Below are 72,089 nucleotides of genomic sequence, written 5' to 3'. Positions count from 1 at the left end.
ACACCAAGATTCTCAATACTAATTAATGGTTCCCTAGAAGGATTTTTTGCTCCCTCTAGGGGTTAAGGCAAGGGGACCCCTTGTCTCCCTTTTTGTTCATCCTAATGTCAAAATCCCTTGGAAGAGCATTCCAAGCTAACTATTCAAATAAGTTTCTTAAAGGAATTCAACCAGCTAGGGATGACAAACCTACAACCCATCATCAATTTGTAGATGACACAATGTTTTATGGAGAAGCCAGCCTTTCAAAAGCTACAAACATCAAAAGAATTATAAATAACTATATGGAGGTCTCAAGCTAGGAGATCAACCTAGCCAAATTAGAAGTCTTCATTTTCAATACCGATCCCTCACTAGAGGTATGTATTAGGAAGGCCCAAAATATCAAAAAAGGGAATTTTCCTTGTAAATACCTTGGTATCCATCTAGAGATAGGAAGGAAACATTCAACCAATTGGGATGGTTAAATAGGGAAGGATAAAGCTAGAATCCAAACATGGAAAGGGAAATGACTTACTCTAGCAAGTAGATTAAACCTACTAAAATTAGCTCTTGCCAGCATCCCTATCTACCACCTCTTAGTCTCAAGCTTACCAACTCTAAAAAGAGATTACTTGAACAAAATATTTAGGGACATACTATGGAAAGGATTTGATAACAAAAAAAAGGATCTCACTAATGTCTTGGGAGAAGGTTTGTAGGTCTAAAGAGAGTGGTGGTTTTGTGATAAGAAATTGTATAGATTTGGCCTTAGTCCTTAGGGAAAAACTAGTCTAAATAATGTTTAGGAATCCACACTTGAAATGGGAAAGAATACTGTATAAAAATACCTTGATCCTAATGACCCCCTTAGTCTCCTTAGGACAAAATATCCCTCATCAGGATCTAGTATTTGGAAGTTCATGATTAACTATGGATTTATCATCTCAGACAAAGTTACTTGGAAAATAGGGAAGGGAGATAAGGTTATATTTTGGGCACACTCCTGGGAAGGACATCCTATTATCAACAAGATAGGTAACCTTCAAATGATGAGAGCAACCTTGGAGGATTCTTAAGGTCCTTACCTTTGCAACTATGCAGTTATTGACAAATCTTCTCCTGAAGACTGGAAATGGAAGTTGTTCCATTATTTCAATGTTCCCCAATTAGAAAAGGATTGTCTTATGTCCATCCTTTAAAATGTGACCTTTTATTTATCTACCAAAAAAGGTATTTTGATTTTGGAAGGCTCTAAATCAAGGGAGTTTGTAGTAAAACAAGGTTATAATTACCTAATGGAAATGCATAATCATCCAAAGTGGAGCTAGTCCAAACCTTGTATTGGAATGCTCTCTTCCTTCCCAAGGTAGGAGCTTTTACCTGGCTTGCTCTTCAAGGTAAAATTTTGACATCTAACAAATTCAAAAGGATAGGATTTGAAGGTCCCCAACAATGTCTTCTATCTAAAAAGGAAGAGGAGGATCTCAATCACTTATAAGTAAATTGTGATTATTGTAGCATGTGTTAGAATTGGTTCTTTAAGAAAATGTCCCTAAAGACAACTCTTCCAAATTCTATTTGTTGTTTTTTTCATCAAAAGTGGAGTAGCCACTGAATATATTTTATTAAATAAATTTGATTCAAAAAATGCTCAACAAGGAAAGAACTAGTAAGAAAACCCAGCATTGTCACAATATATACATGTTTAAAACATTGATATTTAAAACATATAATATCAATGGTCAAAATTCTAATTACAATATGAAGAGAAACTTCGTCCAAATTTCAAAAAATTTCTAATTGTTACAATTTCATACTATTCAACCTTCATACTCGATAATCACATACCCTTCCAAAATTTCAAACCATCTATATCCATGACATTTAGCAAAAAAAAAAATCCAAAATAAAAACATTACTCTTTCACTTCTCCATTTCTTTACACATGGCACCATCACCAGAAGTCAAGGCCTTTCCATCTTGTAGATAGTATCCCCACAAAAATCCATATGCGGTAGTGAGGCAGCCTTCCAACTTGAGCCCAAGGCCTCAACAACAACATCTTTAGGCCCTGTGGTAGGAATCACATCCCAAGCTGCTTCCTTGGGTTTATCTAAATGGGGAGACCAACCCAAGCCATGAACAACAAAAGCAAGAAGACTCGAGTCGTGAACAATGGAAGCAGGAAGACCATAGCATACACCCAATCCACTATTATTCATGGTTTAGAAATTCGACATCGACACCCTTTGACCATGCATAACCTAGACATCTCTAATCAACATCCCCAAAATGTCAAGTAGTGCAAAGCGCTTTCTCTTCATGCCCTCCTCCAGCTGGTGTCCCAATGCTCTCGCCATGACTTTCAAGGTCAACATCATAAACCACGAACTATGCTTTTTGAAAGATTTTTGGAGTGCCTCAAAGGTAGTCATGACCTCGTCTTTCTACAGGAGTTAAGACAGTGTAAAAAAACCACCCACCAAAGCATTTCTAGCCCAGAAATCATATAATTGCATTGCCACTTTTAGTTTATTTTTTGTCCAGAATTTTGGGCATACCACTTATATTGCAATTATTTCCAACTATGAAGCTAACTATAGTAATTCCATTGCATTGGATAGGAAAATTGATACCAATTTTGATGGGAACATAACTTTCCTTAGGAAGAAGAGAGAATCTCCTCCCCAATTATGTGTTGTATCACCCATCGAATGGAAGTAGAGTGAATAGAGAACATAGCATCTAGGATTGCATCATCCAAAGGATGAGGGAGAGTGTCCTCTTCCAACATTGGTTGAATCCAAATTCTATTTGTTATCTTCTTATCCTAGCCTATTTTGAATAAAGACAACATTTTCAAAGGATTATGGATAGTCTCTCTTTCCATAATTTTGTGGAAGGAAAGGAACAAAATGATTTTAGGAATATGAAGATGGATTATCATTAGTTAATAGTGAAAATAAAGATTGCATTCATTGAAGTATCAATAGTAAAGTTTGTAGTTATAAGGGATCTGACATCCTTATGTCTCAGTGGGATGGATCTATGAGAAATAGAAGGCCAAGACCTAAAATTCTCCCCTTTATATGAACTAGGAAGAATAAGAAAGGAAGGGAAATATGTGTCTAGACTCCACCTCAAATGATTGGGTAGAACTTATTTTTTATGAAGCCTCCTAAGGTAACCCAAAAGTTGTTGGAATTGGTTGTTTTATTAGGAACCCTAAGGGAGACAATCTACTCAAATGTTGAAAATATATTGGTGTTGTCTCTAATAATGAGGCAAAATTGAAAGCCCTTGTAGAAGGCCTGTGGCTATGTTCAACACTCAATTTCAAATTTATTGAAATTGAGGGTAACTTTGTCATCATCATTAACACCCTCTAGAAGGGCTCTATGCCAAATTAGAAATTAGAATAATTGCTAGAGAAATTCTTGGAGCTCCTTCAATCATTCATATAGATTACCATTAACCATATATATAGAAAAGAGAATAGCCTTGTTGATTAGTTTGCAAGCGAAGGAGCTGGTGGAATTAATAAAACTAGTATAATTCAAAACGTCTAGATAGATAGCCAACTCATCTCAAAAAAATTAAAAGAGAAATTCCTAATTTCTCCCTCTTTATGATCTCTGGGATGTCATGGGAAGAGTGACTTCATCCCTTGATCCTAAAATAGAGGTTTTTTAGAAATTTTCTTGGATTAGCCTTGCTAATTTTCTAACTATTGAAGGAACAACAGGGAAGAACAAAACCTTTTTGACACCTCCCTATATTTCCTTGACTTATCCCCTAAGTTAATCCTAGTTGTCCTTTTAATATTTTCTATTTTTAATATATAAACATATGTTTCAACCCACATCCTCAATTGATAGTTCTAAAAATCCTAACCTAGTATGGATGGGGTTTGTTAGGAATAAGGTGTCTCAACCTTGGATAATTCCTATTCTTATTATTTGTTTTGTAATTTTTTTTTCAAATAATGTAATTAAGTGTGAGTGTACATGTCTAGTTGGCATGTTGATGTGTCACTCCACTTGCATGTGTTGACATCTTGAATTATGATGGATTCCTATGACAGATTCCTATGATGCGTAAGAGCTATCTTTGGAATATTTAATTGTGTGTAAGGAAATCATAACCAAAACGGTTATGAAAAATTCCTATGATGCGTAAGAACTATTTTTGGAATATTTAATTCTGTGTAAGGAAATCATGACTGAAATGGTTATGATGGATTCCTATGACACATAAGAGCTATCTTTGGAAGATGCCCTAAAAATAGGAAAGCACATTATATAAGCACTTTGAGGGTTGTAGATAGTTGGGAGTGTGTGAGTGAGTAGTGTATTGTTGGTTGCTACTAGATAAGTCTTCTGTGTCCTAAAAGAGCTTGCACTATAAGTGTATTGTAACCTTTGAGTTGAAGATAATACATTGTGCAAGTCTTGGAGGGGTGGGGTTGTTTTACCGAAAGGTTTTTCCCCACCGACATATCTTTGTGTTTATGTGTTATTATTTCTCTATCTATTTCCTATATTCATGGTTGATTGAAATATTGTTATTCTACCAAATGTGAATCTATAATTTTAAGGATTTTATAAGAATTTGCACAATACTTTCCTTAAGATATTAGTGTAGGAAGTTATTTCCGCACCTGAGTTTCCTTACAAGTGGTATTAGAGCTTGATCAATTTTTGATCCTAGTTGTTGGGTAGGGTTTTTTGAGTTAATGTCAAGTTGAGTGGGAGTTTTGTGTAGAGCATTCTAAATCTTATTTTTAGATTGAGATGGCTAGTTCATCATATGGAAAAATGGAGGTGGAAAAATTTAATGGCAGTAATTTTAAGTTGTGGAAACTCAAGATGGAACACTTGCTTGAAGATCATGATCTATGGGAGGCAACTTCACTTGATGTGAGACCCACAACAATATCTCAAGCAAATTGGGATCTCAAGGATCAAAAAGCTAAGGGTCTCATTAGACTCTACCTAGCTGATTTAGTTCTCCTAATGTTCTTGATGAGAAGACCACAAATAGTTTGTGGACACAACTTGGGTCTACGTATTAGGCCAAATCTCTAGTGAACAAGTTGTTCCTAACAAAGAAGTTGTGTTCTCTAAGAATGGAGGAAGGATGATCTATTATAGATCATCTAAATGCTTTTAATTTATTGATTGCATAGTTAACATCATCTGGTGTCAAGATAGAGGAGGAGGATCGATGTATGTCCCTCTTATGTTCCTTGCCGGATTCATGGGACCATCTTGTAATGGCTTTTGGAAGTACTTTAGTCACTTTTAGAATGAATGATGTGGTGTCTTTGTTTTTATCTAGGAAGACAAGGAGAAAGTCATCAGATTCATCTAAGGAAGCTCTTGTTGTTCATGGTAGATCCAAAGACAGAGGCAAGCAAAATGACAACAATTTTGGAAAGGGTAGATCCAAATCCCATGGAAAATCAAAGACTCCTAGAAATTCCAAGGAAAAATGTCGGAACTATGATAAGACTGGGCACTTTAGTAAAGATTGTAAAGAGCCAAAGAAGAAGAAGAAGAAGGCCTCAAATTTAGGTTTAGAAAAATCTCAAGAAGATGGTGATGTTTTCATTGCAGCCTTGGTAGCACATGCATCTAATGATGTGTGGTTGATAGACTCAGGTATTTCTTTCCACGTGACCTCTGATTAAAGCTAGTTTTCAAAGTATGAAGTTTTCAATGGTGGAAAGGTGTACTTGGGTAATGATTCTCACTTAAAGATAGTTGGACAAGGATGGGTCACTATTAGATTCCCTGATGGACAAGTAAAGGGGGTCAATGGGGTAATGCACATCCCTAGTTTGGCATGAAACCTATTACCTGTAAGTATGTTGAATGATGTAGATGTGCAAGTTGTTTTTCTAAATATGGATGTAAGATGATGAGAGGAGTTATAATGCTTGCTAAGGTTACTAGGAGTGATGCATGCATTTCTCAGTACAATAGTTCTTTTGTTTCAAAGAAGAGAGCAGCTATCACTTCATCCCCACCATCTGAATGAGCAGTAAAGAAGACTATGGTTATTGGTTCTAATGATAGTGTAGCATGTGCACCTAAGGGTGCAAACACATTGGAAGGAAAGCTTCCTAAAAAACAAGAACCTCATTAAGGGGTTAAATGATTTTAATCTCGAGTTCAACTTCTACGAACATTGTGTCTATGGTAAACAAAATCATGTTCAATTTTACTCTAGTTCTCACAAATATTCTAATGTTTTAGATCTTATTCATTCCAATGTATTTGGTCCTGTAAAAGTTCCTTTAATCTCCAAGTCTATATTTTTTGTATCTTTCATAGACGATTATAGTAGAAGGACATGGATTTATTTCCAAAAAAGTAAGACACAAGTCTTTAGTTGGTTCAAGGAACTTAAAGCCCTTGTAGAGAATTAGACTAGTAAGAAGATTAAGTGTGTGAGAACTGACAATGATGGTGAGTTTTGCTCAATAGAGTTCAAACAATTCTGTAAAGAATGAGGTATTGAGAGGCATAAGAAACCTCCTTATACCCCACAACAAAATGGAGTTGTAGAAAGAATGAACAGGATACTGATGAAGAAGGCTAGGAGTATGCTTAGTGGAGCTGGTCTTGAAAAAAAAAATTTGGGCTAAAGCTATGGCCACTAGTTGCTATCTAGTTAACAAAACTCCTACATCAACTCTTGTTGGTAAGAAACCCATGGAGGTGTGGTCTGGTAAGAAGCCTTCAATTAGAAATCGTCATGTTTTTTATTGTGAAGCTTAGGCACATGTTCCAAAGGAGAAAAGATCTAAGTTGGAAAAGAAAGTTGTCAAATGTATTTTCATTAGATATGGCGTTGGTATGAAAGGATACAAGCTTTGGGACCCTATGATTAGCAAGGTGTTGTATAGAAGAAATGTTATTTTTAGAGAGCTAACATCTTCTCCTATTGTGCTACAACCAGATGAAAAAGAAAAGAAGGAAGATATTGTTTAGTTGCCTCCTACCCTTGAGAAGATTGAATAGAAAGACCATGTTGGGTCTAATGATGGGGAGAGCTCTCGTAGCTTTGATAGTTCAAAAGAAGAGGAAGAACAACCTCAACCTTAGCTCTTGAGGAGACCCACGAGAGTAAGGAAGTAGCTAGAAAGGTTTGATTATTCTATGTTAGATTATAGTTGTGCCTTTGCTTTGATTACTAACGTTGATGAGCCTAGATATATGAAAGAGGCTTTGGATATGGAAGATGCAGGTTCCTGCATTGAGGCCATGGATGATGAGATGGCTTCATTAGATAAAAATAAAACTTGGGACCTTGTACCCTTGCCTAAAAGATGAAAACCTATTGGTAGCAAATGGGTGTTCAAGAAGAAATTCTATGCAGATGGCAGTGTTGAAAGGTACAAAGCTAGATTGGTTGCAAAGGGGTATTCATAGGTAGAGGGAATAGATTAAGGTAAAATATTCACTCCTATTGAAAAGTTGACATCCATTAGATTTTTGTTATCTCTTGCTACATCATATGATTTAGAGATAGAACAGATGGATGTGAAGACATTTTTCCTTCATGGTGATTTGGAGGAAGAGATTTATATGTCACAGCCTAAGCACTGCATTGTTAAAGGTAAAGAATCTTTGGTTTGCAGATTAAAGAAGTCTGTGTATGGTTTGAAACAATCTCCTAGGATGTGGTACCTTAAGTTGTATGCCTTTGTGTTGTTAATTAGATTTGTAAGATCGAAATCAAATGATTGGGTTTATTTTAGATTTGAAAATGATCACCTTCTTATTGTTGCATTATATGTTGATGATATGTTGCTATTTGGGAAGGGTAAGGGTATGATTTCAGATTTTAAATCTTAGTTGTCAGCACAGTTTGAGATGAAAGATCTTGGGGAACAAGGTACATCTTGGGTATGGAAATTAGTAGAGATAGGTTTAACACAAAACTTTGGTTGAGTTAGAGTATGTGAAGTCTGTGTTGGAAAGGTTCGACATGGTAGATTGTAGACCATTGTGTGTTCTTGTTGCTATGGGAACAAAGTTATCTGTAGATGATTGTCCAAAATCTCCTAGTGAGATGGAGGACATGATTAGAGTACCTTATACTAGTGTAGTTGGTAGTCTTATGTATGTTATGGTCTGTACTAGACCAAAAATTGCCCAAGTAGTGGGAGTTCTAAGCTAGTTTATGGCTAATCCTGGACAAGTACATTGGAATGTAGTTAAGCGAGTATTCAGATATTTGAGGGGTACATCAGATTGCTCCATTTGTTATTATGGTAACTGTTTTGGAGCTCTGCATTCAATTTGTATTCATGGGTTTGTGGATTCAGATTGGGCAGGTGATATTGACAATAGGAGATCCACTAGTGCTTATGTGTTCACTATGTTTGGTGGTGCCATCAGTTGGATGAGTAAGCGACAACTTGTGGTTGCTTTGTCCACTACAGAAGGTGAGTACATGGATACTACTCATGCTTGTAAGGAAGCCATTTGGCTTAGGAGATTGTGTTCTGATATTGGTATTGATGCAAGATAGATTACTATTTTCCTTGCAAAGAATCCAACTTTCCATGCTAGAACAAAGCACATTGATGTGCAATTTCACTTTGTGAGAGATATGGTGGAAGATGGAAAGGTAAATTTGGAGAAGGTAGATACTATAAAGAATGTTGTAGATGCATTGATGAAACTAGTGGGCACAAAGAAGTTCAGATGGTGTTCAGAGTCTATGGGTCTTTCAGCCTATAGTGGTTAGTTCTTGTTATGTTCCTATTGCTCTTACAAGGTGTTCAACAAGTGGGAGAATGTTAGGAATAAGGTGTCTCAACCTTGGATAATTCCTATTCTTATTATTTGTTTTGTAAATATATTTTTTGCAAATAATGTAATTAATTGTGAGTGTACATATCTGGTTGGCATGTTGATGTGTCACTCCACTTGCATGTGTCAACATCTTGAATTATGACAGATTCCTATGACACGTAAGAGCTATCTTTGGAATATTTAATTGTGTGTAAGGAAATCATAACCAAAACAGTTATGATAGATTCCTATGATGTGTAAGAACTATTTTTGGAAGATTTAATTGTGTGTAAGCAAATAATGACTGAAATGGTTATGATGGATTCCTATGATGCGTAAGAGCTATCTTTGGAAGGTGTCCTAAAAAGAGGAAAACACATTATATAAGAACTTTGAGGGTTGTAGATAGTTGTGAGTGTGTGAGTGACTAGTGTATTGTTGGTTGCTATTGGATAAGTCTTCCATGTCCTGAAAGAGCTTGCACTATAAGTGTGTTGTAACCTTTGAGTTGAAGATAATACATTGTGCAAGTTTTGGAGGGGTGGGGTTGTTTTACCGAAAGATTTTTCCCCACTGGCATATCTTTGTGTTTATGTGTTATTATTTCTCTATCTATTTTCTATATTCATGGTTGATTGCAATATTGTTAGTCTACCAAAAGTGAATTTGTAATTGTAAGGATTTTATACGAATTTGCACAATACTTTCCTTAAGAGATTAGTGTAGGAATTTGTTTACGCACCTAAGTTTCCTTATAGGGTCGAGGATCCTGTCACACAAAATAATTTTATTTAATCTCTCGGCCAATAGTATATGGGTTTCTTTAATCTCTCCTCTCAAGCAACCTCTCTTCATTAAATTTTAATCTTGGATGTACTTTCAAATAAATGTTAATTAAATTCTTTGATAGAGTGGCAAGCACTCATTGTGCATCTATCACTCTGAGTTTTGTGCAAGACTTGATTGCATTTATCTCCCTGAGAAAAGTTGGTTTTCCAAAGGTTCAGTAGGGTAAGGGTAGTAACAAAGCTCTATAAAGCTGAGTGAAGAATTTTAAGGATCTCTTAGAAGCTGCCATTATCCCTATTTTGTCAAGGTCTCTCTCTCTCTCTCTCTCTCTCTCTCTCTCTCTCACACACACACACACACACACACACACATACATTAGTTTATCTGATATAATTTATGCATTAATTATAAAATCTTTAATTTCTTATTGTTCTCAAATGTATTTATTCAGTTGTTGATGAAGGGGTACTCCCCTTAAAACCATAAACTCATAACAAAAATAAAGAAACAACAATCAATGCAAAAACAAAATATGGACTTCTTATTTGCACTACAAATGCGGAATTATAGAATTCTCAAGTACAATATACTAACCCACATGGGTGCCTTCATTACAATAATCTACAAGACAAGCTGTGAACTATCACCCAGAGCTCCCCTAGACAATGTTCGAGCCTTTCTTAAATAGGCAATTTTATGCCCCCCAGAAAGGTTCTAGACATTGAAATTTAATACTTAGGGCTGACAGACCCTAACAATACATATAGAGTCAGCCAAATACATCTTTGACAATTATTTTAGAGATTTCAGGTAGCCCAAATTTGAAAGGCCATAACTCACGAACCATTGCTCTGATTGGCTATTATAACCACTTTTCAGAAATGCCAGCTATTGATCTATAGGCTCAAAATTGTGTTAGCACTCTTCTATTGAATTTTTGGACCTCATTCGTACACTCTAAGCCTCTAACAAGAAAACTGCAAATCTGCAATAACTTCTTTGATACTTATGCTTGATCAATGAAATTTTTATGGTAGGCTTACAACTCTAAATTGAATCTTCCTATAGAAAATGAGAACATTCTGAGCTCATATGAAAAACTTACTAAAAATAGCAAGTTCCCATAAATGGTAACCACCCTGTCTACTAGTCCTTATTAAAATAGAAAAGACTAAAATACTAATATTTTTGGGGTGATGCAAGATTGCTCTTACACCCAGGATGTTCCTACATTAGTTGTATTAGGGGGAATGCCATCATCAATATCTCTTTAAAAGAGGGCATGCCCTCTTCTTCTATTTTTGTTAAAAAGGAGGAATGCCCCCTAAAAGACCCACTAGTGGGCAATTGTACTCTACATATAGGACTTTAGTCTCAGGCTACACTAAGGGTTTTCTTCACCTCATTCTTTTTCCTGCGGTGCCTTTAGTTCAATGGGGTTAAAGCTATTGGACATATTTTGAAATTAATAAAATTTGGACATTTTCCTTATATATATATATATATATATATATATATATATATATATATATAAGGAGAAGCTAAAGAATTGTGATAAAATAATTGGTTAGTTAAGTGAGGACAAATTTAGGTGTCAACTTTTTGTCCCTCTTTAAAACAATACGATTTTTGTTGTTGTTTCAAAGAAGATTAAAATTAATGCAGAGCTAGCATGGAAAATTGGTTTCCTAGGTCTCTATCCACTAACTCAACAACTCTACTAGATTTTCAACAACCTTATTACAAAAAAGAAGAAAATAAAAATTGATGCAAGAAGAAACTATCACACTAGAGAGCACATCCATGCCAGCAACAATCACATTGTTGGATGAAAACCATAGAATTGTACAATGATCTATAGGAGACTTGGATGAAAACCATATAATTGTACAATGATCTATAGGAGACATAAGTATCTAGAAATTATTCAAGCTAATAGTCAAACCACTGAGATGGAATTAATCAACTATATGCTAGCCAACAATATCACATTGGAGGACATTATGAGAAGACTATTGGAGCTTATTGCTACTACACTCAAGGTCTAAAGAAAAAGAGCAAGCAAAGAACAATAAAAGTTGAAAGATTTGGTCATCAAAGTAGTAGCAGCCCCAGATGTCACACATCCACAATTGTTGAAGATCAAAGAGATGCAAGAAAAAGAGCTCCAGAAAAAGAAAAAAATAGACAAGCCAATGCAAGAAAAAGTAAAGCTACCGAGTAGGTCCAATTAGAAATAACAAGGAAACAATGAAAGAATAGAATTAACTGTGTGAGGAAGAAGCAAAATACAAAGAGATTTTAACCAGTGGAATCTACACAATTGCTTCAACTACAATTGGCAAGTACTAAAGTAGACATATGAAACATATCTCCCTTACAAAAGTTTCAATTGGGGGTATCTTTCATCAAACAACCCATGATGAGTTTCTTGGACACAAACAAAAATTTAGAGCATATCAGCGAAGCAGTGAAATAAATATAGGGCAAGCACCCTTAACTAAAATTGCTTCCTTCATGCATCAACCTAGAGAATACTACTAACAAAATGAAAACCAAAGGTAGAGAAGTCAATCATTTATAAAAATTCAACCTAATTTTTCAAGACCACATTGAATGAACTTTCAATTCAATTTTTAAATAAATTGGAGCAAATTTGAGTGGTTTATTGTAAAATTGGGTTTTTTTCCAATTTTTTGAAAAGCATATACTTCACATATCTAAGTGAATTTTCAATTAATTTTTAAAAGGTTTTTGAGAAGGTCATTGAAGATTATACATTCTTAGTTTAAGATAAATTAGAGTAGAGATAAGTGAGATATAAAATAAAAAATTCATGGAACTTTTCCAAAACAAGAAGTAGCAAACCAAGATGAATAGAACAACAACAACAAGAAAAGGAAGTAGAAGAGAAAGAGTAAGAGAAAGAAATGTAAAAAAAGAAAAAGAACAAAAATTACATAAACATAAAGAGTAAGATTAAGTGAGAGTGCAAGAAAGAGTAAGAGAAAGAACAATAACAATAACAAGAACAAGAACAAGATGAAGAAATAGAGCAAGAACAAGAAAAAGAAAAAGGAGGAGAAGAAGAAGAAGAAGAAGAAAGTTGGCATTGAGGGCAATGCTTTTGTATTGGGGCCAACATTACATGCCTAATGTCATAGTGTAAATTATGTTATGAGTAGTTGACTCATGACTACCATAACTCTTAAATAAATTAAATATGAATTATTATATAATATGTTTGTGTGTGCACGCACGTATGTGTATGTGATTGTCATTATAACTGATGTTATATTTAAGTAGAGCTAAGTTAGTCTAGATAGTATCCAAGGCACAATTATGACAGGCATAGAAGGTATATGCCAATTATTATTGTACTTGGAATATTTGAGTTCTTATTGAAGACTATTAGAGTTATCCCACTCAAAGTGGACTAGGACGTTGTCATCTCAAAGTTGGATAATTTTTCTTTTTTCTTTTAGTCAATGAAAATAAAAATGGCATATTATTATCAAGTATTTGACACATATATTCTATTATACTCTTCTTATGTAAGTTATTTCTCTACATAATCTTTGACAATTGTCAATTCACTTAATTGTCTAACTCAAACACCTTAACTTGGGTTTGTTACCTCTTTTTATTTTTTTATTAATTACAATAGACCTCCCTAAGGGATATATTTTTCATTAAATGGAATGATATCTAATTTAATAATCTCCTTCCCACATGATGCTGATAGATAATTTAGTATTTGATCTAATGGCTAATACTCCTCTATGCTAAAAATTGATTTATACACTAAAGTATGTATTCAAAAACTCTACACCTTGGCACCATCCTAAAAAATGTTGAGCCTCATGTCATTGTCTAGTAAATCTAACTTGCAACAACAACGTGCATTCAACATCCCTTATCAAGCAAGTCATTTATAATGTCAAACTACAAATGTATATGTATAGCTTAATGACTTTTTGGTATTAATTCTAATCAATTATGAATGGGAAAATTCATGCTATGAATATTCAACAATAATTACTACAAGGTATAATCAATGTTGGATGGTTCACTAGTGACAACATATTACTATGCTATGAATATCTTCCATTTCAATCAATAACTCATTATTCATACAAGAAATAAATTTGATTAAGACTACCAAAGCTACCAATGAATAATATTAACAAATATCTATTGTGGGCCCTTGATAGGGTTGAATTATGCTCTTTTACTAGATGTTAATCAAATCTTTTAATCCTTAATTTTTAGAACATCAACTAAACTAGAAAAATATCTTACTTTTAATTTAAATATACAAGTTGATAGAAATCCTTGTTATTTGTTACAGAAAATTTTAGAATATATATACAAGATCTATCTATCTTTAATTAGTTAGACTCTAAATAACTTCTACATGTATTAACCCATTCATAAACTACTAGAAGATCTCTATTTTATTACATGGAAAATGTAAATAGAAAACTTAATATTATAAAACCTCCAAGAAATACAATCACAATACAACTTTCCATAAATAAAAAAGTAACATTAACATAGGCATGCAAAAAAATACATGACTTATGCAATGCCAATATCTCCCAACGCTTTGTTGGACTTATTAAATTAATAGTTTCTAATAAGCGAGAATGTTAGCTCTATTGGATTAATGTAATAAGGGGGGAATGTTAGACTTATTACATTAATTAGGTTAGTTTGGGAATGTTAGATTTGTTGGATTAATGTAATAACGGGGAATGTTACATTTATTACATTAATCAGGTTAGTTTCTAAGTTTAGTTTAAATAAATAAATTAGTTAAATATATAGTTGTTGTTATTCCTATAAGCAATTTTTGTAAGGGAAAATAAGGCTATATAAAGATGCTCAGACATCAATGTATATAATATTCATATCATTTCAGTATCAATTATGTACATATTCAAATGTATCCAAAAAATCTGAATCAATAATATCAATCTTTTATATTTTAGCTATTTCATTTGGTATCAAAGCCGGTTGATCAATGAGGAGAAGAGTGTTTTTAATAGATTTTGGATGACCAGACCATATTTTTTGTGAATAGTATGGGAGGTTGTAGGCAATGGAGGTTGGAGGATTTTTATCATCTCTAGCTAGCTTCTCGCTCAGAGATGATTATTGCATGGGAAGCAACCTTTTGTGTCCCTGTAAAGCCGGGGCTTGGCAAACTCATCCCTGAAGATAAGAGGGGACTTGATAGATTTGTGTCCCTAAAGAAAAGAGGGGGCTTGGCTGCATGATTGTCTTCTATGGAGTAAGGGGGGGCAAGATTTGAAAAATGGTGTTAGAGACACTCGGAGGAGATGTCAACTTTAGGAGGAAAGGCGTCCATGTACAGACATATTAGTGGTGATTGTTTCTATGGCACTTGAGGAGGCATTAGACACACTCAAAGGAGATGTGGACTTTCAGGGGAAAGGCATCTCATGTGCAGCACCAGAGGAGGCATCAAGCACACTCCATGGAGATATGAAATTTTGGAGGAACTATGTCTCGTTGTGTAAGGGGGTGGAAACAATGTTAAATTATGAGGACAACTTCAAGATTTACAGTAAGAAGTTGGGATATGAGAGTAACTTCAAGATTAGGATTTGCAATTGGAAGTTGCAGAGAGAAAATCTACTTTCAAAGATTGGTGAAGGAGCTTCATCAAAGTTTCCAGAGGAATAATATTGGTGAAGACTTTCACTTTTATTAGATTAACAACTTCAGGATTAGGATTTGCAATCTGAAGTTGCAGAGAGAAAATCTCCTTTCAAAGATTGGTGAAGGAGCTTCATCAAAGTTTCTAGAGGAACAATATTGGTGAAGGCTTTCACTTTTATTGAATTAATGTAATAAGGGGGGAATGTTGGACTTATTACATTAATTAGGTTAGTTTCTATAAAGTGAGAATGTTAGATATGTTGGATTAATGTAATAAGGGGGGAATGTTAGACCTATTATAGTAATTAGGTTAGTTTGGGAATGTTAGATTTTTTGGATTAATGTAATAAGAGGAAATGTTACATTTATTACATTAATTAGACTAGTTTCTAAGTTTAGCTTAAATAAATAAATTAGTTAAATGTATAGTTGTTGTTATTCCCGTAAGCAGTTTTTGTAAGGGGAAATAAGGCTATATAAAGATGCTCAAACATCAATGTATATATCAATTAAGTATCAATTCAGTATCAATTTTGTATGTATCGAAATGTATCCAGAAAATCTGAATCAATAATATCAGTGTTTTATATTTTAACTCTTTCACACTTGAGTTCTCTTTTATCTTTTGTGGAAATAATAATCTTATTAATGAATTATTGATGATTTAAATAATGCCGGCTCCTTCAACTGTTGCAATTTGCTCCTTCAACTACAGCCATAAACTTGCTCCAAGTGTTCGCTATCTTGTTGCATAAAGAGTTAATATATATGAACTTTTGTGCTTTTAACTTCACATATTAATACAAATTGGGACGAATGAGATTGTTTAAGAAATGATTTTATGAAAAAGGAAATACATAAAATCAATTACAATCCCAAAAGATAGTGCTATAGGGGTTATCATGGATGGTGACAGATACCACATTGGTAGAATGAGTAGCAAAGGCAGGGCGAGAGCCAAATTGTTATTTTATGTATGCCTAGGCAGTTTGAGGAAAGAATTTAATTATCTACATATACTTTCTTATGCAATTATATTTACGTACGATTCCATCTTTTCTTACACATTTATGTCTCCTCTCCACTGTAATGCCCTGCCAAGGGATCCAAAAGAATTAACCTAAAGTTTCACTAGGTTTGCTAAACATTTTTTTTTTTTAAGTAAGAAAGTATAACATACACATAGTAGCGGAAGCAATAACATGTAATCATCGACAAACATACATTGCAAGTTACATTTCTTAAAGATCTCAAGACGTTGAGTCACATTTAAATTTAATTAAATTCTAAGTCTAACAACTAATACAGACATAAGAAAGAATAATCAGAAACTCCAATGTCCATAATATACATTTGTTCCGAATGCTCCTTGGCAAATTAATTCGGAATGCTCCATCATCCACTGTACATGTCACAGGGTATGAAAGGTTTAAAAGAATATACATATGTAAAGATCAAGATACAACATCCTCAAATCCATGATACAAGGTACAGTAAAAATATATGAAACTATTCACCATACATGATACATCCATACATCCATAATGATAAAACATCTATCATAAAATCTAACCATCTATCATAATAATCCAAGAACATAGTGAAGGTAAATGCCAATCACGAAATCTCCAGCCACGGTGACCACAGAATGGATCTCAATGGTAAGAGTAAAAGCACTACCACCCGACCGCGTGGAACCTAAATGGTCCACTCCCACCGCGCTGAGGAGATAGTCTCAAGTCCCAAACAAGGTATCAAAACACAAAACACAAGTACTCTCTAAGTCTGGGAAATCCTAAAAGTATGCTAACTCAAGGTTTCCTATAAAGATCGACATCTAAATCCCAGAGGTACCACAAGACACGTAGGAAACCTAATATGCAAGCGGGAAAGTGTCATCGCAAAAGTCACGTAGAAGTTACCCGAGCAATCCCTTAGGAATCCCAGGTCCCTACTGATCCCTGCGGCCACTAGTATCCTCTCGTACTGACGAGGCATACTATGGAATGCAAGTTCGTAACCAAGCGTTCTCTCTACCCCATCCTAGTCTGTACTAGCACTCAAGGCATGGGAGAGAACATACAATTATCTTATTAGGTTCATTTTCCCTTCTTTAGTGTAAATGTTTTCACTTATTAAAACAACTTACAATGGGTTACTCCAGGCAGCCTCTTAGGGCCCCGATCCCCATTGCAAGCCACTTCCCGACTCTACACATAGATAACCTACCCTAGACTCATGAAATCACAAATCAAAGAATCAAAATAAAATCACCTCAGTCCTATACAAGCGACTGAAAACATCATAAAAGATAAGTCACAATAATCACATCAGTTCTCATGAGCAACTGACAAGCATCAAATAATAATCATATGATCACAACAGTTCTCTATCAGCAACTGAAGGCATCAATGATAAATCACAAAATCCAATGGTTCTCCAATGAGCAACCAGAAAGTATCCCAATAGTAAATTTCAATACTGATCGAAGACTCCAAAATGGTCAAGTCAAAACATGACATCATCAAGAACATAACCACCACTTCAGTCCTCTCAAGCGACCGAAAAGAAATCCAAGTATAACTGATCGAGACTCAAAAATGGTTATCAAATATAACTGATCGAGACTCGAAAATGGTTAAGTTAGGTATCTTAAATACATACCTCTCAGCTTCACACAAAGAAACTGGAAAGCAATAACAAACAATAAATACAATCATGTTATAGAGCACTTCATCACATTACCATGGTCGGGTTAAGAAAGATTGAGACCAAATCATCATGACATCACATTCACCACCCCGAGCCTCTAGTAACAACCTAAACTGGTCAACGCTAAACCAACCCCATAACACTCAAACATAAACAATATATAGAAAACATCATAGTCTCACAATTGGTTTTGATTTGAAATATACAGTTGAGTTAAACAATAAGGTTTCAGTTTTCAGTGTTTATTTTCAAATAAAAAGTTTTATAGTTCAATTTGATTGATAATATACAAATGAGTAAATGTGAGGTTTCTATTTCCAGTTGAACGTATGTTTTAAACAGATAGAACCCATAGTTCACCTTTACAAATTAACCCGTTCCTAACTCCAAATGAAACACCTAATTACCCTTAATTGATTTTAAGTCAAATTCCTAAAACAATCTAAGGTAATAATTAAATTATTAATAATCCTTGTTGATTATAATAATCTGTGCTTCCATTAAAATCGATGTTATAATATTAAACTTGCTTACACAAATATTCGATTTAATTAATCTTAATTAAGTCAAACTATAACTAAGATTATTTAATGATACATAACGAATCATATTATATTTAATAATAATTTATTTATTTATAAAATTATTAATAAATAATAATATAATTTCAATATAATTTAAAATTTAATAATTTTTAATTTATCTAATAATAATATTAAATAAAATAATTCTAAAAAAAACAATTTATAAAAATTTAAACTGATTCACTTTTAATAAAATATGGCGTTTTTAAAGGCCCGCCGGCCTGCCGTCCACCTGCTGCGGCAGTCGTGGGGGAGCGTGTGGGGCGTGGGAAGTGGTGGCCCCGCCCCACCCAAAATATTTAATTATCATTTTTTTTTTTTTTTATTAAAAACTCTAACTTGTTTTTTTTTTTTTTAATAAATGTATAAATTAAGTTTATTTTAAATTAGATTTATTTAACAATATATATAAAATAATTAATGTTTATTAAAAGACAACCCTTCTCATTTAAGTTCAATAATATATGTTTTATTATTACATATATTTTATAATTAATTAATTCTAAATTTTTAATTTTTTTTTTATAAACATTCACAAATATAATCTGATAGAGAAAATAATATTAACCATTCGAATTTTCAACTACAATTTTCATTTCCAAAGATTCAAACTCCTGCCAAATTTAAATTCTTTAAGTCTATTAATTAAACACAGATCCCAATTTGATCCCAAATTCCCTTTTTACCTACGAACGAGGTTTTCTAAAATGGTTCTCCAATCTAGATTTACAGATGAAATCGAATAGCAAAAAGGTCCAGAATGAAGAATTGACACATTCATACAATGAAATTTGAGAAGACAAGTTCTTACAATCACGAAGTAGACAGAAATATCAAATTGCATAATTCAAGCAATGATCAAAACACAAGGCCCTACCTGAATCTGATGCTAACACACAAACACCCAAGAATTGTGAGAAGATTCGCCTCCAAAATCCGCGTCCAAATTCGTCTCTAAAAATGTTGTCTCCAATTCCTCTCCTTAAGAATGAACCCCCAACGTTTGTGATAAGCAAATTTTCTCCTCAAACCGGGGCACTTAATTGTGCGTTCACCCGAGAAGACTCTTTGCACAACTGAGGTAACTCCAATTAACCTTTCTTATCTTTTATTTTATTTTGCATTCATCTTTCATGCGCATTAAGTTGATTTATTAAATAACTTTATTTAATATTCTACTTGACTTCTATTTTAGATTAATTTATTACTTTAATCTCATGTGCACTTTATGAAATTCAAATAACGTTATTAATTTCTATTATTTAATCTTTTAATTTCTTTATTTTCAACACATGCTTGCATCATGCAATCTTACAACTTTTAATAATTAATATATTTTCACTTTTTAATTTATTTTAGAAACTTAATTGATAAAATATTTAATTAACTTAAATAACAATAATATTTAGCATTTATTTAAAATGAACTCTAAATATATTATTATTAAATTAAATAAATATTATAATGTTCTAAATTATCCTTAAACTTTTATCTCCAAATTTAATTCTTTTTATTTAATTAATTTTTCAATTAATTAAATATAATTAAATATTAAAATATCATAATAATTTTCTATTAAATTAAATCATTAATTAATCCTTTTAATTAAACTTAATTAATAGAAAATACATAAAGGACTCATAAAGCAACATATAAAAACCCATCATAGAAGAACCATACTAAATCAAACAAAAAGGGTTATAATCACGAAATAACATCATTTGATGCATTCGGAGGGTACCTAACTCAGATACTTGTCCTAATTATCAATTAGGACAATTGGCTAAAGGGTTTAGGATTTGGACATAAGAGTTTATCTCCCCTCTCTTACCATTGAGATAATGCGATAGGGTACGCTCATCCTGGCAATTCAGGGAAGTCGATACCCGGTACCTGCAACCTGCATAAAATTCACGCATGTACAGACACAATATTCTAAGCTAAACAGACAATGGCAAGAAGTGGTGCATCGTGTAGATCCCGACTAGCAGGTGACTACGACTCCCTTCCTTAACCACATCAAAAACACCATACATAAAGAAACAAACACGCACACCATACACATACAGTATGGGGTAAGTATCCATAAGAAAGCACGTGTGATAATAAACCATCTAACTAATCATCATCGATAATTGAAAATATTGAATAATCATCATACATGCATGAAATATAGAGTACCAAGTAATCTCATCATATAATAAACTGAGTGTACAACAACATCTGATAATCTCTAAAATAATAATACTAATCATCAAACATAAATTGGCCTAAAAGAGTTTGGCAAGGATGACAGAAATGCGACTTAAGGACAGGCACTACATCCACGTGCAACCAATATGCATTTTTGGATGGTTCTGTCACTTACCACAGCACATAGGATAGCATTTTTGATTGTTCTAACAGATTACAGTATATCTCTCTGCAAAATTCAAAAATAAGAAAAGTTATTTCAGTACCGTGTAGTGTTATCCCTCTTACGGAAAATCTCCTCCACTAAAACATCTATCTTCTCCTGATTAAGAAGTAGCAGACTTATCATTTATGCAACTTCTAGAAATCTTCTGCAGAATCAAGATGTATCTACGATTCATAAGGTCATAATTGATTCAAATTGTTTCAAGTAGGACCGACAAGACAATGAAATATAACTATGCAATGCAATAAGGCTTCCTCTCTATAAAAGTGACAACTCCGATGAAAGTGCCCACAGATAACTATGCAATGCAATGAGGCTTCCTCTCTATAAAAGTCACAACTAAAATGAAATTGCCCACATAGAACTAACAATTGTAGTCTCTCATTTATTTTGGACAGTCCTTGGTTATCTCATAACCCATGGAGAAAACACAAATTTCAAACAATAGCAACCCTTTGTATGAGAAGTGCATTCATAAGTCATATGTCTATAGAGCATATGTATGCTGTCACCTGCTGCTTTTATTGAGTTTCTTGACATATCGTTTATTGTATTCTCTGGATGAATGCTGTGCAGTGATATGGATCCTTGCTTTTTGCTGCGAGCTTTGGTTTACTTTGCAATTTGTTCTGTATCACAACTTGATATGGCTGTTGGTTGAATATAAAGCATACCCAGAGAGGTTTGCACTCAGGTGAAGAAATAATAACCACCGCCCATGTATAGTTATCATTAATTGAAGTTTATGAATTAGTTTTTTAATGTTTAGTATTATTTTTGTCGCAGGTATGGTGGAGAATCTGCATCTAAGCTTCCTCCTGTGGACATAATTATCACTACAACCGACCCTTATAGGGAACCTGCTATAATAACTTCCAATACTGTTCTTTCAGTGCTTGGATTGGATTACCCAGTAGATAAAATTGCATGTTATGTATCAGATGACGGTGGGTCTCCTATTACTTTCTACTCTCTCTTAGAAACCTTGGAATTTGCCAAAAAATGGATACCCTTCTGTAGGAAATTCAATATTGAGTTAAGGGTTCCATTAATGTATTTCTCCAAAGGACCCATGTCATCAGACCCCAAATTTCTCCAACAATGGCAGGTCATGAAGGTAATATAATAGACTACTCAATTTTCACCATACCTAAGATTGTAGTAAAGGACATTTTTGCACATATTTTAGGCCAGATTTGATGTACACCCACTCAAAATATAATTACTTTGAAGATTATTAGTGTGGATGTTAAAGTTTTCAAATAAATTTCCTTGCTTCTTTGACTGTCTTTTTTGATGATTTCATGTACTAGAGATTGAATCTACAAGTAAAGAAGGATATATGCAAACAACTTTTAAAACACTTGCACATTTTTCAGGATGAATATGAAAGTATGAAGAAAAGGATTGCTGATGCATTGGAGACAGGACATGTTACACTGCCATCTGTTTCTGAGATTGGTGTTAATGATTCTAAAAACACAAGCTCGGATGCTAAAAACCATTCAAGTATAGTGAAGGTGACGATAAATTATTAAAACCGCAACCATCCTCAAAAAAGATTTTTTGGAATACTTTCTATTCCTGTTTAAAATTTCTTTGACTTCTTACCTCAGATTGAATTCTAACTTCAAAGATGCATAGGTTATTCATGAAAGCAAAGTGGGCCAAGAAAAGGAAGGTCTTGTTCTGCCACACTTGATATACGTTGCAAGAGAAAAAAGACCACCTTTCAATCATCATTATAAAGCCGGAGCAATGAATGTTATGGTACTAATTCTATTTCACTTATCTTATATTTTTCAGCTCAAGTTAATAGGGAAGAAAGGTTTTCTGAATTTTATTTTATTTCTGCATTGCTGTAGTTGTGCTGTTGTCCTTCATAGATGTTCTGTCCCGCTTTATTTATTAATTTTGTTCTTTTTATTTCTAATTTATAGAAAGGTAAAAACATCTTGCACTCCACCAAAAACAGAACAAGCAATAGTTTCCCGTTTTAAAATTCTGTAAGATTTCCACCCACAATTTGATATGGACTTGGTAATATATATGCATTCTGATTTTCAGGCGAGAGTTTCGGGACTGATGACCAATGCTCCTTTCATTCTTAATTTGGATTGTGATATGCATGTCTGCAACTCAAAAGTTATACAACATGCCATGTGCTTTTATTTGGACTGTCCTTCCGAAAGAGATTGTGGATTTATTCAATTTCCTCAGTTGTTTTATGGAACTCTTAAGGATGACCCATTTGGAAATCAGCTAAAACCAGTGTTCAATGTAAGTGGCTTTAAATATTATAGTCTGCCTATTTGGGAAAATGGTGTTATTCTTGACTAAAATGGATTTCTCTGAAATATATGTAGATCCTTTTCAAAGGAATGAATGGAATCCAAGGCCCCGTGTATGGAGGAACATGCTGCTTCCATAGAAGAAAAGGGTTATATGGAGTCCCACCGCAAACACCCCCTGAAGATCAACACTACAGTAAAGAAAAATGTCTTAGTATCAAGGAAAAAGGTAAGGAAACAACCAAGCAATGCCCGATTGATAACTTTGATTTTTCTATCGTATGAAATGGTGACTTAAACCTTCTGAAAACCTTTGTAGAAGTTTATTTCATCATTTGGACTCTGGAATTAATCTTCCACTTATCCTCAAGGAAAACTAAACGTGAGTAATTCCTCATAGTAAAAGAAGTTTGATCTTTCGTTTCTTGCAGAGTTTCAAGATGAAGCTATAAGAACTGCATTTGGAGCATCTTCTGCTCTTGTAGAATCCGCTCAGACAATTATGAGAGATGACGGGTGCCAAAGTAAGTCATATCCTTCGCTGGCTATTGAGGAGGCCTTGAATGTTGCTAGTTGTAGATATGAAGCTAACACTGCCTGGGGAAAAGAGGTAATTTTAATTGCTATTTGGAGAATGATCCTCTAAAAGACCTGGACAAATGATAAGTTTGTAATTACCCCTTTTATATGCCACCTTATACTCCGTGTGATAATAAACCTACATGATCAAGCTGGGAAAATAGATATATACTTGACTCAAATGAAATAACACTATATATTGTGAATTTGCGACCCATTACAGGTGGGATGGATGTACGGATCGTCTCTTGAGGATATCATGACGGGGCTGAAAATTCACAGCTTGGGTTGGCATTCAATATATTACGCCTCTGAGAAGCCCGCTTTCATGGGATGTGCACCCGGGAATGGTCCAGACAGTCTTGTGCAGTACAAGAGATGGGCTGCAGGAACGCTAGAAATATTGATAAGCAGATTATGCCCTTTCTTGGGTGTGAATAGAAAACTGACACTTCGGCAGAGGATGCTTTATGCTTATATTACCTTATCTACAATTACCTCAATGGCAGTATTGTGTTATGTGCTATTGCCTACCTTCAGTCTGTCAAGTGGCAAATCTATCCTCCCCAAGGTAAGCTACAATGAATCTTCAGATGAAATTAAGTTCCTTTTATTCTACTACCGCCTTGTACTACTCTGTGTCAATGAAATACTCTGGTTAGTTATGAACATCACAGCCAATTTCTTTATCTGCGTATAATGGGCATACATCATTGTTCTAGCAGATTGAGGACCCCGAATTTATGGTTGCAGCTGGTTTATTCCTTTCAATGTACGGAGATGGGCTTTGTCAATATCTTATGTCTGGTTGCTCTGTAAGAGAATGGTGGAATAATCAGAGAATGGCATTGATTGTGAGATTATCTTCACGGTTGTTTGCATTATTTGATGTTGTGATGAAGCTAATAGGATTATCTGAGATAGTTTTTGTTGTAACCCCAAAAGTTGCTGAGAACGACGAGGCTAATGAGGGTGATTTTACCTTCAATGCCTCTCCTTTGTTCATTCCACCAACTACAATTTTATTGCTAAACTTAGCGGCTTTAGTTCAGAGCACTTTGCGAATTGTGGATGGACAAAGTGAAGTTAAGGACACGCAATTTGCAGAGAATTTTTGCAGCGCTTGGGTGGTGATAAATTTGTGGCCGTTCTTAAAAGGACTGGTTAAAAAGGGTAAACAAGGACTTCCGTGGAGTGTTATCATTAAAGCTAGCGCTTTGGCTTTATTGCTAAGCAGAACATGGCTTAGTTAAGCGGTCCTTTTTAAGGTTAAGTATTGGATGTTCCAACTTCCGAGTGTTACGTGAGCTATTATGTTTATGATAGATGTTTTCCTCTGAATCTGTGTTTGAACAATTCCATTATTCTGTAAGAAGTCACTCCTCTTAATGTTCAGGAATTTTGTCAAACAGATCGCATGGGGTTTATTGGTTTCAGTTACAAGAAAGTAATAGATATTGCTGACGTAGAGTTTATGCATAGGAACTTATGGACATTCAGTTAACTTTTCAAGAGGAGTAAGAAGATAATCAGAATTCAAACTGTATATTCTGAAATCCATCAGCAATAAACTGATGACAAAGCATATCATCAAAATTTCTGACCTGTATGAACAGCTTGCGGATTGAAAAATATACGAGTTTGTAAAGATTGGCTTAAGGGACATCATTCAAAGCACTCATTCAAATGCAGGTATCTCTTTGCTGACACATCTGCACTTATATTACTTCTCCCGAGTCATTTATAATTATTTAAAACGGCTACCAAACGGCTACCAAAATTTATTTTTATATTATTATAAGATTAATTCTTAAATATTATTTAATAAAGAAAAAAATTAAGTTTGGAAAAAATAAGTAAATTCTGATTATTTAACACTTCTCTAATTTAAGTCATTGGAAGACTTAACCAGTCATTTTTTTGAGCAAAACTTATTGATCCCATGAGAAGTGATAGGCACAAATCCATCTTTCATTAAAATGAATGGAACACTTAGAACTTATTGTTTAAGGAAATTTTCATAATCAACTACTGCTCATCAAACATTGATTAATGAATTTTACCCAAAAAAAAATTGAATCCTAAAAACAATATCACAATTTGACTTGCTGTAAAAATAATAATCTCCTAAGTACCACCAAAAATGAATTACTGTTTTGATTAAGTAAAAATAGGTTTTACAGGACCCAAAACCTTTTACAAAATAACGAGTCATGAAAGAAAAGCCTAAAGCTATCAACAGAGTTTAAAGTAAAGATCAACATAAAATAGACCTCCTAACAGAGCAAAGAGAAACATAGAAACATGTTAGAATTAATAATCTTTCCTTGGTTGTATTTATTTATTTATTGGGATAAACCAAGGTATCCCTTGTGTATTATTTATTTGTCCTCTAGTCCACATGTAAAAGACATGTCATTCTTGTCCTATTGTCCACTTGTGAGGATAACTCATTTTTGTATTTCCTTTAATAAAGAAAATAGATATTCCTCCTTAAAAAGAACTTGACATTTTGCACACACCTTTTATGAATGTGGCATTCATAAAAATGGGAGTTACACATGCAAAGACATGCAACTCCTTTCTCATTTCTTTAAAAGAGGTGCTTCTCTCTCTCATTTTCATCTAGTCTCCATTATTCACATTATCAAATTTTTGATGATATTGTAAATGAGCTATTTTGCTCCATTTCTTCTCTCTCTCTCTCTCTCATTCTTAGGCTTTTGCCTCATTCATATTACTCACAAGGGGTTTTCTTTGTTTTCCCCTTTACAAATCCTTGTCTCTTGTGTTGCTTCCTCTTTGGTATTGCTCCATTGATCTTGTATCATTTGTATAGTAAAACTCTTCTTGCTCTCTTTGATTAAATCTATTATTTCATGATATTTCATTTTATCATTTCAATCACTTTTTCTTACATGGTACCAGAGCTACTAATCCTTGTTTTGAGCTTGTGTGAAGGGTTCATTAGAAGAGCTTGATATTGTGAAGATCTTGAAGTTTGAAATATTGAAAGTCTTATCTTATTCTTTTGCAGATTTTCTTCTTTCTTATTCATTCTAACCCTCTTTGGAAGGCTTGCTACCAAAGAGTTCTTCATTTTTTATTTTTTGTAACCTCCTTTAGAAGGCTTGCCGTCAAATGATTCTTTATTTTTAATTTTTTTTAGTATATCTAATCCTATTTCTGTTGCAAGCTTTTTAAGTTTTTGAAATTCAAATTTTTTTTTTTCTATTTTTGTTTTAGAAAGGAAAGTACAGCAGTTTGTATTTTTCTTATATCTCATAATCTATGATCTGGGTTTGGTTGAAATTTTAACAGCATTTAAAAAATATAAAAATAAAAAAACTCTTTAAATTTCATTTGTATCAGAATAGTATTGCAAAAGTTATTATACTATATGTGCAGTATTATTTGTTTTTCAAGTTTTAAGACAGTAGTTCGTATTTTTATGATATCTCAATCCGTGATCTGTGTTTGGCTAAAATTTGAACAGCATTTAGAAGACATAAAAATGAAAAAACTTTTTAAATTTTATTAAAAATAGAGTTAAAGTAAAAAAGTTATCGCTCTCTGTGTGTAACACATTTTTTTTTCAGTTTTTTAAATTTTTATTTTTCCTGTTTCTTCAATCTGACTAGTGGTTTTGTAGGGAACATTTTAGTTTTTAATTTTGACTCTCTAAATCTCTTAATAATTATTTAACATTCTTGTGGATAATAAGTCTCACTTTTTTATTTCAAATCTATTATTTAAATTTTAAACGTAATTTTTAAATCATGTCGACTTTAATTCCAGAAATCAAGTTAAATAATTCAAACTATCATGCTTGAAAAACTCATCTTTCGTTTATATTTCATTTTAAGCATATTTTAGATGTTGCTACTGACCCTTCTGTAGTTCCTAGTACCTCAGCTACACAAGATGAAAAAAATGCATGGAATACTAAAAATGAGGAAGCTCTTGGCCTCATTGGTATATCTCTTAACCCAGATTTATACGTTCTAATTTCTCATTGCACTAATGCCCACAAAGCTTGGGATATTTTAAAGCAAACATATGGCAGGCCATCTGAATCACGCAAGATTCAATTGCAAGACAATTTGGAAGACTTAAGGTATATTGATTTCAAATCCATGGATGAATTTTTACTTAAATTTGATTATATTAAAAGTCAACTAATTGGATTAGGTGTTACTCTTACTGATATTAGATTAATTACCATTATTTTAAAAAAATGTCTTCTTAGACAATTTCAACAATTTATTACTAATTTTTATTCTCAACTTGCTATTCCTACTTTGTCTACTCAATTAACTTATAGTATTTTTTAAAATTTGTTACGTCAAGAGGAAGCTAAGTTGTTACAATTTGGTACTCTTAGATCTAATGAACATGCCTTTGTGTCTAAAAGTCAATATCAGAATTTCAAATCTTCTAATAATGATTCTCCCAATACTCATAATAATAATAATCACAATAATTATAATTTTAATAATAGTAATAATCCAAACACACATCGTAATAATACTCATTCTAATAAATTTAATAAAAAACCCCACTGTACTTATTGTGGGAAAGATGGTCATGTAACTAATAATTGTTTTAAAAAACAAAAACATAAGCAACCTATCAATAACAATAATCAAAACTCTCATCCATCTCGTCATGCTTTTACTGTTAGTTACAATGTTCTTAAAAATTTAGAATGGATTATTGATACTGGTGCATCTCAACATGTTACTTTTCATAAAAAAGTGTTTGATTATTTAAAACCTTATCCTTCTAATATTCTAATTCAATTAGCTGATAATCATAGTTGCAAAGTTGAAGGATTTGGTAATGTTAGTATTTCAAATAAAAAATTACATGATGTCCTTTATGTTCCTGAGTTGAAATACAATCTTCTTTCTGTTGTAAAATTATGTCAAAATTACAAAGTTGAGTTTCATAGGGACATTTGCTCTGTTATTGATCCTAACACTAATGAAGTTATTGTTAATGCTAAGTTAGACTATGATAACTTATTTAAATTTTCTAGGTTCACCTCTTCTAGACACTCTTTGCACAAAAATATTACTTTTAATATGGAGCATGAAAGGCTTGCTCATTTGAAAAATGAGCATATCTCATCTAATACAGTTGAAAATTTACCTCCTATTGCTTCATCTAAGATGGCATGTACAAAGTGCATGAGTGAAAATATGTAAAATACCAAAGGTTATCAAGCTTATAATCATATTACTAACAAAGTGCACATAACACGAAATGTTTGTCTTGAAGGAAATGGTGTGCATGATTCTTCTAATGCTCAAAATGAACAAGTTCATGGAAGCAGAATTGTGTTAGTGGAGGACCAACCTCCTTCTCTAAACCCTACTCCTCATATATCTACCTTTATTCCTCCTATTCTTTCTTACAATGGTAATGGTAATGATGCATTTATAAATAATGGTAACAATGCTAATATTGATAATGGTAATAATGCTAATGTTGAATCAAGTGATGCATTCATACATCATGACTCTTTCTCTAGTGATAAATTTGTTAAGAGAAAAAATAAATGGTTTCAAAAAGTACTTAGTGAAAGAGATCAATTTTTAGAATGGATGGACTTCAACCTAAGAGGATTTATTACTGCAAATATTGTTTGATGTTAATAATTCTCTTTCATCATCTTTGACATTTCTCTTTAGTATGTTGCCTAAAAATTATGTTCTATATATGATTTTTATTCTATTTGCATGATTTCATACCATGACAGTTTAAGTATATTTATTCACGTGTATATATGGGGGCCCACATATATATCCTGATAAATATACAAATTATTGTGTCTCTTGTGACTTATCAAATATGAGTGCATTCTTTAAGTAAATTTATTTTATTTATTTTTCATATCCCTTAGGATTATGAGTTATTATACACTATTGCCTTCAACATTTATTTTGTTCTACTGATTAGCACATAAGTGCAGTTTATGCTTTTCTAGCATCATTCTATTGCCATATTGGCACTTTATGGTTAATATCATTTATTATTGGAGTTTCCTTCCAATTTTAGTTAATTTGACCCATCTTGAAGGCATTTTACTCTTATTTGAAGGCAGTCAATTGTTAATACTCATACTCCTCCCCTTTGATATATTTGAAAACATGCCATATAATGTTATGTATACTTCTTTGCTTAAATCATGAGTCATGCAGGTTATGGATTGATCACTCATTAACTTGCAGTAAAATGACTTATTAGTGGACTATCTATATCCACGTGATTGAAGCATTGTTGATGTTGGATTCATTAGCTAGCCTTTTCTATAGTCTTTTCTTGAAAGTTTTGATAACATATTTGTTCTTTGCAGGATATGATTTATCTTGATTTTTTTGTGGTACCAAGTTACACTTATATTTACTCTATGTGAATTTACTTATACATAAAAAGTTTCTAACTTGAATATAAGATGAAATTATCCTTGTGGATAGTTGCCTTTGTTTCTATGTTTCAGGTAATCCATCAAGGCACATACAAGATATCATTATTTGTTGTACAGATCCTATGCCACATGAATCCACTTGAAGATGTAGCACACTTAAAGAACTATCCACTTCTCTTAGCTCTCCAATGATGTACCCATGATAATAAGAGACCTCTTGCACAATGAAGATATTTTAAAAAATTAAGTTGTAATATTGTAAATTGGTTTTGACAACATCTCCCCAAGTAAAGATTAAAGGGGGGTGTTAGAATTAATAATTTTTCCTTGGTTGTATTTATTTATTTATTGGGATAAACCAAGGTACCCCTTATGTATTATTTATTTGTCCTCTAGTCCACATGTAAAGGACATGTCATTCTTGTCCTATTGTCCACTTGTGAAGACAACTCATTTTTGTATTTTTTTTAATAAAAAAAAAGATATTTCTCTTGAAGAGGAACTTGACACTTTGCACACACCTTTTATGAATGTGGCATTTATAAAAATGAGAGTTACATATGCAAAGACATGCAACTCCTTTCTCATCTCTTTAAAAGAGGTGCTTCTCTCTCTTATTTTCATCTAGTCTCCATTATTCACATTATCAAATTTTTGATGCTATTGTAAATGAGCTATTTTGCTCCATTTCTTCTCTCTCTCTCTTTCATTCTTAGGATTTTTCCTCATTCATAATACTCACAAGGGGTTTTCTTTGTTTTTCCCTTTACAAATCCTTGTCTCTTGTGTTGCTTCCTCTTTGGTATTGCTCCATTGATCTTGTATCATTTGTATGGTAAAACTCTTCTTGCTCTCTTGGATTAAATCTATTATTTTATGATATTTCATTTTATTATATTTTATCATTTCAATCACTTTTTCTTACAAAACAGAAGGCCAACTAGAAATAGAGCTGAAAAGAATAGCAAAAAGACAACAAAAGACCAGCACCCGAACAACTATATAGTCTTTATCAAGTCAGCAGCCTAGTCTGCCAGAATGTGCATATTCTCCGTAGTGGCCTTCACCTCTTCCATCTTGTTCATATCCTCATTCTTCTTAGAATGAGCCCGAGGTCATTTGCTAGGACCTTGGTTGTCAACCACTGAAGGGGAATCCTGTCCTTTTTCCTGCTCAAGCTTTTTCAGGAGACTACTCACATTATTTGCCATGATCTTTAAGGAATTACTATTATTATCTGCCATTTGTTTGATCATCTTTTCAATATTGTTTAGTTTGGTCTCCAGTCTAGTTACCTTCTTCTGATTATCACTATTAGCCTTCTCCAACACCCTGTTATTAGCTTCAATCTGTGGAATCTTGTTCATAAAGTTTTTAACCTCTTCAGCATTTCCAATTACCTTAGAAAGTTGGTCAAAATGTTGACCCAAAGTGCACTCCCCTCTGGCCAATTTGCTAACCTGCTCAACCTCCTGCCAATTAATTGCATTTGTTGTTTCAAAATACCAATCTCCTTTAGAATGGTCACAGGATTTCCTAACAAGCCTTTGGTAGAGCCAATCTCTCCCTTGACCCTGTCAAAATCTAGATTTTGCTCCTAATCCCCATAACCCTCTCTTTCCAGCACTGCATTCTTCATAGTATTCTAGGTCTTTTCGTCTTGTAATCTCATAGATTTTTTGCTTCCTCTCCATTCCATGGGATAGAGGTTCATCATCTGATGGAGACAAAGCCCTATCATCAATATTACCTTTAATGCCCTTACCCTTACCTCTGCTCCTCTTCTTTTGATAATCACTCACCATTTCCTCAACAAAATCACTTTCAAGGTCAGAGTCACTCTCTTGAACAATATTCTTCTTCTTCTGAGAGCTACTCCCAATACCCCCTTTCAAAATCTTATTACCCCCCTCTACATCATCTTCAGTGTCTGAATCATAACCTTTCTCCGGGAGACTGCCCTCCATTTCATACTCCACCACCTTCAAACTACCCCTAGGTTTATTAGCTTTTTTGGATTTCAAAACATTCATTATGAGAACCATAAGACCCTCATGACACACATGTTCCCCATTCGGATCATTTTGAATAGCTTGGATAGAGAAACTCAGAGACTACTTCAAGTAAAAGGGGAAATCGATCCTTACATCATGCCTAAAGTGATTAGCTAACATAAAATGATAACCATAGAGATTTGAAAATTGGCCATCTAGAGTAAGGTATTCCATTATAACAAACAAAAAAAATCTCCAAAGTCGAGAGACAGAGGCAAGGTTGAAATATGAGTTACCAATTTTCACCAGTTGGCTTCACTTTTTTTTTTACTCCACGAATTCATCAATAGCTCTGTCCAACAACTTCCTGTCTCAATAGAAGTTGATTCCATCCATATCCAACCACGTGGCTTCCATAATTACCTCTTTAGTCACCTCCATTCTCTGGTTTCCAACCAAAATAGAGTCGTCCTACCATGTTTTGATGAATTGTTGTGTTATGACAGGATTGTTTCCTTTGAGCTTTTCCATAAATCTAGTAAAATTTCCATGACTTAAAATGTCCTAGACCTCCTTTTTCTTCATCCATTCCTTGTAGCTTGCAAGTTCCACTTTGTTCCTTTTACCTCCCATGTTCTTCCCTACAATGTCACTAGAGATCTTTCTCTATAAAGCCCTATACACACTATCACCAAAATGAAATCCGCATTTGAAGCAAATTTTGGAAATGACAACCCATAATTCGTGTGTAATAAAACTCGGCATTCAAAAATCATCACCCACCATAAATTGATTGTGATCAGCACATAATTACAAATCTCTGACATAATCATTATTAAAACATTTTTGCCTACACCTCAATTTATCATAATCGATAAATTGGTGACCATCAACAGGTAAAGGATCATTATTACCCCAAATAACTTTTTGCTCACTTAGGCATGCCATGTTAGTAGTCCAATCAGCAGCATGGTTAGCTTCCCTAAAGTTATAAGTAACAATACATATATCAAAAGATTTGATAATATTACTAGCCTGAAGAATAATATTGCTAATAGTCCATGAAGATTTAGTAATATTATTAAGACAATTAATGATATTGAGAGAGTCTCCTTCCACCCAAACCTTCCTCAAATTCAAACTCTTATCATAAATAAGACCATGAAGTGTGGCACAAGCTTCAGCCACATGATTAGTTTGACAACCAATAGGAATAGCCATACATCCCACTTTCTCACCATAAGAGTTCCTAATAACAACTCCACAGTTAGCAATGCTTGGGTTCCCTTTAGAGAGGCCTTGTCAAGATTTATCTTGAACCAATCTGCCGATGGGCTATCCCATCTAGCATTATCCCTCAAATTAGGGTCTTTCTTATCCTTACACAAACTCCCAAGGTTCCAATTTTGGATCACCCTATCTTCCCAATCATTGTGAGGTTGTTGTCCAGAACTAATAGCTTTGATATTCTCTATTATTAAAGCCTTTATTTTACAAAAAACTTTATCTGCACTGGATTCCACACCTTGAAAGACCCTATCATTGCACTCCTTCCAAATACCCCAACAAAGATGGTGAAGAATAAAATCCCACAGTCTTAAAATCAAACCATTCTTGGAAGGGGGTTTCCAACTAGTAAAGAACATTTGAATAGTGGCTAGAAAGACCTAAACCATATTCAGCAGGTTACACACCTTATCCCAGAGCATTTCTGAAAAAGGGCAATGCAAAGTAATATGGTTGACCAATTCACAATCATTCTTGTAGAGAACACACCTATTGATAATGATGAATCCTTTCTTCTGTAAATTGTCTAAAGTCAAGATCTTATCCTGCAAAAGAATCTAAAAGAAAATATTAATTTTAGATATTAAACCTTTCACCCAAGCCTTAGCCCAACAAGGTACTTGATGCATATCAAAATAGTTAGCATAGGCTAAGGAAATAGAGAACATTATGCATATCAAAATAGAGAATGAATTATTTGTTAGTTTCAAATTTGGGTTTATATATCTAGTTGAAAATATGCAATAACTACCAATTTTGTAAGAATTTAAGGACACCTTAAACAACACACACTAAGGCTTGGTTCCTAACTAAAAGTGATAAATAATTAAAATTGACTTATTTTTTCAAATTTAATTTTTTCCTTAATGTGTGAATTTACCCTCTGCTTATCACCAATACTTCATAGTGAGATTAATTTAAAGTATCTATGTATGTTTTGCTTCTTGGTTTCAAGACATGTTAAATGTTTCAAACTTCACATGACACGATTTCTTGTGCAAGCATGTTCCTTAATCAATGGGATACACTACAATTTTGTTCTTAGAAAAAAAAGTCAAATGTAAATCCATATCAAACAAACAAATATTGAATCAAAGTGAAATCTATGCTCCCATGTAACACAAAAAGCATGACGAAAGTAATATTATGAAAATTATCTCCCTTATGCTGAGTATCTTTTTCATCCACAATTCCAAAGCACATTCATCAAGAGCCAAATACACTTAAAAATGTGAAAGACTGTTACAACTGCTTTCAAAGTTTATGGATCATTTATATAATCATTGTGGTTTGTAAATCTGAACAAAAAACATGTTTGACTTTATTTTGTCTTTGGTGCATTTTTTACATTTTGTTTGGAGATTAGCCAGTGTCATTTATATTATAGAGCTTTAAAATCATAGTTAAAACAAAATATTTATAAAAATACTTTATTAAGATTTGACCAAAAAAATATAAGTTCTATACTAAATATCACAAGTAAAACCAAACTTAAAAGATGAATTTTAAAAAGTAAGATATTTTTATAATGCAAAAAATTCTTAAAGATGTTTTAAATTAATAATAAAATAATCATATTTTTTGAAATAAATATTAATAATTTCTATAAAAAATAAAAATTAATAATTTTTTTTAATTCTATTTTTTTGTGGTAGCATTTGAAACTTTGTCTTATTCTTTAAGCTTCATCAAGTTTTCCATTCTTTCATGTTGCATTTCATGAGATCATGAGATGATGTAATCATGAGGAGACACTTTGACTAGGTGTTGGGTGATTCTATGGATTGAACAAGTCATTGGACTATCCACTTGTCATTACAACACCCTCTTCCTCTTTTATCATTGGCATGGTCTATGAATCATGGAAATTCTAAAGCACATTCCTTTAAAGTGACACACACCCTACCTTTCTATGTTTCCTCTTGATTGTAATGTAATTTGTTTCACATGGATTTAACAATGTTTGGAAAATTACATGGCACTCAACACAAACAATTGCTTGATCATCTTTCTCACATTACAAAGACACCCCCTTGGTTTTTTGTTTCTTTTTTCAAAATTACATTGAAAACATTCTTAAAAGTGGTATGTAAACATCACTCCATATTTTCGGTGAACTTGTATTTCTCCACTAGCATGTCACTGTTTACTAGGTGTACCTTTGGGTTGTTTTTTTTTTTGGCAAAAGTAATTGTATGGCCTTTCCAAGATTGGGAGATCATTTTCAAAATGAGAAAATAGAGAGCAATACAAACTTACATAGGAAGTTTTCTTATGTTGTTTGGCATGTCATGCACTCCCAAGCTATCAAACAACTTCCCTTCCATCTTCTTGTCTTCCAACACTCAAAGTGATTAGAGCTTTACTACCTTATTTATGACCTTTGACTAAAGTGCTTATTCAATGACTTTTTGGGGGAGAAAAACTCTAGGTCCTATATATTTTTGGTTCCCACATTCACAAAAAACTAGGTGAGTCTATATGCATCGTGCTCAAAAAGACCTTTCTACATTTTTTTAGTATGCAAACTCACTCCACAAATTTGCACTCATATACACCTTGAGTAACTACATGTTTTTTCACAATGAAAATAACACATGTTTCCTTATTTTATTAGGACTTTGTAAGTGTCATGTCGTTCATCTACCACATTAGGCTAATATTCACGTGGAGATACTCTTCATCCAATTTTTTCATAGATAAGAGTAGAACAATACACTTATAAGGATGCAAAAGTAACTTGAAAAAACCTATCAATTAGGTAGAAAAGTATGATTTCTTACAAAATAGACTTATGTAATGTTTGCAATAGCAAGATAGGGAAAGATACAATTGGAACAAGTGCACTTGTGTACAAGAGATATGAAGAAGGAGATGGGCACAAATAGAAGGACAATGGATAGATAAAAAGAGAAGACTACATAGAGAGGAAATATGGAGAGATAAAGAAGAATATATATATATATATATATATATATATATATATATATGTATATACACACACATAGTTGTCCAAGAAGAGTAAAAATGGCAGGAGAGGGAAAGAGCTAGAGAAATCTTGATATGGAGGGAAAGAGAGGAAGATATAGGTATAAACTAAGATAAAATGAGAAAAGAAGAAGGGGATATAGATAGAGAGGGTACAAATAAATGAAACTAGAGGGAGAGATTAATGTAGAGAGAGATAGAGAATAAGAGATAAAAATATATGTAAGAAGACAATGAAATAGAAAGCTCATCAATAAATGGTGATGTAAAGTAATACTAAGATAGAGTTATGTGGGTAGAGATATGAGAGATAGAGAACTTGGAGAGATATAGGTAGAGGGGAAAGAGAAAAAGGAGAGACAAAGAGATATAGGGATACAAATAGATATAGAGGGATAAAGTGAAGAAGAGAAAGAGAGAGAAAGAGCTAGGTCAATATGCAAAGATGGATAGGAAGGAGGAAAGATATAGATAGAGGGGTATATAAAAATAGAGGTAAGAAAAGAGATGGAGAGAGAGAGAGAGAGAGAGAGAGAGAGAGAGAGAGGTGCTCTATTTTGTTCCCATGCCTCTATTAATATATACATATAAAAACATTTCTAATGTATTACAAATAATTTATTAATATTATTTGGAAGCTTAAAATAATATTATTAAACTTTTAAAAAATATATACAAAATTAGAATTAGAATTTAAAATAAATTAAATTTTATAATTATAATTATAATTACAATTAAAAAATTAAAGTAAAAAATATTAAAATTATTAGAGATAAAATAAATTTTCGTATTAAAAATTACAATTAAACTAAATTACTAAAGTTAAAATAAACATGTACTTCTCACCTATGGGATGCCAAATGCCCCACATCACCCAAGTTGCCTCCTCCATTTCACCCTTTGTAACAAATCACAAAAAAATTATATTTGTTAGAAGAGTAGCCAAAGCTAATGCCCTTTTTGTTATATCTATTTAGCAAAACATGATTCTATAACCTAAGAACTTTAGATAGAGTGTGCTTAAAATTGGCAATGGTCCATGAAACAATTTTTTTTATTAAGTCAAAGGCAGAACAATGTTTCAGGCTCTATTGTATCTCATCCATTAAATGTGACTATCTATGAGTGGTGGTGCAAGAGCACCTTAAAATTTTGTTGTGAAATGCAATTAAGTGGTGTAATAAGGTCTAAGGGCAACAAATCATGTGGGATTGAGCCTAATTAAACCCATTTTTTTTTCAAACCCTAAATGGTGGACTTCATCAATTATGGGAGTATGGGCTACCAAGGGTGATCATGATGTAAATCTTTCTTAGGAAGGGTGTTTCATGGTGAATTAGGAGTTTGGTCAATTATGGGACTCATGAGCTACGGAGGGTGATCATGATGTAAATATTTCTTAGGAAGAATGTTTAAAGGTGCATTAGGAGTTTGGGATGGTTTGGAGGTGAATTAGATCACCTAGGAGTGAAATTGAATAGTAGAAGTTAAAAATTATAAAATTACTCAAAAGTTACAACTTTTGCACCAATGTTGCAAGATTGCAACTCCAAGCCTAAAAATCAATTATGCAAAAGTGATCAAAGAGAAGATATAAGGCCTTGGAAACTAATTTGATGGTGGTTGAATTGACCAAGGTAAGAAAGAAAGTAAGATAATCTCCAAATTCATCTCTGAAAGAGACTTTACAAATTTGACAATGAAGTACAAAGTGGAATATCTAAAGCGATATCTCCAACAAATGATTAGGATCACTACTAACCACCAAAACTAAAATTATAGACTAGGGAGGGTGTTCCACCTCTAAATTTACATACAACCAAACCACCTTTAGTCTCTTAACTTTTGATAATACAAGAAGAGTACAACTACATTCCCTAATCATTCATAATGCCAAGCCATCTCCTTTTAAAGGCTTCAAAGAAGTGTATAGAAAGTTATAATAGGTCATTGGTTGACATTATTTTACTATTTTGGCTCCCTTTGTTTAATAATTTGACTAAATAATTCCTTATGCTATTATTGTGAATTTTAGAACCACTTAATTAATTGACTTTATTAAAATTAAGGACATTACATAAGAAGACACTCTCATGTATTACTTGAGAAATGTAAAAGAGAGCCTTGAAATCCTTATTTCAACTATCCTAAGGTAACACCTTAAATGATAACTTCATCTATAGGTTTGGAAAAATCATTCTCCATAATATTTCATATATCTTAAAAACTTTATAAAGTCTTCATTAGGGCTCACCAACATATTAGAGTTATTGAAAGTAATTTGACATGTTTATATCTACCAAACATTATAAATATATGATGGTAGACATAAGAAGACACTTTCATGTATTACTCGAAAAATGTAAAAGAGAGCTTTGACATCCTTATTTCAATTATCCCTAAAATAACACCTTAAATAATTATACTTAATCTTGTTGGAATTCTTTAGAATAACTGAGAAGGGGGGTGGGGGTGTGAATTAGTTATCCAAGGTCCAAATGTACAAATAAAATTTTTCACATCTTAGTGATCGCATATCCATAAAACATTATTATGCATGCATCCATTAGATCATACAACACTTAAACCTTATAGGTTATTTTCCTAGGTCAAAACAACTTTGCAGTAATGTAAACATGAAACATAACAGATTCAATAAAACATTTGACACAAGGATTTTATGTGGAAACCCAATTTGGGAAAAATCTCTAGTAGCGTGCTACTAATTCTCACTCTTCTAAAGTGATGCCTTGTGAAAGGCCAACCCTATTAAAGGTTACAATACAAACTATAAAATGTGACCTACTTAGAGGATTTCAATCACTCTATTAGGAGTGAACCTTGTTAGAGGACTTTAGATCATTCACTTGGAATGTCACCCAATTAAAGGATTTATAAATGATTGTTAGGTCAACCTTAATCCAAAGGATTTACCCAAGGCTAATACAATGATTAGAACGTAATAGTAAGGCTTGATCTAATAAAAAATTACAACTCACTTGCAGATTATAGATCTTTGTTTCAATCCTCCATTTTGCCTGAATTTCACACACTTTAGCTTTGATAGCTTGTTCACCCTTCAAGCATCAATAATACTTTTAAGTCTTCTTGCTTTGCTTGCCAATAATAGTCTCTTTTATTTGGTCACTGAATAAAGGAATACTCTAGACTCCTTTTCTTCCTTAGGTTCTTGCACATGACAACCTTTTCTTGTAACGAACTCTCTCTATAAATAGAGATTTATGATTTTTTCCATTTAACCTCAATCATCTTTTTTTGGGTTAGGTAGGATTAGCTAGAATACAATGAATCTGCCCAGTTTTTCATTTGGTTTCTCTAGAAACTTCTTCCTCAGTCTTCCTTTAATTCACCTCAAAATGGTTTACCTTAAATTTTGTGCTACTAGCTCATCATAGTTATCTTCCACATGCTTCACACAATTCAAGAAAACAAAATAGTTGGCTTAGATTCATCAAATCTTTGATTTAACATGAATACTAGCACTCGGCATCAACTAACCTCTAATGCTTTCCACACATTGTGTTGCTTGACATCCTCTATAAATTCACTCGACACGCAATAGCATTTATTGATGCTTGACACCAACTAAAATTTATGTGCCTTACACTATGTTTGCTCGGCTTGCACTAACTTTTCTTAGCACCTATTGTGCACTCGGTCAAGGAAAACACAATTCTTCTTACTTGTTCTTCTAGACTTAATTAGTGTATTCAACCTTTGCATCCTTAAGTAGATAAAAAATACACTATATTATCATTGTCTTAACTAATCTTGGTGCTCCTTTTTTCATACCATAACTCAACCTTTCCTCTAGGTACTCTTGTTATCACATTTGATCAAATCCTCTTCATCAATCAAACAAATGATACTACTCAAATCAACTAAGTAGTTGTCTTACCAACAAGTAGTAAGTTTGACATCAATTACAAAATAATGATTGAAACACATCCTCATACTTGTATCAATCTTTTCTCAACAATCTCCATCTTTGGTATTGATGGCAATCCAATACAAACAAAAATACAAAAATCAAAATAATTCCTTGTATTGAAATATCTCCCTCTATCAGGAGTTTTCATCTTCTGTATAGGCTACAAAATTCTATTCTGATCAACAAACAATCAACTCTTCCTTATCACTCCCTTCATCTATCATCTTGCATGGCTTCTCCTTTTGATTTTCTCTTATCACTCCCTCTTTCATAAACATCAGGTGCACTATCTCCCTCTCAGCAGATATTTCATATTTCTTTCTCCTTCTAAAGTATTTCTTCCTCTATTTGGTATTCTTCATTTCTCCCTTTACTATTTCTCCCTCTTTGACAAAAATGCCAAAGACTTGTCATCTCAACATGCAGGTGTTAACAATTTTAGTTCCTCCCTCTATCACCTTACTTATGACTAATCTATTGCTTTAGCTCTTTGATTACTTTAAATAGCTCCTAAAGTAAGATCCATTGCATCAATGTGTAACATATGTCATTCATCTCAATTGATGTAGGGCACTATTTATGCTTCTTAAGTAGCTTTGGATAGGGGTATCACCCCTAGTTTACCTCTTAGATACTCATGAGCATCCTTAGATAAAACTTTTGTGAAGATATCAAATATCTTCTCTTTTGTATTCACATATTCCATCCTCACTTCTTTGTCTTGAACTAACTCTCTCAAGTAATGATACTTGATTGCAATGTGCTTAGTCTTTGTGTGCATCACAAGGTTCTTTGATATATTTATAGCACTTGTATTATCACAATAAAGTACCATAGGTTAAATGATTTCCTCCATACCTTTGAGTAGTTTTTTGATCTATACAATGTTTGTATAATTTACTGCACCAACCACATATTCTGCTTCAACAATAGATTGAGAAATGCAATTTTGTTTCTTGCTGGTCCAAGTGACCAACCTCTTTCCTAAGAAAAATGCTTCTCCACTTTTGCTCTTTCTATCATCAATGTTTCCAACCCAATCAACATTAGTGTAGGCTCTTGACTCAAATTTATCATTTTTCTTGTAGTATAAACCATAGTGTTATGTTCCTTTCAAATATCTCATTATTCTCTTAACAACCATCAAATGATTCTTCTTAAGATTAGCAAAGAATTTTGCAGCTATCCCAATAGATAATGCAATGTTAGGTTTTCTATGTACTACATATTGCAATTTTTCAATCATAGACCTATACAATGTTTGAATCACATTAGCTAAATCATCATTCTTTGACAACTTGTGTCATGTCACCATAGGTGTGCTAACTAGTTTTGAATCTTCTAATCCAAAAAAATTCAAATATTTCCTTCACGTACTTAGACTGAGTGATGTATATATTATAGTTCATTTGATATGCTTGCAAGCCACCAAATAACTTGATCTCTCCAAACATAGACATCTCAAATTCTTTCTTCATTTCATTTGCAAATGCCTTAATCCATCTTGACCTCCAAATATGATATCATCAACAAAAAATTCAGCTAGTAAAATACCTTTACCTCCTTCTATCTTCAATTATAGATTGATTTTATCATCATTCCTTTCAAATCCAATCTTCACAAGATAAGTATGAATCCTTTCATACCATGCTCTTGGGGCTTTCTTTAAACCATATAAAGCTTTGTATAATCTATATACCATGTTCTTATTGTTAGCATCAAAAAATCATTCTAGTTGTTTTATGTAAACCTCATCTTCTAATATATCATTTAGAAATAAATTTTTTACATCCATTTGATAAACTTTGAAACCTTTGTGTGCAAAGTAAACAAGCAGAATTCTTACTCCTTCCAATCTTGAAATAGGAGAAAATGTTTCTCCATAGTCTATCCCTTCTTCTTGTGCATACCACTTGCAAACTAATCTTGCCTTATTCCCTATGACTTCACCATTCTTATCTAACTTGTTTCTATACACCCACTTGGTTCCAATCACATTCTTGTACTTTGGTTTGGGAACTAGAGTCCATGTTTTGTTCTTCTCAATTTGTTCAATCTCTTCTTTCATGGCTTTACTCCACTCTTCATTTTCTAAGGCATATCTCACTATCTTAGGTTCATGCATGCTTAGAAAACATGCATCACTTCTCAGCCTATTTCTTGCCATTGGTCCAACATCTCTGTGTCCAATAATTTGTTCAGTAGGGTGATGTCTTTTGACATACTTTGACAATCTTGGTTCTACTCTATTTTCCTCATTTGGTCTATCAACTTCTAAATCACTATGTACTTCTCTATCAGGTAATTCAACATCTCTTTCATGTACACTAATTTTAGAACCAAAATGTGCCTCATTTTCTATCTGCAACTTGGTTCCTTATTGTAGCTTAGTTCTTGAATGCAACTCGACATTCATTGTATATGACTTGATAGTCACTAAAACTTATTGTTTATTAGCAACTTGATTTACATCATCTTCATCAGCAGGCATTCCTTCATAAAAGTATACAAAAGATTTATATTCCTTTGGTTCCTTCATAGGTTCAGCCTTATGTACCTTTGTATATTCATGAAACTTCACATTTGCACTTTCCACAACTTTGTTGTTGTTAGCATTTAAACACATATAAGCTTTACTTCTTGTGGAATAGCCAAGGAATATACCTTCTTCACTTTTAGCATCTAATTTACCATTCCTAAAATCTTTAAGAATATAGCACTTGCTTCCAAATATTTTAAAATATTTTACATTTGGTGAGTATCCATACCATAATTCAAAAGGTGTTGAATGAGTACCTTTCTTGACTTGCACACAGTTCAAGGTATAGACAACTATACTTACAACCTCTCTCTAGTATTTGAAAGAAACATTCTTCTCCATCATGGGTGTCTCAGCATAGTTCATTATAGATTTGTTCCTCCTTTTAGCAATTCCATTTTGTGGGGGTCTTAGGTGTAGATGTATGTCTTTTGATTCCTCTGTTATTACAAAACATCTTAAACTCATTTGATATAAATTCTCCACCTTTGTCAGATCTCATACATTTTAGGCTTTTGCCTATTTCCTTTTCAACTCTAGCTAAGTACCACTTAAATATTTGAAAAGCATCAGATTTCTATTTTAGAAACATAACTATCATCATCCTAGAATAATCATGAACAAATAGGATACTGTACTTGTCACCCTTGTAGCTTTGCACATTAGCTGGTCCACACAAGTCAGTATGAATAATCTCTAGAATTATTTTAGAGGTGTGAGTCTTACTTTTAAAACTAGATTTTGTCATCTTGTCTAACTGATATTGTTTGCAAATTATATTGTTAGGTTTCTTCAATTTAGGAAAACCTCTCACTCTTTTCATGTTACTGATACTGACTAAATTATCAAATTTAACATGAAATAACCTATTGTGCCATAACCATACATCATCAAATTCTACAACAAGACAAGTAGCATTATTCATATCAAGATAAAATAGATTACCTCTGGTTTGATCACCTTTCTCGATTAGTTTCCTATCAGTATCATAGATCTTAACTATCTTGTTCTCAAACTCAACCTTGCAACCTGAACTATTCAATTGTGACACACTCAACAAATTATAGTTAAGTCCTTCAACATAATAAGAATTGTTCTTTAAAATCTTTTCTATGAGTTTGATAGATCATTTTCCTTTTATCAGACAGGGTGCATCATTACCAAACTTTACACTATTTCCATCATAATAATTCAAGGTAATGAACATACTTTTATCTCTAGTCATGTTATGTGAACACCCACTATCAATGATCCATTTGTCCTTCTTGTTCACACAGGACACTAGTGTAGTTTCCTCATCCTCATCAGAATCATCCTTCATTACAACATATACCACTTCATCATCATGGTCATCAAATCCATCTTTGGCTTCCTCTTCTGCAATGTAACAAGACTTTTTACCTTTGTCTTTGTAATCTTTGTTTTCCTCATCTATTTTACTTTTTATTTGTCTCCACTTCCATTTTTCTTCTTCTCTGGACATCCAACAAGAATATGACCAACCTCATTGCAATTAAGACATGTGATAGGTAACTTACCTTTAAATTTGTCTTTTCCTCTATGAAATCTCCTTGCTAGAAGTTCTTCAAGCTATTCTACATCCTCCTCATCTATGTTAGTGTCACTAGAAACATAATTTACCTTTTCTTCTTTTCTTTAGGTTCCTTTGATGAAAACTTAGCTTTGAAAGTAGATTCAACATTGTCAAATTTGAAGTTATCAAAATTAGAGAGCTCAAAGGAATGAGCCTATCTATCAAACCTTCAAGAGTTAGCTTAGAACCTAGTATACATCTTAATTCTTTTATGGCAAAAACTCTAATAGTATAGATGGGTAGTAGTGTTCTCAGTACTTTTCTTAATGCAATATCATCCTCTATCTTACCAGTAGCTCCTTTTATAGCATTAAAAACATATTTTATTCTAGAGAAATATTGAGCAACATTCTCACCTTCTTACATTCTCATATCATTGAACTAACCTCTAAGACTTTTAGATCTAGCTCTCAAAATATTTGCATCTCCTCCATAAATGGTGTGAAGAGCTCATCCCAGATCTTCTTGCCAAATGACAACCATTGATTTCATCAAACTCAACATAACTTAGGGTAGAGGCAATCTCCAACATTTTTTTATTCTATTCTTTCTTCTTTTTTAGATCATCAACAGTTAGGGCTCCAACAAGATTGACATGCTCAGTGATGATGGTAGATAGTGCATGGTCTCCAAGACCTCCTAGGTGTAGCTTCATCAAAAAATTTCATGTAGGGAATTTCTCCTTGCTAAGCTTGGGTACCTCTCTTTTTGACATCTTGATCTTTTGCTTCCAGTACCTTCAAACTAGTCCTCTTAAGCACTATGGCACTCTCATTCCAATTGTTGGAATTCTTTAGAATAACTTGGGGGGGGTGAATTAGTTATTAAAGCTCCAAATGTACAAATAAAAATTTTCATAGCTCAACGAACCCATATTCATAAAACCTTATTATGCATGCATCCATTAGACCATACAACACTTCAAAAATTTAGGTTACTATCCTAGATCAAAACAACTTTGCATAAATATAAACATGAAGCATAACAGATTCAATAACACATTTGACATAAGAATTTTATGTGAAAACCCAATTTGGAAAAAACCACTAGTAACATGCTACTAATTCTCACTCTTCTTAAGTGATGCCTTGTAAAAGGCCAACCATTTTAAAGGTTACAATACACACTGTTAAATGTGACCTGGTTAGAGGATTTCAATCACCCTATTAGGAGCGAGTCTTATTAGAGAACTTTAGATCATTCACTTGGAATGTCACCTAGTTAAAGGATTTACAAATTACTATTAGGTCAACCTTAATCCAAAGGGGTTACCCTAGACTGATACAATGATTAGAAAGTAATAGTCAGGCTTGATCTAACAACAAATTACAACTCACTTGCAGATTAAATATCTTTTTTTCAATCATCCATTTTACTTGGCTTTCACACACTTCAATTTTGGTAGCTTGTTCACCCTTCAAGAATTCATACTCTTAAGCCTTCTTGCTTTGCTTTCCAATAACGACCTCTTTTATTCAGTCACTAAATGAAGCAATGCCCTAGACTTCTTGTCTTCCTTAGGTTCTTGCACATGATAACCTTTTCTTCTGACCAGCTCTCTCTATAAATAGAGATTTATGATCTTTTGTCATTTAACATCAATCATCCATTTTTGGGTTAGGTAGGATAAGGTAGGATACAATGAATCTACCCACTTTTCCATTTGGTTCCTCTTCAAACTTCTTCCTCAATCTTCCTTGAACTCACCTCAAAATGGTTTACCTTAAATTTTGTGCCATCAGCTCATCATATAGTTATCTTCCACATGCTTCACACAATTCAAGAAAACAAAATAGTCAACTCAGATTCGTCAAATCTTTGATTTAACATGAATACTAGCACTCGACATCAACTAACCTATGATGCTCGACATCCACTATCAATTCACTTGGCACGTACTAAAGTTTATTGATGCTTGACACCAACTAAACTTTACTCACCTTACACTATGTTCACTTTTCTCAACTCCAACAAATTTTTTGCTTGGCTTGCACTAACTTTTCTCGACACCTACTATGCACTTGATCAAGCTTGGTAGACACAATTCTTCGTACATGTTCTTTTAGACTTAATTAGTGTATCCAAACTGTGCAACCTTGAGTAGATAAGCAATACACTATATCATCATTGTCTTAACTAATCTTTGTATTCCTTTTTCATACCATAACTCAATCTTTTCTCTAGGTGCTCTTGTTATCAAATTTGATCAAATCCTCTTCATCAATCAAATAAATGCTAGTACTCAAATCAACTATTTACTAGCAAGTAGCAGGTTTGACATTAGTGACAAAATAATGATTGAAACACATCCTCATACTTGTATCAATCTTTTCTCAACAAATCCATAGGTTTGAAAAACTCATATTCTCCACAAGGTTTCATATATCTTAATAACTAAATAAAGTCTTCATTGAGAATCACCAATATTTATAGTTATTGTAGGTAATTTGAGATGTTCTATCTACCAAACACTACAAATATGTAGATAGCAAGCAATAATGATGATAAGACAAACACATGGTGTAAAATAGGATAGAGTCGTATGAGCCCAATATGTCTTGTACAAAAGTTATTTCCATAAAATTAAAGAACTGACATACTATAAATATTAGTTGATCCTACATATATGATACAATAGATAATGTAGGAACATCTCCATACACAAACAATCAAAATCAATAAAGAAAAATTAGTCACTTTACTTAATTTAAATAATTTCTTCAAAAAACCCATTTGAAAGAGATTTTGTCCAGATAAGAGTGTATCTTGTTTAATTGTTTAATTGTTATCCTAAGATGTCTCTTTATTTTGATCCAAAATAAAGAAGTGATAACCAAAGTCACACCATCTTTAAATTGTTAGTGTCTCTATTTTGTCAAATAAATATGTGACCATTAACATGCAAGCCTTATGCCACACCATCCTAAATGAACTATCTATTAATAGATCAAGAAATCCCATTATTAACTTGATACATACAAGGGATGTTAAGTAAAAGGAACCCAATGGAGGTCACCCATTTAACTTTCACAGAAAATAATTGTTTAAAGGATCCATGTATTACCAAAGTGCCAACTTTGATGACCAGACTCCATGGCAATTTGTATTTACCCTTTTTCACAAATCCTCTCAAGAAGGGCCACAGATTTATCACCACCCAAGCACTGCAAATAACTTGTCCTTCACTTTACATTACCCATCCACAATTTCCAAAGTGCTCTGAACTAAAGCTACTAAGTTAATCAATACTACTATAGTTGGTGGAATGAACAAAGGAGAAGAATTGAAGGTAAAATCACCCTCATTACCCTCCTCATTCTCACCACCTTTTGGGGTTACAAAAAAAGATATTTTAGACAATCCTATCAAATTCATCACAATATCAAATAATGCAAACAATTGTGAAGATAATCTTGATATCAATGTCATCCTCTAATTATTCCACCATTCTCTTGTAGAGTAACCCACCATAAGATATCCAGAATGATCATTTCCATACATTGAAAGGAATAAACTAGCTGCAACTATAAATGTGGGGTCTTCAATATGCAAGAATAATAATGTATCTCCATTATTTTTAGAGAAAGATATTAACTACAATGTTCACAAATACCCAAAGTAGTTCAATGAAATAGAATACTAGAAAGAAATACTGGAATAAAAGGAACCTAATTTTTATCTAAGAACTTTGATCTATTATTGAATGATTCATTGTAGCTTACCTTGGGAAGGAATGATTTGCTACTCAATAAACCAAATGTGGGAAATAACACATAAACCAATATTGGAATTGGGATGATTGGCAAGATGGTACAATAAGCATAAAGCATCCTCTAGCAAAGTATGAATTGTCTTTTCATACCCCAAAAAGGAGACAATCTGCTTATCAATATTTCTAACAATCATGTGCCCCATCTCTTTTGTTGCAAAAGAGTGTTTGGACCATTCCTTGGTGGAAATTCGATGAAATCAGGCTACTCAGGGGCATAATATATTGAATGCCAATCTACGCTATGAATTTTCAGCCCTGTCATGACATCCTCAATAGAAGATCCATACATCCACCCCACATGTAATATGTCACAAATTCACAATATATATTACTATTTTTTTTTAATCAAGTACTTATCTATTTTTTTGGCTTGATTATGTGGTTATTATTCTCATAAGGAATGTAAGGTGCTGATGGCTTGAACATCACATACTAAAGGTTGATTATTAGACTAAAAGTGTTAAATAGTTGAAGTTGACTTTCATTTCCAAACTTAATTATATAAAATGATAACAATATATATAAATTGATAATTTATGTTTGTCTTTTTAGAAGATTATTCCTCAAATAGAAATTAGGCTTACCTCTCTTCCCCAAGAAATTTTGGTTTCATAGCTACAACTCGCAACCGTCAGAGCTTCCTCTATAGCCAGTGAAGCACATGACTTATTTTGGAACTCATTTTCTCTCATAATGGCCTGAACATATGTTACAAGAGCAGAAGATACTCTAAATGCACTTCTTAGAGCTTCATCTTGAAACACTGTAGGAAACAAAAGAGCTTAATTTTTTCTACAATAAACAATTTTCCAAATTTAGTTCTCCTTGAGGATAAGTGGAAGATTAGCCCAAATCCCAAATGATGAGCTAAACTTCTACAAAGGTTATCAAGGGGATAAATTAGAAAAAGTTTTAAATCCCCATTTCATGCAAAAAGAAACACTTTATTTTGGTTGGGCATTGCTTGCTTGTTTCCTTACCTTTTTCCTTGATACTAAGACATTTTTCCTTATTGCTCTATTGATCTGTAGATGGGATTCCATATAAACCTTTTCTTCTATGGAAGTAGCATGTTCCTACATAAAGGGGGCCTTGGGTTGCATTCATTCCTTTGAAAATGATCTAAATATATTTCAAAGAAACCCTAACCCCTAGTTAGTTAACTAATTTCTAAATGGTCACATTTTCCTAACCAGACATATTACAATATTTAAATTCACTTACATTGAAAGTTGATTTTAACTTATTTCCAAAAGGTTCATCCTCAAGGGTTCCATAAAACAACCATGGAAATTGAATAAAACCATAGTGTCTTTCAGAAGGGCAGTCTATATAAAAGAAAATAGCATTTTTTATTATTCTCGAGTCATAGATGTGCATATCACAATCCAAATTAAGAATGAAAGGAGCGTTTCTCATCGGTCCCGAAACCCTTGCCTAAGAATTCACCACCACCAATGTTATATAATGACAATAAATTCAAAGTGTGTTTGTTTGCATCACCAAAACAAATAATAGAAGACAATTAAGAACTCCATATCAAATAGGCTCTTCCATCAATATTTTTATGTTATAAATATACTGATTATAAGGTATATGGACCCTTGAAAAGATCTCATGTCTTTGTTGAAATGATTGATGTTCGAACTCACAGTTTCAGCATAGCTTTTTTAACCATCACCATCACCATCATTCTTACAAGCAAGGAAAATTTTTATTGATGATAATAAAGATTGAGGATGGAGTGTGAGTTAATATCTCCATAGATTAGATTATAAAATCTCAGTTAGCTAGTTGGAATAATGCATGTTGAATGTATTAAATAATACATGATAAATATGCAAAATATAAAGTGGAAAATAATGATATTTTTAGAAGCTGCAACCTCTATAAAAGACTATATAATGTAATTTTTTTAAGAGGTTGCAATACGTAATAGATCAGCATGGAAGATCAATAAAATAATTGTGTTTGTGTAAAATTCTTGCAATGCTCTATTTTGCCCTATTTTAGCAAGAAAATATTTATGAAACAAGATGGATAGTAGCAACAAACGAAGACAAGAAAAAGAATTAAGCACTACTATGCCCAGATGTAACAATTTTCACACAATAATGAATAATAACCCTTAACCCAAACATGAGTCTAAAAATATTTTGTTTACAAAACAAAATACTTCTAAAATCTAGCAGCAAATCCTACTGAAAAACAAGATATAAGCATAACCGAATTAGTACCATAGCATTTAGAGCTCCAACTTTGTAATGATGGTTAAACAGTGGCCTTTTTTCTCTTGTAACGTATACTAAGTTTGGAGAACAAAACCTTCATTTCCTTGGCCTTCTCTGTTTTCATGAAGAACCTGTGCATACAAGTAGAACATATTTGCAATTAGAATTCAATTTTGAACAAGTCATGGAAAATTTGAAAAAGAATTCATTTTTCCATAAGTCAAGGAAAAGAATAATAGTATTCCAAAAGGTTCTTTCATGATGGTGATGTTATTAGTAATTTATCATCACCTTCACTATACTCGAATGGTTTTTAGCATTGAAGCTTTTGTACATGAAATCATCAACTCCATTCTCGGAAGTAGATGGCAATGTGACATGTCTTGTCTTGAATGCATCAGAAAACCTTTTCTTCATACATATATATTCAACCTGCCAAAAAAAATGCAATTTTTCTTAAAGCTACTTACATATATCATCATTTTCTTGTAGAATTAATGTCTACTACTTGAGATTATAATACATGATAGCCAAAGAAGCCAAGGATATATGTTTTAAAAAATTAACACCTACTTGGGTAATGTTTAAATTAATTATAGTTTTAGCAAGATACATCAAATTTAAACTAAAAGATTTGGGAAAATAGAGTAAAGTCCTATACAACAATCTCAAGTCTAGTTAAAATTGAATAGGTATTTATAATACCTTCATAACATGTCATTTTTGGAGAAATTTTGTATCTAATGACTTGGGTGTTTTGGAGAAATACATTAATGGAACCCTTAACTCAATATTGAAGTTCTTGCAGAAGGGCACCCATTGTAAGGAAACTTGCAACATAGAATATAATTGTTTCCACATAACCCATTATAGATCTAAAATAAATATGTAACTAAAATCCACATGCAAGAGAATAGATAACATACCATCAAAAATGTGACACAAGATATACCTTCATTGAGGGAAAAAAACCCAGCCTCCAAAAGAATTCTTCACCATGTATTATTTAGCAAAAATATCATTGCAATACAACCACAGAAGCCTTCAAAGCCATAGCCACAACCAAGCAATCCATGTGAACAAGCATGAATCCACACATCTCATGTCATGCTTCCAACCTTCACAAATGCTTCCTTGGCTAACCTATTAAGACTTGTCCCACTCGACTCTTGTCCTTTTCTTCCTTCTATCTTCTCACACCAACAACTACCCTTGTGGTTGCTTCTATAGTAGCAAGTCTTACAAAAATACCAAGCAGTATTATATAAACCATGTGCTACCTAACCCCATTTACCCCACATTTAATATTGAAAATTTTAATTCTTTTCTCCAATATTGAATAATTGCATCAAATATTATCACAATGTTACAATACAACTCATCAAGTATATCTCATGAGAATTTTTATATGTTGCATGTCCATCTAGGTGCAACATTACATAATAAAATAAAATAATACAATATAACAATATTATGCAATGTGTGCAACACCCATTATCTCAACAATCTCCCACTTGTTGTATGCATTGCATAGGATCAATCTGTAGCCACATAAATCTCCCAACACATCCACCATAATGGATCAAAGTACATGAAGTGCTCCATCCTAGTATTCACAAAAAAATAAAAGTATCTAACATCTCAAACATGAGAGAAACCACATTCTATTATGCCACTGCCACCAGACATATATAGAAGCCATCCAAAGAGAAAGCCACCCAACTTGTCACATTAGAAGATCATAAAATCCTACACAAACTAAAATGAAAAGAACAAAAACCCGATCCAAAGGTAATCACATGTATCTATAGTTGTCAAAATATCCATAGCTTAAATAGCACCCATAGCAAATGCCAAACACATCCAACTATCCATACCTCCAAAGGTATACCAAGTGAATCTCACATCATCAACATATCCAATCTATAGCCTGCAATCACACGCCTTAAGAGCAATACCTACCACATATATACCAAGAAGCTCCTACTATAAAAGATAATGTCAAACCTATAACTAATCCACTCATAACATCTCAAAGAAGTGAATCCATGTAATCTTAAGGACATCAACAATACATAAACCAATAACCTACAAGAAGAACTCTCATAAAAAGTCTCCAACACTCTCCCAAGTTCTCCATAACCAATAGAGGAAAGAGATAAAACAATAACCATGTAATCTCTCACATGGCATACATGAGCACAAACAAGTGATCAAAATCTCTAACCAATCTCAAATCTAGTGTAAGAAAAATTGAACATCCAAGAAGATAACTAAGAACAAAGAGAAACTATGCAAATCATAACTTGTATCATGTCCTTCTACACATACCTCTAGATGTAAATTGTGTAGGTATGATCTCCTCCATAAAATCCCAACCAAGAAACCTCAATAAAATCCAAACCATACCATATAACTAATTATGGATATAAGCCTCTCACAAGAAGATCAAACTCATAAAGCATTCCTAACTCAAGGAATATGCCAAATATAAAACCATCTCCCAAACGCAACCATCATAAAAACATATGAAAATGGAGATAACCAATGCTAAACCATCTTTCAAATGAACCCTCCAAAACTAATTCATGTACCATAACTCAAGATCCATATCTATGAAAGACAAGCATAAATAAAATGCACCTAAGAGAAACAATGGATTATACCTCTCAAGTAACAAATATTTCTCCAATCCAAGAGAAATCAACATCACTACCATCTCTAAGTATCCATGAGCACCTGCAACCAATCAATCCATGCCAACTCCAAATGCAACATATAAATATCATGAAGTATCTAGCTTATGATCAATTTACTCAATACCAAGAAATTAAACTAAGATCATTTTCAAAGTTCCAACCATGGCCTCAGGAACATAAACATGACAGCATGATCTAACCATCTTAACCAAAGAGATAAAATGCTCCATATGAATATACTATAACATGTCAAAACTCTAAATGTGCATCAAGATTATATCATGATATAATAATGAAATCATCCTAACACCAAGGATAACATGTCAAATGAAAGCATAAATCACACATTTACTAAGAACCTCATTAGTCCTCAAGATGAAACCATCTCCATACACCATGAAGAAAACCATCTCCACATACCATGAAGAACCATCTCCATACACCATGAAGATAAAATGTGTACAATGCAAATTTCAAAGACGCTTTTGCAGCAACATTATCTAAGAAAAATCTCCAACATCTACAAACACTCAATAAATATATTAATGCCAATAGCACCCACTCAATTTTGGTACCAAGTCACCCATGGCATCATAAAATCCATCTCCTACATGAAGATCCTCCAGGTCTACACTCACACAACCAAAGTGTTAGTACCAAGTGAAACCAAGAAGATACAAACCAAACTAGGAAGTAATCCTCCACTATCACCTCATCACTGCTACAAGCTCCCACTAAATCATGTATCCAAGCTATCCATGATATCATGATGAAAAAGCATCTTCTAATATCTAACCATGAGAATCAACCAAGGCATCAAACCATCAAAAAAAAGTGCACATCATGAGCTCCTTAAAAGAAATCAAATAACCATAATCCTCAAACCAAGAAGATATACCACCATAACCAAATAAGGAATCCAAACTATTGAACATCAAGGATGCACCTATATATCTAATCATGTCATGCCAAAATCCATGGCATTGTGATCACATCTCTGAACTAAACATCTAACTCTCAATATATCTAACCTGTCAGCATAAAATAGTCAACCATAATCCTTCACTATGACTATACCTGGTAACAACATCTCATCCCTTCTATATGAAGAAAAATCATAAAATCATGTGACTTAGGGCATAGACAACCCAAATCCAAGCTACCAATCTAAATATGCATCAATAATGAAAGATCAATGGGCAAAGATAACCCATAATCAAGCTATAAATTTAACCTATAAGTATAGACCGCTTACAACACTGCATAACTTGTAAACCCATCAAGTCATCATACATATCCAAACCTAATACTGATAAGCATATCATCATGAGACCAAATTGAAATATGAACTGAGTATATAATTACATCAAATCTTAAATCTTTAAAATATACAATGTCATAAACTCACAATGCTACCATAATCAATATATACCATAAACAGTTCAAATTAATATATCACCAAATAAACCATACCAAACCTATATCGAATTTGAGCCAATGTATAGAGCTCTCCAAAAACTTTCTGTTGACTACTGAAAGTCAAAAATTTGATTCTGTATGTCCAAGATATGCCCTAATTTGTGTTTAAAATAAACAACATCTGACTTTTAGGCTCTTAAAACCTAACAAAATGTCAAAAATAACATAACCAAATCTACACCAAGTTATAGTGCTCTGAAATAGCTTTCCAATGCCTTAAAAAAGTCTCAATTTTGATATCCTAAAATAAAGTTATAGTTGTTTTACTAAGACAGTCTTTTTACCATTTTCATTGCAACTTTTTTTGTGATGAAAATTTTGACGAAATTAAATTTGATGGCCATCATGGGTTGAAACTAAAAAACTCTTTCATTTCCTCTAAACATAGCCAAATGTTAACCCAAATCCAATGGTGAGATTTGTTTTTACCCAAGAGGTCATTTCTGCAGCTCCCCACTAAATTCCTCATTTAAATGAAACATCTGAAAAACTCTTTTGTCCAACAATTTCACACGCCCAAAATCTTACAATATCCTATCATAAGAACAAATCCAAAACCCTCAGACCTGCAATAAAAACTTATATATCTTTCCTTTTATTTTATCCTCTCATGATTCAATCTAGGGTTACAATAATAAAACCATAGCTCTAATACCACTTTTAAGAAAACTTGCAACAAATAATATAACCATTTCTACATAACCTATAATCTGATATGAAATAAATATGTAATTGAAATCCACATGCAAGAGAATAGACAACATATCGTCAAAAATGTGACACAAGATATAGCCTAGGAAACCCTCATTGAGAGAAAAAACCTAGCCTCCAAAAGCATTCATCACCATGTATTATTTAGCAAAATTATCATTGCAATACAACCATGACAGCCTTCAAGTCATAGCCACAACCAATCAATCCATGTGAATAAGCATGAATCCACACATCCCATGTCATGCTTCCAACCTTCACAAATGCTCCCTTGGTTAACTTGTCAAGCCTTGTCCCACTCGACTCTTGCCCTTTTTGCCTTATGCTTTCTCACACCAACAACTACCCTTATGGTTACTTATATAGTAGCAAGTCCCACAAAACCACCAAGTGGTATTACATAAACTATGTGCTACCTAACCCCCTTTATCCCACATTTAATATTAGAAATTTTAATTCTTTTCTCCAATATTAAATAATTACATCAAACATTATCACAATATTACAATACAACTCATCAAGTATATCCCATAAGAATTTTTACCTATGGCACGTTCATTTAGGTGCAAAATTACATAATAAAATAAAATAATACAATATAACAATATTATGCAATGTGTGCAACACCCATTTGTTTGCAAATTCCAAGGTCTCCACCATAGAGTGGAAAGTAATAGGAGACCCACCATCATCTAATACATAATATGCAATTTTTTCTATAGGATAAGCTAATGCAAGCATTGAAACAACAGTGTTTGCAGTTATAATAGCAGATTCCTTAAAAGGGTCAGTTGTGGTGATAATTATATCCATAGGAAGAAGCTTAGAAGCAATTTCTACACCATCTTGTAACACAAATAATAATGAAAGTTTATAACTAATACATAAAATGTAAAGTTTTAAGTAATACAAGCCGTATAATATTGATATTAAACATGGATGGTGTTTCTCTTTTGTTCGCCAAAGTGCAAGCCTCTCGGATATGCTTTGTACTCAACCGACAGCCATACCTAGTTGAGATTAAAAAACAAATTGCAAACAAAACTAAAGCTCGCAGCAAAAAGCAATGATCCATATTACTCCGTAATATTCATCAAGGGAATACAATAAATGATATGTCAAGAAACTAAGTAGAAGCAACAGGTGAAAGCATGAAAAAGCTATATAGACATATGACATATGAATGTACTTCTCATGAAAAAGAGCTATTACAGTCACTCGAACTTAAGTGTACTTTCTCCATTAGTTAATGAGAATACTAATCATCACAGTCCAAATTATTTGAGAGAATACAATAATTCTATGTGGATAGTGTGTTCATAGTTGTGAGTTTTATAGAGAGGAAGCTTCGTTGAATTGTAGTTTTGACCAATAGATTTTCTTGTCGTGAAGCTCATACTTATCTGTATTGATTATGAACCTTATGTTCTTGGCATTAAGGATGCTCCTTGCAACATCTAGGTTAATAAATGTTTCTAGAAGTTCAAGAAATGACAATTTTCTTGCTTTCTTGGAAAGACTCAGATGCTCTTTCAGTGGAGGTAAGAGAGCTAAGACAATACGACACTTTTAATTATTGCTATATGTGTTCATTTCACATCCAGTATTTTGACTATTATTATTGTTATTGTAATTTCCTCTTTGTTTTATATATGCGCTTCCAACGCAATCCTGTCTTTCAATCAAATATGTTTCTTTCCCTTGTTTTTTTTCAATATTTTTGAGGGGAACTGGATTACTCAACAATGTTTATTGGACTGTTTGGAATGTATTTGTTAAGATTCTACACTAAGACACTGAGACACTAAGTTAAATGTGCTTGTATTAAAAATAATAATTAAACTTTAGTTTAAGAGAAGAGTTATTAATTTAGAATATTATTTTTATTCAAAATAAATAATATTAGAAGCTTTAAGCTTAATCAATTATTATCTTTGACATAAATTTGTGTTGTTATTATGAAAAGAAAGTTGACATTATAACAATGTTATTTGATCAATAGTGGAGTTCTATTGTCTTCAAAAGGAGTAATATTTATTTATTTTATTATTTTTTAAGTAATGTCTAAAATTTACTAAGTTGTTAGACAACAACCGTAGTACAAGTAGAAGTAGGTGGGAGGGGAATCCCATCATCCAACTTGTTGCGTACATCAATAAAGTTGGAGACACGCAAGGAAATGTCTCATTATATTATTTAGTACAGAGTTATCATATCAGTTTATAAATACTATTTTATTAATTGCGTAGTACTATTGTTTCAATAATTTATATATTCATTGAATAGATCAAGTTTATTCTCTTCATTGTGGTATCTGTGGTGCTTGACTACATCCATATTGATTAATGTAGGTATGTGGCATGCATATAGAAAAATGGTGTTCTACATGTTGTTAGAAACTCTTATTGTGTCAAGGCTTAATGGCAATAAACTAAGGGTGCTCAAGTCGGATTGAAACTAGTGTATGATGGTCATGGGTGTAAGACAATCTAGATGGGAGTGACAGTTGCATCTCCATTGGGTATTTGCTAGTCCAACATCTATCATGAATGAGATTATCAATGAGTTCTATATTTCTATTAGTTTTCATATGACGGTAAACTAATGGCATATTATTTTAGTGATGGAAAGCTTTTTGTCTCATCTCTTTGATGATTTTTACCGAAATGAAATGATGGAATCTATAATGCTCATACGATATTTTCCTTGTGCGTGTGTCAAGTTTGATGGTTATTACCTGGCATAAACCTCATGTGGGCCAAATAATTGCTTTGTCATTGATTTGGTGATTTAATGAGAGTCAATAATTTTTCAGAATTGAACACAAAACACCGTCTAAGATAGTATTGGCTATGAGAACTTAGTGTATTCTAGTACCAATCTACACAAGATGATAGTTTTGAAGAGAAGAGTTGCACATAGAATTTTGAGTGCAAGGAGAGCCTTGAGTTTGGATAAAATATATTGGTAGTTTGATTCATAGAATTAATTTGAAGGAAATGAGAAGTCGTAAAGTCAAATGGTAGTGATTAAGGGTTTTTTTTTTGGAAAAGGAAAATAGAAAAATTAGTGAAGGTATTTTTATATAGTTTATCGAAAAATTATCAATGTCAATTTTAAGTTAAAAATATAGTGACATTTTTCAAAGGAGAGTAATTAGATGAAGTAATACAAGACAAAGTGAGAAGCTACCTACAATCAAAATGGAAGTCAAAATTGATATGGAGATTATATCTGACATTAATGTGATTGACTTTGGAAAACTTAAAAAAGAACTTGTTTAGAAGTTTCTTATAAAAAAAATTGATTGGGCTTTATAAGATTATTGTACATTCTGAGTACTACTTTTGGAAAGTAAGGGATAATAAATATCAAGCATGAGCTTGGTGTTATGAAAGGTTGAAGGAATTTTCATCATATCAAGCCACCTTCTCACTTTGAAATGGTGTTTTATGTGAGAAACACACACGCACACACAAAAAAAAAAAAAAAAAGTTTATATTGTTCATAATTTCATGTCTTTGTAATTAAATGATTTAATCCCTTTGAAAAACCCACCATTGTTATTAATCTCTCTACACACACACATCAACCTTATAGTTTTTGGATAACAAACTCATTAACCAAGTGTACAACTAATGTAAGATAGATTGCTTACTAGCCCTTTTCTCCACTGAGGAATTACCTAGGCTTCCTCCTAGCCTACTAGGGTTCCCCTTTGGCACCCTAACCTCAAGAGGATATCTATCCTACCCTCCACACTTTACTATCCAGCTACACCAATGATTTCATAACTTGCATCCATCCTAGGGACATTCCAACTTGTTCCCCAAACTCACAACTATACCAAAAATGGACATTCTACTTTCAACCAAGAGTGAGGGATTCAATTTGACGGATTTTGGAATTCAACCAAACTTTTGGCTTCAAAATCCATAGCTCTCCTTATTAGTTCTTTCAAACCTAGCAAAAATGTCCTAATTAGGCCTAGTTGAATTAGGCCTCCAAATTTAGTTTTTGGGCAAAAACTCCAAATTTCTCTTAACAAGGTGGAAAATCATTCTCAAATATGGATACCCTTTTGGTAATACTAAAATATTTTGTGGGTCATGGGTCCTCAACTTGTCCGTACACCCCTTTGCTACTTTTATGCCTAAAAGCAAGGGTTTCAAGCATTTATAATCAACACCTATTAGGGTCTCATGGAATGCATAGAAGAAATTGTCTTAGAAACTTATCTTCACACACATACCATCCTAATATATCCCTCCTCCTTCTAAAACTCTCAAGTTGAACTATCCAACACATTCAATCCACCAAATCCTACTTGCTAGCATTGTGATCACATAGCCATGTATTGAAAGCTTTCCTAGGGCATCACTTGAAATATGGAAAACCAGTTTTTCCATGCTTCTCCTTTTTGTATATACACTATAAAAAGACTCCACTTCCATGTCCCTCAAGACCATGATGATTCAATGGTAAGGATTCATGGGGGAGCCATTTTTCACAACAATTTCCAAAACATAACAACAAACTGACTAATTGCAAATGATTTTCAACCTTTGAACAAAAGAACTCCTACCAACTTGCAATATAAAAAAAAATTACTATAAGAGCATGGACTAAAAAGATAAAATGAAAATAGAAGTTCACTAATCCATTCAAGTGCTCATGTAATTAAAAAACCTTTGACTTCTATCAATTTTGGAACAATATTATATTGGTTTCCAGTTTCAAAATTCACTCATTACAAAATCTAACCCTTGGAATGGGTCTCCTTCATGATTTTATAGGTTCCTCGAGAGGTTTCAAATAGTTATCCAAACTATCAACCTTATTCACTTGAAAATGCATCATTTTGTCAACATCTTGTCAAGCAATTTTTCAAAGTTGTTGACAACTTTTTGCATCTCTTAGCAATTTTTCCATGTGACCCTTGGAAACTGCCAAATAGGCCTATTATGGTCTCTTTATGATGTCTAGGCATGATTTGGACCAAATTTTCTTAGTTGACAACATTTTGTAACAAGTTGACAACTTCTGACAACTTTGCCTCAAATGAAAAATTATGACCTCCAACTTGTGTAAAAAGACATGTAAGAACACCATAGAGGAAAAATTCACCTCAAAACCAACTTTCCCCAAACTTTTATGGTATGAGACTCATGACCCTAATCTTGCATCCTAGCATTCTAAACACAAGGTAAGCAAAACAACTAAAAAACAATTAGAATGGATTGAGCCTAGTCAAATCCATCTAGGAGCAAACATGCATGACCTTCTAAGATCTAAAAACAACCAAATAAATTGGCTATGGTCACTACATGCCAAAAACCAAAATGTGAAACTAGGACTAGGGGTTAACCTAGGTGCTCCTACACCATACTCCCCCAAACACAAAGAGTTCAATCCATCCTTGGATTGAGAAAAGCTAGAGTCTATGCCCAACTTCTTGAAGTCTGCCTCTTTGATCCAAGTAGCCTCGACATCTTCTTTTTCATGCCACTTGACAAGATGTTCCCAATACGTTGTTGTCCTAGTCTTCTTGTAAACCCTTGAATCAAGTAGCTTTTCAGTTGCCTTAGATGGTGGAGGAGTTAAATTCAAGTATTCTACATCTTGAGTGACTTCTGTCAATATTTGATCAACATCTGGAGTAGGGCCTTTGTACCTAACTAGGTCAACAACATTGAAGATTGATGATAACCCAATATCTTTAGGAAGCTCCACATTGTAAAAATTGTTACCATACTTGACCAGTATTTGGCAAGGTCCCAACCTCCTCATCTGAAGCTTATGAGGAACTCCCTTCTGCAACCTTGCTCTATTTAGATGAACCATCACAAGATCTCCAACTTGGTTGCACATCTCTCTTACTATCATCCATATTATGCTTGAGTTTCTTAGCATTTTCAGTTAGGGTCTTCCTTACTATTTCATGCAGTTCCCTCACGGAGTGAAAAAAGTCCTCAACATAGCCACTACCTATTGCATGATCCTTCAACTCTCTTAGTTCAAATGGTCCTCTAGGATGCAACCCATAAATAATTTCAAAAGGGCTCTTACCAATTGATCTGTTGACTGTATCATTATATGCATATTCAGCCTGCCCAACAAGTTGATCCCAAACTTGGCCATGTTCCTTTTTAAGGCACCTTAGTGAGTTTCCAAGAATCCTATTGATGACCTCCATTTGACCGTCTATCTAAGGATGATAGGAAGATCCAAAAGATAGATTGGTGCCTAGCTTATGCCACAAGATCTTCCAAAAGTGACCCATGAGCTTTGTGTACTTGTCTAAAACAATGCTCAAAGGTAAGCCATAGATTCTTACCACCTCCTTGAAAAAAAAATGAGCTATTTGACAAGCATCATGGACTGTCTTACAAGGGATAAAATGTGTCATTTTTTGGAATATGTCCACTACAACATAAATATTGTCAAACCCTTGCTTAGTCCTTGGTAACCCTGCCACAAAGTGTATACTTAAACACTCTCATGGCCTGCTAGGAATCAGAATGGGCTGATAAAGACTTGTATTAGAAGATGCGCCTTTTTCTTTTTGATATACCACACGACACTCCACATATTGTCTGATATCCCTATTCATTTTAGGCCAAAAGTAGAACCCGGTGACTAATTTTATGTCTTATAAACTCCAAAGTGACCACTAAGTGCCCCATTGTGTTTTTCTTGAATCAAAATTTCCCTCAAGGATCCCCTAGGAGCACATAGTTGACATCCCTTAAACATAAGTCATTTTGCAAAGTGTAATCAGAGAATTCACCACGGAAACTATTCTTATATTCCTTACATACCTTATAAATATCTACAAAGTCTTCATCATCAAAATATAGATCCTTGAAGCTATCAATGCCAATGCTCCACAACTAAACCTCTTGCACTATTAGGAGTCTTCTACTTAGGGCATCAACCACCTTATTCTGCACTCCTTTCTTGTGCTTGATGTTAACAGTGTAGGCTTGTAGGTATTCCACCCATTTCATGTACTTGTCACTGAGTTTATCTTTGGAGTTGAGGAAACTGAGGGCTTAGTTATCTGAATATACCACAAACTCCTTTGGAAGCAAGTAATACCTCCACTTTCTCAAATCTTGGACTATAGAATATAACTCTAAGTTATAGGAAGAGTACTTCCTCTAGGCATCATTGAGCTTCTCACTATGAAAAGCCACTAGCTTCCCTTCTTGGCTTAGGACTGCCCCAATTGCCACATTGCTAGCATCACACTCCACTGTGAAGAGTTTGTCAAAACTAGGTAGAACAAGAATGGGATGAGTAGCTATTCTCTTCTTGAGTGTCTCAAACCCATCATTTTCTTGAGGAGTCCAATACAACTTTGTCTTCATCCCACCTTTGATAGTGTCTAACATAGGAGCACAAATAACACTAAAATGTTTGATAAAATTCCTATAATATTGGGCCAAACCATGAAAACATCTCACCTTTTTTGCAACTTTGGGAGTAGGGCAATTTAGGATGGCATCCACCTTACTTTGATCCATCTTAAGATTCCCTTGAGACAAAACAAAACCAAGATATACTAGCTCCTACTTCATGAAGTCACAGTTCTCCAAATTTATCATTAGCTTTTCCTCATATAATTTCTTAAAAAGAAATTCAAATGTTTAATATGCTCCTTCTTAGTTTTAATGAAAATCAAAATGTCATCTAAATAGACAACAAAAAACTTACCAATGTAGTCCTTCAACACCTCCTGCATAAGCCTCATAAAATTGGTGGGAGCATTTGACAAGACAAATGACATTACAAGCCTTTCATAAAAACCTTTTGAAGTCTTGAAGGTTGTTCTCCATTCATCCCCTTCTCTTATCCTAATTTAGTGATAGCCACTTTTGAGATCTATTTTGGTAAAGTACCTTGCTTCCTCTAAACAATCCATTAGATATTCAATTCTAGGTATTGGGAACCTATACCTAATGGTGATCCTATTAATGGCTCTTGAATTAGTACAAAGTCTCCAAGTTCCCCCCTTTTTAGGTGCTAAAACATTAGGCACAAAACAAGGGCATATACTTTTCCTAATTAGGACTTGGTGTAAGAGTTCTTGGATTTTCTTGGCAATTTCCTCATTTTGTTGAGGGGTCATCTTATAGGAATCTTTTTTAGGAAGGGTGGCTCCTAGAATAAAGTCAATTTGATGGCTAATAGGTCTCTTAGGAGATAGGGTAGCAGGTTGTCCATCACTAACAATGCCTTATGGTACTATTTTGAATTTTAGAGCTACTTAATGACTTTATAAAATTAAGGACATTGAATAAGAAGATACTCATGTATTACTCAAAAAATGTAAAAGAGAGCCTTGAAATCCTTATTTTAACTATCCTAAGCTAACACCTTAAATAATACTTTATCTATAGGTTTGAAAAACTCATTGTCCACAATATTTCATACATCTTAACAACTAAATAAAGTCTTCATTACAACCGACCAACATATTATAGTTATTGAAAGTAATTTTTGATGTTTATATCTACCAAACACTACAAATATATATATATATATATATGCTAGAAATTAGAAGACACTTTCATGTATTACTTGAAAAATGTAAAAGAGAGCTTTGTCATCCTTATTTCAATTATCCCTAAGCTAACACCTTAAATAATACTTCATCCATAGGTTTGAAAAACTCTTTCTCCACAAGGTTTCATATATCTTAATAACTAATTAAAATATTCATTGAGAGTGACCAATATTTGTAGTTATTGGAGATAATTTGAGACGTTTCTATCTACCAAACACTACAAATGTATAGATAGCAAGCAATAATGATGATAAGACAAACACATGGTGTAAAATATGGTAGTCGTATGAGCCCAAATATATCTTGTCCAAAAGTTATCTCTATAAAAGTAAAGAAGTGACATACTATAAATATTAGTTGATCCTTCGTATATGATACAATAGATAATGTAAGAACATCTCCATACACAAACAATCAAAATCAATTAAGAAAAATTAGTTATTTTACTTAATTTAAATAATTTGTTCAAAAGACCTATTTGAAATAAATTTTGCCCAAAATGTGTATCTTGTTGAATTAGTATCCCAATATGTCTCTTTATTTTGACCCAAATACCAAAGTCCCACCATCTTTAAATTGTTAGTGTCTCTATTTTGTCAAATAAAGATGTGTTCATTAGCATGCAAGCCTTATGCCACACCATTCTAAATGAACTATTTATTAATAGATCAAGAAATCCCATTATTATCTTAATACATACAAGGGATGTTAAGTGGAAGGAACCCTATGGAGGTCAACCATTTCACTTTCACAAGAAAATAATTGCTTAACGAAGCCATGTACTTATTAGAATTACAGCGAAAGCGCCAGCTTTAATGACCGCACTCCATGGAAGTCCGCATTTACCCTTTTTCACAAATCCTCTCAAGAAGGGCCACAGATTTATCACCACCCAAGCGCTGCAAAAATACTCTGCAAATAGCTTGTCCTTCACTTCACATCGCCCGCCCACAATTCGCAACGTGCTCTGAACTAAGGCTACTAAGTTTATCAATACTACTGTAGTTGGTGGAATGAACAAAGGAGAAGAATTGAAGGTAAAATCACCCTCATTACCCTCCTCATTCTCACCACCTTTTGGGGTTACAACAAAAGCCGTTTCAGACAATCCTATCAACTTCATCACAATATCAAACAATGCAAACAACTGTGAAGATAATCTCGATATCAATGCCATTCTCTGATTATTCCACCATTCTCTTGCAGAGCAACCCACCATAAGATATTCAGAAAGATCAATTCCATACATTGAGAGGAATAAACCAGTAGCAATCATAAAAGTGGGGTCCTCAATCTGCACGAACAATAATGTATCTCCATTATTTTCAGAGAAAGATATTAACTGCAATGTTCACAAATACCCAAAGTAGTTCAATGAAACATAGTACTAGAAGGAAATAGTGGAATAAAAGGAACCTAGTTTTATCTGAGAACTCTGATCTATTATTGAATGATTCATTGTAGCTTACCTTGGGGAGGAATGATTTGCCACTCAATAAACTAAATGCGGGAAATAACACATAAGCCAATACTGGAATTGAGGTGATTGGAGAGACGGTACAATAAGCATAAAGCATCCTCTGCCGAAATGTGAGTTGTCTTTTCATACCCCAAAAAGGAGACAATCTGCTTATCAATATTTCTAGCAATCCTGTGCCCCATCTCTTTTGTTGTAGAAGAGTCTCTGGACCATTCCTTGGTGGACATCCCATGAAAGCAGGCTGCTCAGAGGCATAATATATTGAATGCCAACCTAAGCTGTGAAGTTTCAGCCCTGTCATGACGTCCTCAACAGAAGATCCATACATCCACCCCACCTGTAATATGTCACAAATTCACAATATATAGTGCTATTTCATTTGAATCAAGTACTTATCTATTTTTGTGGCTTGACCATGCAGGTATTATTCTCACATGGAGTGTAAGGTGTGATGGTTTAGACATCACACGCTAAAATTTGATTATTAGACTTAAAGTATTAAATAGTCGAAATTGACTTTTATCTCCAAGCTTAATTATATAAGGTGGTAACACTATATATATAAAACATATATAAAACAGTAATTTATATTGGTCCCAAATAAGAAGTAGGCTTACCTCTTTTCCCCAAGCAGTTTTGGTTTCATAGCTACAACTAGCAACCTTCAAAGCTTCCTCTATAGCCAGTGTAGGACATGACTTATTTTCGAACTCACTTTCTCTCATAATGGCCTGAGCAGATGTTACAAGAGCAGAAGATTCTCCAAATGCACTTCTTATAGCTTCATCTTGGAACACTGCAGGAAACAAAAGAGCTTAATTTTTTCTACAACGAACAATTTTCCAAATTTAGTTCTCCCCAAGGATAAGTAGAAGATGAGCCCGGTGCCCAAATGATGAGCTGAACTTATACAAACGTTACCCAGGGGTTGAATTAGCAAAAGGTTCAAATCACCATATCATGCAATAGAAATCTCACTCCTTTTTATGGTTGGGAATTGCTTGCTTGTTTTCTTACTTTTTTCCTTGATACTAAGACAATTTTCCTCGCTGTTCTGTTGATCTGTAGGTGGGATTCCATATAAACCTTTTCTTCTATGGAAGCAGCATGTTCCTCCATAAAGGGGGCCTTGGATTGCATTCATTCCTTTGAAAATGATCTACATATATTTCAAAGAAACCCTGACCCCTAGTTAGTTAACTGATTTCCAAATGGATCGCATTTTCCTAACCAGACAGATTACAATATTTAAATTACTTACGTTGAAAGTTGATTTTAGCTGATTTCCAAATGGGTCATCCTCAATGGTTCCATAAAACAACTGTGGAAATTGAACAAAACCACAGTGTCTTTCGGAAGGGCAGTCCAAATAAAAGCACATGGCATGTTGTATAACTCTCGGGTTGCAGATGTGCATATCACAATCCAAATTGAGAATGAAAGAAGCGTTGCTCATCAGTCCTGAAACCCTTGCCTGAGAATTCACCACCACCGACATTATATAATGACAATGAATTCAGAATGCGTTTTGTTTGCATCACCAAAACAAATAATGGAAGACAAATAAGAACTCCAAATCAATATTTCTATGTTATATATATAACGATTATAAGGTATATGGGCTTTTAAAAAGATCTCATATTTTTGTTGAAATGACTGATGCTCGAACTCACAGTTTCAGCATAGTTTTTACTGTTACCATCACCGTCATCCTTAGATGCAAGGAAATTTTTAATTGAAGATAATAAAGATTGAGAATGGAATGTGAGTTAATATCTCCACGGATTAGATTGTGAACTCTCACTTAACTAGTTGGAATAATGTACATTAAATAATGCATAATAAATCCGCAAAATATAAACTTGAAAAGAATGATATTTTGAGAGGTTGCAACCTCTATTAAAGACTGTATAATGCAATGTTTTTAACAGGCTGCAATATGTAATAGATCAGCATGAAAGATCAATAAAAATATTATGTCTGTATAAAATTCTTGCAGTGCTCTGTTCTGCCCTGTTTTAGATTTAACGTTTTTTTTATATAGCATAAGAATGACGATAAAAATATTTCTGAATCGAGATGGATAGTAGCGACAAACAAAGAAGGAAAAGAGTTAAGCACTGCTACGCCCATATGTAACAATTTTCGCACAAGTATGAGTCATAACCCTTAACCCACGTGAGTCTGAAAATGTTTTATTTACAGAACAAAATACTTCAAAAACCTAGTAGCAAATCCTACTGAAAAACAAGATATAAACAAAACAGAATTAATACCATAACATTCAGAGCTCCAGCTTTGTAATGATGATTAAACAGTGGTCTTTTTTCTCTTGCAACGTATATTAAGTTTGGCAGAACAAAACCTTCATTTCCTTGACCTTCTCTATTTTCATGAAGAACCTGTGCATACAAGTAAAACATATTTTCAGTTAGAATTCAGTTTGCCACAAGTCAAGGAAAATTTGAAAAAGAATTCAATTTGCCACAAGTCAAGTAAAAGAATAATAGTATTCCAAAAGGTTCTTTCATGATGGTGGTGTTGTTAGTAATTTATCATCACCTTCACTATACTCGAATGGTTTTTAGCATCAGAGCTTTTGTACACGAAATCATCAACTCCATTCTCAGAAGTAGATGGCAATGTGACATGTCCTGTCTCCAATGCATCAGTAATCCTTTTCTTCATACATTCATATTCATCCTGCCAAAAAAAAATGCAATTGTTCTTAAAGCTGCTTACATATAGCATCCTTTTCTTGTAGAATTAATGTCTACTACTTGAGGTCATAATACATGACAGTCGAAGAAGCAAAGGATATATGTTTTGAAAACTTAGCACCTACTCAGATAATGTTTGAAGTAATTATTGTTTTAGTGGGATACATCAAATTTAGACTCAAAGATTTGGAAAAAGCAGAGTATAGTCCTGTACAACAATCTCAAGTCTAGTAAAAATTGAATAGGTATTTTCAATACCTTCATAACTTGCCATTGTTGGAGAAACTGTGGATCTGATGACTTGGGTGTTTTGGAGAAATACATTAATGGAACCCTTAACTCAATATTGAAGTTCCTGCAGAAGGGCACCCACTTTTTTGCAAATTCCAAGGTCTCCACCAGAGAGTAGAAAGTAATAGGAGACCCACCATCATCTGATACATAACATGCAATTTTCTCTACAGGGTAATCCAATGCAAGCACTGAAAGGACAGTGTTTGCAGTTATAACAGCAGATTCCTTATAAGGGTCGGTTGTGGTGATAATTATATCCACAGGAGGAAGCTTAGAAGCAGTTTCTCCACCATACCTGTAACACAAATAATAATGAAATTTAAAACTAATGCATAAAATTTCAAACTTTTAACTAATGCAAGCCTTGTGATACTGATATTAAACATGGGTGGTGTTTCTTTTGTGTTCACCTGAGTGCAAGCCTCTCTGGGTATGCTTTGTACTCAACCGACAGCCATACCAAGTTGAGATAAAAAACAAATTGCAAACAAAACCAAAGCTCGCAGCAAAAAGCAACGGTCCATATTACTCCATAATATTCATCAAGGGAATACAATAAACGATATGTCAAGAAACTGAGTAGAAGCAGCAGGTGAAAGCATGCAAAAGCTCTATAGACATATGACTTGTGAATGTACTTCTCATAGAAAGGATTGCTTTTACAGTTACCCGAATTCAAGTGTACTTTCTCCATTAATTAATGAGAATACTAATCATCACAGTCCAAATTATTTGAGAGAGTAATTCTATGTGGGTAGTGTGTTCATAGTTGTGAGTTTTATAGAGAGGAAGCCTCGTTGAATTGTAGTTGTGACCAATAGATTTTCTTGTCGTGAAGCTCATACTTAGCTTATCTGTATAGGCTGTGAACCTTATTTTCTTGGCATTAAGGATGCTCCCTGCAACATCCAGATTAATAAATGCTTCTAGAAGTTCAGGAAATGTCAATTCTCTCGCTTTCTTGGAAAGACAGATGCTCTTTCAGGAGAGGTAAGAGAGATAAGACAACACGGCACTTTTAATTATTGCTATTTTATGTTCATTTCACATCCAGTATTTTAACTATTATTATTGTTATTGTTTTTTGCTCTTAGTGTTATCTATAGGCTTCCAACACAATCCTGTCATTCAATTAAATATGTTTATTTCCCTTGTTTTTTTTAAGTACTCTTGAGGGAACTTGATTACTCAACAATGTTTATTAGATTGTTTGGAACACATTCTAGAATAAGTTGAATGTGCTTATATTTTAAACAAGTGTCACATAGTGGCTTAATATTTACCTTTAACTTGTATATAAATATAATTTTAATTCAATAAATTTATTATAGTTTATAAAATATTTTAATTGATAAAAATATTAGATAATTATAGTTTTCTATAATGATATTAATCATAATTTAAATTTTATTTTATTTATAAATATAATTATTAATATATATATTCTATTGTATATATGTTATCTGATAATATTATATTAGAAATATATTAAAATATGAAAATAATAATAATATTAAAATAATAATACATAATAGTATTTCTTAAACTATTATATAATATATGAAAGATATCTTTTAGTATTTTTAATTGAATGACAAATATTATATTATAAAAAAATCCAATATTAAAATATAAAAATTTAAACCAAACCATTTATATTAAAAATATTAAACATTAATGAATCATATTCACCTTAATAAATACTAACTCTTAAAAATTATTAGTTTTACAATCCACCCTACAGTAATGAATTCAACTAATCAAATCTTAGAAAAATAATTTCTTAAGGTTTAAATGTTAACAATCATGCATCTTTCCTATGCAACATATTAGTCAGATTAAAAAATTTAAAATCAATTAATTTTTAAGTCGTAGAAACCAAAAAAGTATCACAATAGTACTTAGACTACCAACAAGTATCTGTAAGGATTCAAGGTGTAAACATATAGAATAGTAAATGTAAGATTTAAATATATAGAAATATTCATAAATTCATATAAACATTTATAAAATTATTTTGGTACAAGAGTTGTGTGTCAAATTATTAAAATATATATTGCTTAAATCTCATTTGTTACATTACTTGTTATATGCATGAGGCAACAATCAAGTAACATTTATATTTGAATGCATATTGACCTTATTTTAAAGGAAAAATTTACACTTTTTTAGTTATGTATAAATTATAAAAAGATTAAACTTAAAAAAAAAAAAAATCTAGTGTATTTTTGAATTATTTAAAAAGATTAAAAAGATTGAAATAAATTATATTAAAGAACATATTCACAAGAGAATTTATAATTATGAAAAAATATTTTTAAGAAGTGTATCAAAAGTTAGGAACTTTGGTCTGATTTCAACTCACATTCTTTTAACCGTTGTTGAAAAATAGGTAATAAGCTTGTATAATTAACAACCAATCTGACTATTGGGATGCAAAAGGAAGAGCAATCCTTTTCAAAACAAGATCTATTTCAATATGCTAACTTCAACTCATTCATCATAAATAGTGTAACAAGTGTTAATTCTTTTGAAAAAACTTTATTTTAAAATATTTTTGAATTTCATATATTAGCTTGTACAATTAATTGAATTCAAATGTTGATAAAATGTCCAACAGATACATTTTCCTTAACTAATAAAAATAATTTAATTGTAAAATAACTATTCAAATTTTATAGACTCTTATTGAGATGTAATCAAAATCAAATGTGTCGATAATGAAAATCACGTGACAAGGTGGCCATGGCTAGAATAATCATTTTTATTTGCTGATGTAGATTTTTATTCATATTCCTTAGGTTTTCTAAGGAGGCCATATCACCATGATTTTCAAAGAATTACTTAATCACCTATCTATATAATATAATTATGGCACTCCTTTATTTCTAAAATATTGAAATTGTGCATGCTTAATGGCTTGGAGACACCTCATATTGGATTTTGATAGATGGCATTGATCTTTTGACAATTGACCTAGATTTTTATGCAACATCTCTTCTTGATTTTTTTTGCAACTGGAAAATCTAAAAGTTAAGTGAAAGTCTCTAGTGAGTGCACAAAGAATATAAAAGAAGAATCATAGCATCCAATAACATGACATACGCTTTGAGTGACAGGGCTAGAAGCAAATCTGACAAGTAACACTAATAGTAAGGTAACAATGACAATGAATCAATATACACCAGAATCGGTTCCTGAATAGAAAATTATGACCCATCCGTCTTGAATGCAAAGAGGAGGAAAGCTTTACGATTTTGGGTGCATGCTCACTTTTGAGGAATGTAACTTTAGGATAATTGCTAACAGGGAAAATGTGATAGAAATGGTGGGTGTGACAAGGAAGAGTGTGAGTCAGTATGTTTTGGATGTGGAAGAGGTAGCAATGAGAATTAGGAGCGATATATGGAGAATTTTTATAGTGTAGAGTGTAGGGAATTTGGAGACGATGGTGATGATGAAGAAAATAAGGCTGGAAAACCTAGCAGCA

General features: G+C 33.0%; 2 protein-coding genes and 1 pseudogene across 4 annotated transcripts; 1 reads left to right on the top strand and 2 right to left on the bottom strand.

The window, feature by feature from the left end:
• Window positions 1-21,207: 21,207 nt before the first annotated feature.
• Window positions 21,208-25,563, top strand: LOC149554490 (putative cellulose synthase-like protein H3). Of its 2 annotated transcripts, XM_089828542.1 has the most exons (10): window positions 21,275-21,441; window positions 21,561-21,678; window positions 21,771-22,101; window positions 22,364-22,504; window positions 22,629-22,754; window positions 23,052-23,264; window positions 23,351-23,504; window positions 23,707-23,885; window positions 24,078-24,425; window positions 24,580-25,563. In XM_089828542.1, the coding sequence occupies exons 3-10, from the start codon at window positions 22,036-22,038 to the stop codon at window positions 25,105-25,107; spliced, it is 1,755 nt and encodes a 584-aa protein (XP_089684668.1). In that variant the 5' UTR covers window positions 21,275-21,441; window positions 21,561-21,678; window positions 21,771-22,035; the 3' UTR covers window positions 25,108-25,563. The 2 variants fall into 2 exon arrangements, with proteins under 2 accessions (XP_089684667.1, XP_089684668.1); XM_089828541.1 differs by having other exon boundaries at window positions 21,208-21,678.
• A 5,839-nt stretch (window positions 25,564-31,402) lies between these two features.
• On the bottom strand, window positions 31,403-61,729 carry LOC149554489 (cellulose synthase-like protein H1; annotated as a pseudogene).
• A 3,138-nt stretch (window positions 61,730-64,867) lies between these two features.
• LOC149554488 (cellulose synthase-like protein H1) lies at window positions 64,868-69,352 on the bottom strand. 2 transcript variants are annotated; one of them, XM_089833480.1, is made up of 9 exons: window positions 69,010-69,352; window positions 68,564-68,894; window positions 68,148-68,288; window positions 67,862-67,987; window positions 66,847-67,059; window positions 66,603-66,744; window positions 66,203-66,381; window positions 65,575-65,922; window positions 64,868-65,399 (listed from the first exon to the last, which is right to left on the bottom strand). In XM_089833480.1, exons 1-9 carry the CDS (start codon window positions 69,291-69,293, stop codon window positions 64,872-64,874), a joined length of 2,292 nt encoding a protein of 763 aa, XP_089689606.1. In that variant the 5' UTR covers window positions 69,294-69,352; the 3' UTR covers window positions 64,868-64,871. The 2 variants fall into 2 exon arrangements, with proteins under 2 accessions (XP_089689606.1, XP_089689605.1); XM_089833479.1 differs by having other exon boundaries at window positions 64,868-65,447; window positions 69,010-69,351.
• Window positions 69,353-72,089: the final 2,737 nt, after the last annotated feature.

The sequence above is a fragment of the Cupressus sempervirens genome, chromosome 5, assembly GCF_028749045.1.
Source record: "Cupressus sempervirens isolate cs-2001-9-10 chromosome 5, ASM2874904v1, whole genome shotgun sequence".
Classification (NCBI taxonomy): domain Eukaryota; kingdom Viridiplantae; phylum Streptophyta; class Pinopsida; order Cupressales; family Cupressaceae; genus Cupressus; species Cupressus sempervirens.
The sequence above is the reverse complement of the archived record's forward strand: the minus strand, read 5'-3'. Positions and strand labels throughout refer to the sequence as shown.

Bases quoted from the DNA above. Each gene is read 5' to 3' on its own strand.
- LOC149554490 (XM_089828541.1), top strand. From the start codon at position 21,404: ATGGAGAAAACACAAATTTCAAACAATAGCAACCCTTTGTATGAGAAG. The intron at 23,265-23,350 runs GTAAGTGGCTTT...AAATATATGTAG, and splicing joins AGCTAAAACCAGTGTTCAAT to ATCCTTTTCAAAGGAATGAA. The intron at 23,886-24,077 runs GTAATTTTAATT...GACCCATTACAG, and splicing joins ACACTGCCTGGGGAAAAGAG to GTGGGATGGATGTACGGATC.
- LOC149554488 (XM_089833479.1), bottom strand. From the start codon at position 69,293: ATGGAGAAAGTACACTTGAATTCGGGTAACTGTAAAAGCAATCCTTTC. The intron at 68,895-69,009 runs GTGAACACAAAA...TTTGTGTTACAG, and splicing joins CCAGAGAGGCTTGCACTCAG to GTATGGTGGAGAAACTGCTT. The intron at 65,923-66,202 runs GTAAGCCTACTT...GACATATTACAG, and splicing joins AAACTGCTTGGGGAAAAGAG to GTGGGGTGGATGTATGGATC.